This window comes from Macrotis lagotis, chromosome 6 (assembly GCF_037893015.1).
Source record: "Macrotis lagotis isolate mMagLag1 chromosome 6, bilby.v1.9.chrom.fasta, whole genome shotgun sequence".
NCBI classification, from domain to species: domain Eukaryota; kingdom Metazoa; phylum Chordata; class Mammalia; order Peramelemorphia; family Peramelidae; genus Macrotis; species Macrotis lagotis.
In genome coordinates this window covers 198284032-198356120 of record NC_133663.1, presented here as the reverse complement: position 1 = coordinate 198356120, position 72089 = coordinate 198284032, and the positions used below count along the sequence as shown (strand labels likewise).

The 72089-nt window shown below is 35.8% G+C and overlaps 2 protein-coding genes and 1 non-coding gene across 6 annotated transcripts; 1 reads left to right on the top strand and 2 right to left on the bottom strand.

The window, feature by feature from the left end:
• The first annotated feature begins 16235 nt into the window (after positions 1–16235).
• On the top strand, positions 16236–36992 carry CNOT11 (CCR4-NOT transcription complex subunit 11). Its single transcript, XM_074192252.1, has 7 exons — positions 16236–16776; positions 22025–22189; positions 26256–26408; positions 31192–31394; positions 32366–32568; positions 34243–34339; positions 34427–36992. The coding sequence occupies exons 1-7, from the start codon at positions 16251–16253 to the stop codon at positions 34622–34624; spliced, it is 1545 nt and encodes a 514-aa protein (XP_074048353.1). The 5' UTR covers positions 16236–16250; the 3' UTR covers positions 34625–36992.
• On the bottom strand, positions 24474–69870 carry RNF149 (ring finger protein 149). 4 transcript variants are annotated; one of them, XR_012469576.1, is made up of 9 exons: positions 69206–69867; positions 59667–59917; positions 59127–59195; positions 57265–57347; positions 54178–54274; positions 52269–52464; positions 48558–50641; positions 48099–48175; positions 24475–37056 (listed from the first exon to the last, which is right to left on the bottom strand). XR_012469576.1 is itself a non-coding variant. In XM_074192253.1 (7 exons), the coding sequence occupies exons 1-7, from the start codon at positions 69684–69686 to the stop codon at positions 50598–50600; spliced, it is 1221 nt and encodes a 406-aa protein (XP_074048354.1). In that variant the 5' UTR covers positions 69687–69867; the 3' UTR covers positions 45963–50597. The 4 variants fall into 4 exon arrangements, 2 of the variants coding, with proteins under 2 accessions (XP_074048354.1, XP_074048355.1); XR_012469575.1 differs by having other exon boundaries at positions 24474–37056; positions 48099–50641; XM_074192253.1 differs by lacking the exon at positions 24475–37056 and having other exon boundaries at positions 45963–50641.
• Positions 47483–47599, bottom strand: LOC141492412 (small nucleolar RNA SNORD89). The gene has a single exon (XR_012469890.1). It is a non-coding gene; the product is annotated as a small nucleolar RNA SNORD89 (small nucleolar RNA).
• Positions 69871–72089: the final 2219 nt, after the last annotated feature.

Here is a 72089-nt window from a genome sequence, read left to right as displayed (position 1 = left end):
CCCATGTCATTAGCTTTCATTTGCTCAATTCTAATTTTTAAGGAATTAATTTCTTCAGTGAGTTACCTCCTTCTCCATTTGACCATTTCTGCTTTATAAGATATTCTTCTATTTTTTGTACCCCTCTTATAATATGGCATAGTCTGTTTCTTATCAATTGAGAAATGACTCTTAGTTTTACAAATTTGACACAGAGAATTATGTTTTAGAAATGAGGCCTTCAATTTTGTATGCGTTTTTTCCTTTACTAGGCTGTTTTGTTTTTCATGATTTTCTTTCACTATTCTCATTTCTTTTCCCAATTTGTCCTCTATCTCTCTTAATTTTCAAAAACCCTGCTGAACTCTTCCATGGTCTGAGAGCTTTTTTCTTAAACTTTGGATGTAAGAATTTTGACATTATTTTCTCCAACACGTATACTTTGATTTTCCTTGTCACCAGAGTAACTTTCTATGGGCAGAATTTTTTTTCTGCTTTAATTTTCCCAGTCTATTCTTTTATTTTAATTCTTTGTCACAGTAGGGCTCTGCTCCCAGGGTGAAAGATTCATTGAGCCAAGTTCAGGGGTTTTGTGCAGTTGTTTTCAGATACTTCTAGAAAGCTATAAGTTTTCAGTTTTCAACATAGTATGATCTAAGGAGAGGTCTATTTATTTACTATTCTCCTGGCCTGTGCCCTGATGTGTGAGTGACCACAAGCATTTTTTTCTGTCTTATTACTGTGAGGAGGGTCCCTGTGGTTCCCTTGTTTTAGTACTCTTCCAAGCTCTAGGACTACCGCTCAGGCCTGAATCTGAATATGTGCAAAACAAGAGTCCTGACTCAGTATAAGTACAAAGAAACTCCTGTATTCCCCTTATGACCAAATGTTTGACCACCATCTGTGGAATGAGAACTGAAAAAGTAGACCCTGTTACTGCTGATTCAGTGACTCTGCTCCTGGGGTGGTTGGGCAAGGGTTATACTGGAGCAGTCTGGGCTAGACTATGCTCCATTATTACCCAAGTGTGACAGACCTTTACTTCTGACTTTCTGAGGTGTCCTTGGCATTCTTGGCTGAGAGATCTGCACATCACCACTGCTGACCCCAAAAACCTGCCCCTGGTTTGTTGGGGTAGGGGCTATGCTGGAGCAACCTGGGCTGGACTATGCTCCTCTCTCACCATGACAGACCTTTCTTGCACTTCTTATAAGTTGTATTGTACTGGGAAATTGTTTTGCTTCATCTTATTGTGGGCTCTCCTATTCCAGTTTGGTAAGAGTCATTATTTAAAGGTACTTGGATTTGGAATAACTGCTAGTTACTGCCTTTATTCTGCCATCTTAACTCTATCACCTATCATATAATTTCAATTAGATGAGTAGAGAAATTCCAATTCAAGCACAAGAAGCAAAGGGAAGGCAGAAAAATTGTCCAAAATCTGCCCTGTTTTCCTCAGAGGCAACATTAAAGTCCCTTAATGAAATCTGGAGAACCCACAAAATATGGAGTGGAGCAATTTTCTAGTTTAGGATATCTTTTATGAACTTCAGAAAATGTCCATCTCACTTGAATGAGGAGCAGTAAAACCCAGCACAAGCAGAGCAGGACTGTCAGCAGGATAATCATAGGTGCACACAAATAAGCAACTGAGGACCCTTGATTCTGGCCCAGCAGATCAGTAGTTCAGCAGAAGAACTGTGAGGGCTCCAGTTCCAGTGTGAAGGGTAAATTGGAGCCCTGGGTACCCTATATAGCAGACACAAGCCAAGCAACTAGATTGCTTGATTAGGCAAGCAACTCAAGCACAGTGGTAAAGCCAAAAATATCTGAGACCTCATCACAAAAAGTAAATGTTCAGGTCCCTTTGGCTTTAGGAAAAAAGTTTGGTACAGTAGGAGCAGAGCTCACTTTTATAAATCAAGAAGATAAAAATAGAATAAAAAACAGAAAAGATCCCTGACCCTAAAAAGATACCATGGTGAAAAGGAAGATCAAATCACTAATGCAGAAGAGGACAGTGGAACAAGGCCAATATGTGAAGCCTCAGAATATGAATTGGCCTCAAGCACCAAAATTCCTCACGAAAAATCTCCAAAGGGATTTTTAAAAAAATCAAAGATAGTTGTGCTCATCCCACATTAAAATTCTTTACTCTCTGCAATAACTCCAGATAGGCTTATTTCAACTAGTTTTTCTTTTTTTCTTTTTTCTTTTTTTTGCAAGGTAATGGGGTTAAGTGCCCTGCCCAAGGCCACACAGCTAGGTAATTATTAAGTGTCTGAGGTCAAATTTGAACTCAGGTACTCCTGAATCCAGGGCCAGTGCTCTATCCACTGAGCCACATAGCTACCCCTCAGCTAGTATTTCTAATAAAGGTCTGATTTATAAAATATATAGAGAATTGAATCAAATTTATAAGAATGCAAATCATTCCCCAGTTGGTCAAAGGATATCAGACAATTTTCAAAATCAAAAATGACAACTATATATAGCACATGAAAATATGCTCCAAATCATTATGGATTAGAGAAATGCAAATTAAAACAACCATGAAGTACCACCTCACATCTATCAGACAAAGATGACAAAAAATGAAAATGATCATTGTAGGAGAGAATATGGGAAAATTGGATATTAATGCACAGTTGATGGAGTTGTGAACTGCTCCAATCATCTGGAGCTCAATCTGGAACTATGCCCAAAGAGCAACAAAACTGATCATACCCTTTGACCCAGCAATACCAATACTAGGCCTATATCTAAAAAAAAAATCATAAAAAATGGGGAAAGTCCCACATGTTCAAAAATAGTTGTAGCAGCTCTTTTTTGCAGATTTGGAAATTGAAGGATTGCCCATCAACCATGAGAGGTTGAACTTTAGAGAAGCATGGAAAAAATTATGTGAACTGATGCTGAGTGAAGGGAACAGAATCAAAAGAACATTAACAGCAACATTGTGAATTGATCAACTATGGTGGATGCTGCTTTTCTCAGTAGTTCAGAGAATAAGGACAACTCTGGGAGATCTGTTATGGACAATGCCATCCATATCCAAAGGAAAAGGAAAAAAGGAAAAAAACACCTCAGAATCTGAATTTATACTGTTCCCACTTTTTAAACATGTTTTCCCTTCTTATCTCATAGATATCTTTCCTTTTCCTTAGTCCTAATTCCTCTTCTACAAAATGACTAATATTCAATCATGTTTAACAGAAATGCACATGTACAACTTTTACCAGACTGTTTCCTGCCAAGAGAAGTTGGAGAGGGAAGAGAGGGTGGTAGAAAAATGCGTAACTTATAAATTTGCAAATGGATGAATGTTGAATGACTACCAGTGTATATAATTGGAAAAATAAAATCTTTTTGCTTTCCAAAAAACTTAAGGCTGAAAATGTCATCAATAAAGAACAGAGAAAATATTCTAATAAAATACAAAAAGGAAAGACTTTCTATTAAAAGGAAGAGAATAAAAATTTGTCTTGAAATCATAGATTTTATTCACCATTAAAAGTGTTTTTTATGCAGTAATTCCAGACAGGCTTATTACAGCTGAAATAATGGAATGGGAGTGGAAATTAAACAAGTTATGCTCCCTCTCATTCTATTCTTCAAAACTGAGGGAAACAATCAGGTTTTTCAGTCTTTTGAATAGGATCTTTAATGTAATTCTTTATATTCTGCTATGTTCTTGGGGAGAATATTCCCTCAATTGGGACAGAATAATGGGAATAGCAGCAAATACTGGAAGAATATTGCAAAACAATGAAGGGATTTCTTTATTTCAGTAATCAAATAGGGCTGTCTTGAATGAACTCCAATATTGTTTGGAATAGCAGCTGATTTACTTAGACTATTAGGTCTTTATATAGTCCAACTTGCCTTAGACCAAATGCAGTTCATTATCATACATTCCTTTCAAGCTCCTCAAGCACAGGATGTTTCCTTTTCAATGAATAAATTTCTACAGAATGATGGAACATCCTGCAGTGTTCAGTACACTTCATGAGTTCCTCATTCTGCCTATTCTTTTCATTGTATCACATTAAGGAAGGTCTCAGTAGGCTTTTGGGGCTGCCAGCAACTTATATGTTTGAATATGGGTTTTCATAAGGGACATCCTTTCTTCTATATAATGAAAAAAAAGTCTAATAATACCTTTTAAAAACAAGAGACTTCAAGGTTTCTCCTATAAATGCAAAGAATAGAGTATAATAAAGACATTTTCAAGTAATAGCATTCTTTCCCTGTTAAAAGTGTTAATTCTGCAGTAACTCCAGAAACACTTGTTTCAGCTGAAAAAATTCAATCAGGATGGAAACCATACAAGCATTTTATTTTTTTGAAACTGATGAAAATATCATCTAATTTTTGTAGGCTATTGAATATGACCTTCAATGTTATTTTTCTTATTCTGCTCTGAAGAAGTTTGATCATGGGGAGAATATCTCCTCAATTTGAACAGAATCAAGGGAATAGTATAGCTATTCTAATGCATGTGCTGACAAAAAAAAATTAGAAAAAACTGAAAGAGCACATTATTCTTCATACCATTCTTCTTAATAATACTTTTAAACAACAATTTCTTGATTGATTTTAATTCTATTGTCCCTTTGAATTCAAAGTCTTTTCCTATACTCTTCTTTGAATATTCTGTTTCACTGAAAGAACCATCTAATATTGAACTTGAATATATTATGCAGATAAAGCATTTTTTCCAAATTATATTGTGAGAAGTTGAAGACATTGATTCATTCAAATAAGGTCATTTAGAGCTCTTCTTGAAAGTTTTCCAATGTTTGCAAATGCAAACTTTTTTTACATCATAATATTGTTTATTATGTGACTTTTTAACTATACAAACAAAAATAACAGAAATGCAATATATGAAGAGTTAAATGCAGAATGATGACTTTTTTCCTGCTTTTTTTTTTGCCAGGGCTTTTTATCTCAAACATAGTGATGTGATCTTGAACTTCTTCAAATGAGGGACAAGATCCAATTAAACCTATATCCCTTAAGTTCATTCTCTTCAATTATATTCTACCCTCTAATTATCCTTAGAGAAGTAAAGTTCTAATCAGTTAAAATTGTTATATCTTCCTTTTTAGAGGCCAACATTTGTTTAAAAGTTTTGGTTTTAGGGGCAGCTAGGTGGCACAGTGGATAGAATACCAGCCCAGGAGTCAGGAGTACCTGAGTTCAAATACGGCCTCAGACACTTATTACCTAGCTGTGTGGCCTTGGCCAAACCACTTAACCCCACTGCCTTGCAAAAACAAAAAACCTAAAAAAAGTTTTTTTTTTTCATTTCCCTTTTTTATGTTAACTCTTCAGTCATGTATTTGGTGATTGAATTCTCTGTTCAGTTCTGGTCTTTGTGTCAGGAAATTCTGTTAAGTCTTGTATTTCATTTCTTTTTCCCTGACAGTATATGCTGAATTTTTCAAGGTAGTGCATTCTGGGTTGTAATCTCAGGTCCTTAGCAATCCAAAATATGTTATTCCAGTTCTTCCAGTCCTTTAGTGTTGAGGTTGATGGGCCCTGTGTTAGTCTGATCATGTTCCCTTTGTATTTGAATTTTTTTTGCTGTTTGCAACATTCTCTCTTTTATTCAAAGGAACTGGAATTTGGCTATTACAGCCCTTAGAGTTTCTAATCTGGACTCTCTTTTGGGAGGGGGTTCTGTGGATTCTTTCAATTGGTATATTGTTATTTTGTTCTAGTAGTTTGGGGCAGATTTCCCTTATATTCTCCTGCATGATGCTTTCTAGGTTCTTTTGTTGGTCCAGGCTTTCTAGTAGTCCAATGATTCATAGATTATCTTTCCTGGATCTGTTTTCCAGGTTATTCATTTTCCCTAGAAGGTACTTTACATTTTCTTCAATTTTTTCAACCTTTTTGTTTCATTTGATGGAATCTTGCAGCCTTGTAGATTCATTGGTTTCTAACTGTTCAATTCTGATTTTTAGGATTTTCAATTACCTTTTGTGTTTCCTTTTTAAAGCTGCTGAATTCTCAGGTCAGTTTTTCACAGTTATCCTGCATGACTTTCATTTCTTTTTTCCATTTTTCTTTATGAGTGCTCTTTTAGCTTTTTTTGCTCATCTTTGTTGTTGAAGTTCTGCTCCTGGGGTATATGGAGTAGAGATCCAAGCTTTTATTTTGCTGGGGCTGGGGTCTGATCCCTGACTTGTTGTTGGCCAAGATGTTGCCTATCCAGGTCTTTGCTTTGCAGAGGGCTTTTGTTTCCCCCTCTTTTATGTCCAGATTCTGACTTAAAAGAGGATTGTTCCTGACCCAGTCCTGTCTTTTACCCTGGCATTTTCAGGGTTCAGACTTTGTTTGGAGTTGAGATCCTCCCTACTGACTTGCTAGTTGCTGGGACCTCTGTTATTATTAAGCTGTCGGGACCTGGATTACACTGTGGTTAAAAGCTGCCTGCTGGCTTTCCCTGTTTTCCTACCTCATGGACTTTTCTTCCCCTTTTCCCCCAAAGAGACAGACCTTCACTGAAGATATTCCACAATGTCTGCAGTGGAAAACTTCTTTGAATCTTCTCTTTTTCTTGGTAGGATCTGTTGACTTTTTTCTCTTTAAGGGGTCATGCTATCTGTTATCTAATGTTGACAAGCACTATCAACATATCAAATGAAACCAAAGAAAACTGTTAGAGTTCGTGTATAATCTTCATGTAATTAGTCAAACTTTATTTGAGCTGTTGCTATTTATTTGGCAGTAAGCAATGAGAAGAACTGAAGAAAATAGAAACATAGGGGAAAGAAAGACTAATAATATTCTATAATAATAATATATTTTTGTCTACCTCAAAAAAATTTATCTGAAATCCATGTGTTTGTTGAACAAATAATATTAAGAAGGCAACAATTTGTCCTAGTAATGTATCTTTATGAATGCCATGGAAATAAGTGAAAAAAAAATGAAGCAACATCATCATCACTGACTTATGTGTATCATTTTACATCTTGCAAATGCTTCATTTACATAATTGCATTTAGTTCTAAAACAATTCTGAAATGCAGTATCACACATATTTTATAGATTTAGAATCTGAGGAACATGAAGGGATTAAATTTCTTGCCCCAAAATGGCACAACTAAAAAATTGACCTAGTTGGTTTCCAAGTTAGGATTTCTGATTATAAATCCAATAGTTTTCACATTAAGTGACTGCAGTCTCTAAGAAGTATAGTGAACCCTGGTAGTTAAAAGACAATGCTAAGCACCCAAAAGGCATTTCATAAATGCTCATTGATTACCATTTCTCCTTTCTCAGTTCCCTTTTCCAGACTATAATCATGAATTAACTTCTGAATTGCTAAGGCCAAATGAAATACTGGAGAAGAAAAATTCAGTTTTTGATGAGTACAAAATTTGAATCATATCTTAATTTAGCTGCACGTGTTTTATCATTGGCTGAGTGCAATACCTTGGTAGTAAATATAATGAAACAAGGTTGGGAAGGTTGTCTGATTATATTTTAAAACTCAATAAATTTGTTTAATTTCTATTAGCAATTATGAATTTATTTTATTTATATTTAGATAATTTGAAGTTTATAAATCTACATGAAGCCCATTACCTCAGAATGGTCTGATAATTGGATTTCCTTGTATTCATCATTTTCATTTAAAAATGATTAATCACTGCAAAACAAATAATGCCAAAATATAAATATGTATGCCATAATCAAATTTCCTGGGTAAGCAGTGCTTCTTCCTCATTTAAATGAACATCTACCATTTGACTTTTTAAACCAAGTTCTTCTATTTGGATATTCTGTTTAACCAGGAATACCTGATTTGTGACAGAACTATACCAGTGACATCCCTAAGTACATGCAAGCAAAAAAAAAAAGTCCATTTTGCTTTGCTTTACTGCTATGATTTAAAACTCTAACTCAATCAACTCAATCATCACATGCATACAAATACATAACTAATGTGAAGGACTCTTCTCTCTACACTGGCTTTGAGTATTTTTTTAATAACAAATATAATATTCACCATTATTGAAATTTAAAAAATGAATTGCCTATAAAACATTTTTTCTTCCTGTCTGTCCTAAATAGAAATACAAATTTTTTTAAATTATTTTTTACATCAAGTGAATTATGTGACATGGAGTGGAAATACGTACTGATACTGACTAGCAAGAGTATAGAAAGTGAATTTGGTATAAATCATGTTTCCTTTTCTTCTGAATACACAATGGGACTCTTAAATGCTTGGTCAGTAAGCTGAGGTTTATGGAGAACATTTAAAAATTGAATGGCATTAGTTATTTAATCTTTGGACCCAAAAATGAATTTCTTGATTGATGCTTTAGAGAAACACCAACTAGTTTTATATGCTGATTATTTCTTCACAGTGAACAGATGTGCTTTTTTCCTCCTCCTACAATACTTAGAAATCCTAGTTATTGTGAAAGATTGCAGGAGATCTTTAATGATCATCCTTAATGATTAACTATTTATATGTAGACTTCTTTTTGGTAAATGTGCTTGATTTTTTTCCCAGCTCTAAAATTTCATATCATATAAATAATGTGTTTATCTATACCAATTGTATTTATCTGGAATAGTAGATGTACTGTGGCTAATGGTTGTATACTGAATAAATATAATTTTGGAAAGTTTTGAGCATATGTGCTTTCTTTACTCTGGATATTTCAACATATATTTTTATCTGAAATTTTAAGCAAGAGACTTAATTTGCAAGTTAGAAAGTATTAAGGGAAAATATGCCAAACATAGAAGAAAAAACAAGAATGAGAAAAAGAAATTCTTGTTCTTATTATTATCCTGTTGAAGTATTGAATACTGTGCTTTGATTGTGTTTTGTTACCCAAATAAATTGAAAATTAAATATTATTTTGCCCATGCACTAAACCCAGGAAATAAATGCTGATCCTTTAAAATATTAAATTCTAGCCTTCTTAATCATGTGATCTTGCCTTTTTTCTCCTTGCCTTCAAAAGAAGGTATGTCACTTTTATCAACCCTTCCTCTCATTTGATAAGACACTGTTTCATCCATACTCTTAGACCACTAACCCTCCCTAAAAGAGGTAAAGTTCCCTGTGTCGGTAATTGCCAGGAGATGAAGCAAGGATATGGAGTGATCATAGTCAAAAGCTTTGATTAACAATAAGGGAGAAAAATTAGCAAAGCTAGGATTCAGCTAGCCTGCCTTCTCTTTCCCATATGCTCCCCACACCCTGTGCTGACTGCTCCTCAGGAGGCAGTCATACACCTACGCAAGCTTTGAATTACAGCAATTGAGCAGTAAAAAAAACTATTGAAGAACCAAGATTGTATAGGAAAAGGCAACAGAAATTATAAATGATGACAATGAAATTTTTACAGAGTTTAATATGCATAGGCGTGAGGATGAAGTTTGCTATATGTTGTCTCTGTGTTTCTTTCTGGTATATGTGGATTTACTTTTGTCTGGACATATTATAATTGAAATGACAACTACTATTACTACTGTGACCCCAACAACAGTTATGTTGTTGTTTCTGACAGACTCTGAAAACCTAGAGGGGTGGGGACAACTGACAATGAGACACCACTCCCCAGCTCTGATAATGATAACAATTCACTGAGCTACACAGGTACGGTGTATCTTTCCAAAATATTAATACTTCCATCTCTCAATTCCCTGGGTCATCAAACACGTGTATAAAAATTCATTTAACCTGCTTAATTAATTACTTGACTAGCTCCAGTTCTAGAACTTGGTCTCTCCTAGAAAGTTCCTCAAATTAGTGCTGTGCTTATTTTTATGATGTTGGGATTTTAATTTAGCCTAAATATAAGCACATCTAAAACTATTTTAAATCTGGATTCCATACTCCCAGAAAGATTTTAAAATTTGTCTTTTGATTCATATATGTATATATTTAACTGGTCTTAAAAATCAAATTATAAAAACTGTCATAATCTATTCAAATTATAGTCTGATAAATTACTCATAAAAGTAACAACACAATATTTTCAAGTTACTTCCTGTCTTGTATGGTGATGACCAAGAAAGATATTTATAATAATTTTTTTAAATGGATGGGTTTCATATATAATTTGCAGTAAAATTAATTTCTACAAAATACCTTTCAATTCAACATTGTATTTTACATTTAACTTATATAATTTTAAAATAGCCAATCAAAAACTGAAATATTTCTCTATTATATTGAGTTCCATTTTCTTAAAACAAACTTAAGTTTTCAAAATAGGAGATAGTATTACTATATTCTTTTAAATTTATAGGAAACAGAGGTGAGGGAATGAGAACAGTTTCCAACACAAATGAGAAAAAAAGAAGAGAAAGCTGCACAGTAAAAGTTACCAAAGAAAAGTTTAAGAAACAAATGGGCGATCTCTGAGATACTGCCCAAATTAAAGTTAGGAATAGGAAAAACAGGCTTTCCTCTCTCAAAATTGCAATTTCTGGATTAAACTGATCCATGGTGCCTGAATTGCAAATTTTGAAGGAGGATTCCAATCTTTCCCTATTTTCTAGCTTAAAACAAACAAAAAAAAAAAAAACCAAGTAGAGAAATGACAGGAGGCTAGAAGCCACTTACATGGCAGGGGAGAGAAAATAAAAATCAGAACAGATTTGGGAAAATACAATAACACAACTAGCACAGAGAAAACAAAACAACCCAGGTAGAAACAGATTTTTTTAAGAGAGCAAAGAGAATTTTAAGAATCTCATCATTCATCAGTCACCAATATCTCCAAGGGAGAAAGGGCAGGAAATCCTCTGAGCCTTCCTAGGGGTAGCCCGCTCTGAAGGCTGGTGCAAATTAAAGGGTAATGTTAGCCTTACATGAAGAAATAAGGGAGTCAAGTGATTGAAGTTTATATGAAGAAATTCCATCTCTACACTCTCATTCTGGTTAATAACAAAAATATCAATATTAAGAAAAGCAAGAGGAGTGGTGCAGTGGATAGAATGCTGGTCCTGGAGCCAGGAGGATCTGAATTCAAATTCAGCCTCAGACATTTAATAATCCTAGCTGTATGACCTTAGGCAAGTCACTTAACTCCTCATTGTCTTGCAAAAAAAGAAAAGAAAAAGGAAAAGAAAAGAAAATGAAAACGATAAAAGCAATAAACACACACAGAAACCTGAACAAACATACACAAAGGGTGGGGTCACCTGAACAGTTTCATATATTGGATACCAGAGGCAGGATGCCCAAAACAATGAACAGAGTGCACCAGAAAATAGCAGAATGGTGCCAGAGGCCATAGAGGCCAAACAGAGAAAATTCCTATCAAGAGAGACAAGATTTTTCATTTAAACATATTTAGATAACCTTAGAAAATGTTTCAACTTCAACCAAACCATGAGTTTGAAATAGAATAAGGAACCGAAAAGTTACAGGCCTCTTTTCTTCAGGCAAAAATTTATTAGATTTGAGTCATGATTGGGAGGACCTGTCCCTCTTCAAATCACTGTCATAGCACAAAACCTGTAAATCTTATTCAAAAAAAAACTTAGTGTTAAAAGAAAATGACAGAAAATATAGGTTAAACACGAAGTCTTATTCTCTTACTACTGTAAACCTATAGTTGGAGGTCATCTATCCAAGATGATCACACCAAAAAGAGAGGTATTATTTATGCATTAAAAAAGAACAAGGGGATCATTAAAGTTTCTAGAAGCTAATGAATCAGGTTGATCATTTGCTCACAAATACATTATGCTTACATTACATAAGAAGATGACTATCTCTTACCTGATTCAGTATTTAACAAATACCAGAAACCTAAGTGACTCTCACAAAGAAAACAAGCCAGGTTTCCCAAATTCTAATCATCTGCATTCCTGTGATTGTTAGAACAAGTAACAAAAGGAGAGATAGAAATTCCAAACTCATAATCCTGTTACAGATGGAGAATTTAGACCTTGGTCAGTAGCATAGGCTATAAAAACTATTAATTTTGACAACTGCTAGAGGCAGCTGGATCTCATAAAACAATTAGCACTCTTTAGCCATATCTGAAGGCCAGCCCACTTTCCTTACCTTTACATTAGTCCTTTCACCTGAGGATTAGTTCTCCTATTGGGGAGATGGGAAGGGAGGGCAGGGGAGAAGGAACTGAGAATTATTAACCACCTCTTCATTAAAATATCCACCAATCACCTTTCCATTACCAGGGAAGGTCCCAATGATGTATTAGAAATGATTAGAAAGAAGACATACCTGAATGTATTAGAAATGATTAGAAAGAAGACATACCTGGACTTAAAGGCAGACAGTAAGAGCACTTTATTAATAGGTTCTGCACTCCATTAATAAATATCTTGTTCAGAGAATTGCCTCAGTTTACCCTGTTACATTTCAATCAAGACATTGCTGACTTCAGTCTTTCATCTATCTGCTGACATTCATAAATCTCCAACTGGTCATAAACATTTTAAATTCAACATGTCCCAAACTGAACTCATTTTCCCTCTAAACACTCCCTCCCCTCCTAACTTTCCTATTACTATCTAGGGCAATATCATCTTCCCAGTCACCTTAGATTACTCAAAATCTTTCACCCCCACCCATAGCCCATCTTTTGTCAAAGCCTGTTGATGTCAACTTTGCAACATCTCTTGAGTATATGTTCTGTATTCTCCTCTGACACTGACACTCCTCTGGCAAAGGTGCTCATCATCTTATGTCTGGATGTCTGGATTATTCCAATAGCCAGTGGTGGCTCTACCTGCCTCAAGTCTCTTCCCATTCCAATCCATATGAAGCAGGGGAACTTTGGGCAGAAAGAAATATTGCAATCTTTTCCCTTTTTTTTTCTATTAAGAGACAAATGTAAGCCTTTCCTTTCAGTTCCTTTCAAGCAAACCACCTATAAGCAAAGGAATGTACCTAAGCAAATAGGCACTCTGTTAAAAGTTAAATCCTCTCCATTTCTATATGAAATTCTACCTAATGTCTCCAAGTTATCTCACCAGGCTCTCATTGTTATACATGATAAATTCCTTAAGGCTACCTAAACAAAGGTTAATACAGACCTTAACTCCTAGTCAAGCTGACACCTTCAGTTAAGGTGCTTAACTTTAAGAATTTACGATTAACTAAAACTCTGCATCCCTCAAACATGCAGAAATAAAACCTTTTGACAAGCATTAAGCTAGTCCTTCTCTGGTATCTCCTAGTCCTGCCCCTAACTCAACATGATCCCTCCCCCAATAATTCTTTGAAAAAGCCCTCCTTTCCCTTTCTACAGAAGCCACCTGTTTCAGCCCAGTTGCTATAACAACTATCATACCTCCTTTGGCTACTTTTTTTTTGGGGGGGGGATTCTCTTAACCTTGGTAGGAAAGTTTAATTGGCCAACTCTCAGTTGCTTATTTACTTGTGGTAACCTTTGTAATGAAGTTTCTTTTTATTCTTACATTCTTGGTCAGAGAGCTCTGTGATTTACTCATTTAAAAGAACCACAATTATCTCTAGGTTCTCCCCTCTCCCAGCTGACCTCTGAATCCAGCTGCACATCCTCCAGTCAGCTATCAAACTTATTTCCCTATAGCTCCCATCTGAACATATTAACCAACACCCTATCCCCTAATAAATTCAAATGGCTCTTTATGACCCAGTTCAAATGCAAAATTCTCAGTATTTGGTATTCAAAACTGTTCATAACCTACCAACCCATTCCCCAAATTTCCAGGTGTCTCAAACCCTGTCCTCTACCTTTACCTTATAGTCTGTGATCTAATGATATTGTTCCAAAAACAAGATATTTCATCTCTTGGCTCCAGGCATGGAGGCTTTTGTGCCTGAAATGTTTTCCCTCCTCATCTTCATCTATTGATTTTTATGGCTTCCTTCAAGTACTAGTTAAAATCCCATCTACTGCAGGGAATCTTTCCTAATCTTTCCTCTTAATTTACAGGTCTTCTCTCAATTATTTATTCTTGTTTCAGAAATGATTTGCCCTTTCCCTCTCCTTATTTTGCAAATAAGGAAACTGAGACAAATGGTGACTTGCCCATAGGGTCATATGATCAGAGCTAGTGTCTGAGGCTGGATGTGGGCTCAAATCTTCCAGACTCCAGGCCAGGCTTTCTATACACAGCCCCAATTAGCTGCCCCTCATTTATCTCCAATTAATCCTGTGGGAGCTCTGCCCAAAGGAATATACATTTTGATCCCAAGATATCTTGGGGTTTAGGGCTAAATTTTTTTTTTCTCTTTCCTTATTCCCTTCTTTAAAAAATAACGGGACAATTAACTCTTTTGCCCCATGTAGTTTCATTTACGGTTTCTTGAAACACTGCACTGGGAAAAAACAGTCTTTGATAAAACCCAATGAGATTTAAGTGGAGCTACTGTTCCAGGCCTTAAATCCAAATCACTCTTCCATGCAGGGTCAACAACAGGTCCTAGCCCAAACCTTACTGGATCATTGTCGCAGTTTTGATAGCTCAGAATGGGTGTATACATAGCAATTGTTTCTATTCTGGGCAAAAACTCTTGAGGATCTTCCCCTCCCAGATTTTTTTTAGGAGGTAAAAGAGACCTTTTTTTAGCCTTGTTTCTTACCTAGTTTTAATCCCTGATGGGCTACTGCCTCAAACTGACACCTGGGAAAGCCCTTAGCATGGAAAGGCTCCCACTGCATCTGGGGTCATCTGCAGTCACCCCGATCTATATCTTGCCCCTGGACTCCAGAACAGAGAATGAGACTGGTGATTTTGTGCAGACCTGCCTAATTTAAATCCAATTCGCTTGTAAATGAAAACATCCCCTTCCTATGTCATTGGTGATGTGAGACCCTTTTAAATCCCTCTTGGGCCAAGAAAAATAGAAAACCCGCGTCTGGACTGGCCGCAATCCTGTTTTCTGAATGATTTCAAACTCCTTAATGCTGTCAACAGCCACAAGCTTTCACAAACACACTGAGACAGGGGAGGGGGAAGGAGACTTTTGTGCTTTTTTGTGACATAAGGTATAAAACAGAGATATATGGGGGGGCACTCCTCCTAACGTGTCAGACATCTTGAGTCAGGTGGCCTAATGAAACCCTGGGATAGCTTCAGGGTACCACGACTCACCCCCGCTACCCCCAGCTTTCCCGTCCACGTCCTCCTCACCTAACGCCCCGGGGCGGCTGCGCACGCGTACAACCGCGATGAGGCACCTGCAAGCACACAACCGAGTTCTGTCTGTCTGTCTGTCTGTCTGGGGAGTGGCCCCTGGGGCTGACAAGGGCGAGGGCAGCCGGCTTGTCTGGTCCGTCTCCTGTCCCCTTGGGTCCTGGGCCGTTCCGCTCCCCGGCGCCTAGCGCTGCGCAGGCGCTTCATGAAGGGCCACCGGCTGATGCGGACCCGAGTAACCGCTGCCCATGGGCCCGCGCACGGGCGCTCACTTGTGGCATCGTCCACACGGCTGGCACCTCAGGTCAAAGTGAACAATCAACCAACAAAAACGCCCCCCATGACCAGCCGGTGCAGAGGTGAGAGTGCGGGCCCGTGCTGTGACCTCTGAACGCGCCCAGAGTTCAAATCTGGCCTCAGTCGCTCCCACGGCGGCCCAGTCCCGCGGCTGGGCGTAGACAGCCGCGCACGACCGAACAGCGGGAGAGGGGGCCGACGGGCCCCAGCCGTTCTCAGCCAACGGAAGCCAACGGCCGCCCGCCGGCGCGCTCCACTGCGCAGCCGCGCCGCGCCGCGCCGCCCCGAGGCTCCTCTGGGAATGGAGGAAGTCTTCCTGGCGGCGGCCTCGACTCGCCCCGCCCCCAGGAACAAAACCCGCTCGCTTTTCACTGGGTCCGCCCGGGCCCTCGGCCTTTCGTCCCTGGCCCGCCCATCCTCGGCCTCCTCTCCCGGCTCGAGCCTTCCCTCCGGCCCCGCCCCTTCCGTTACGTCATTTCCCCAGCTCCTCCTCCGCCTCCGCCTCCGCTCCGCCTCTTGGGATCCTCGGCTCCCGGCTCCGTCTCCCTCCTCTGCCCAGTTCTACGTGTTTTGCTTTGCGACACTGTCGTCTAACGGCGGGTCTTTACGGCAGCGAGAAGCGGCAGGACGGCAGCGGCCGTGGCAGCGGGAGCGGGAGTCTGTTCGTCGGTGGCGGTGGCCGCGGCGGCGCCGGACGGAAGCGGCGGGGGCGACGGAGCCGGGCGTTTAGGCCCGATCAGGGCCGGGGCCGGGGCCAGGACCAAGGCCAGGACGCGAGGCAGAAGGCGGCGGCGGCGGCGGCGGCGGCGGCGGCGGCGGGAGGGTTGATGCCCGGTGGCGGGGGCAGCCCGGCGCCCTGCAGTCTCCTGGCCGCCTCGGAGCCGCGGGGGGGCGAGGAGGCCGCGGCAGCGGCGGCGGGGCCCGGGCCCGGCGGCCCCGGGGGCTCCTCCTGCGGCGGGGTTGGGGGCTCTGGGCCCGGCGGCGCCGCTAGCAGCAGTAGCGGCGGGCCCGGGGGCAGGATGAGCCTGTCCCCCAAGGAGCTCTCCAGCCTGCTGGGCATCATCTCGGAGGAGGCCGGGGGCGGCAGCACCTTCGAGGGCCTGTCCAGCGCCTTCCACCACTACTTCAGCAAGGCGGACCACTTCCGCCTGGGCTCGGTGCTGGTGATGCTGCTCCAGCAGCCGGACCTGCTGCCCAGCGCGGCGCAGCGCCTCACCGCCCTCTACCTGCTCTGGGAGATGTACCGCACCGAGCCCCTGGCGGCCAACCCCTTCGCAGCCAGCTTCGCGCACCTGCTCAACCCGGCGTCCCCCGGCCGCGGCGGCCAGGAGCCCGACCGGCCCCCGCTCTCAGGTACGCAGCTCCGCCGCGCCCCCACCCCGGGAGCCCGAAGTGCGCCCTGGGCGAGAGCCGAGCAGATTTGGAGCCCCTCGATTCCGCTTCCCGGGCGACCTCGAACCTGGCATTTCATTCCCACAGACATATTTCCTCCGCCTTACAGGCGGGGGTTGTGCCCCGTCAGGGAGGGACTCTTTAATTGTATTTGTTTGTCGTGAATCTTTTTGTCAGACCTGTGAAGTCTATGGACTCTTTCTTAGAAGGATGCTTTCAAATGCACGAAAAAACTGTAGAGGGAGGATTGCAAAAGAAACCAATTATATTGAAACAGTTATCAAACAAAAGTTCACAGATTCCAGGTTCAGAATCTCCCCTAGGAGCTTATCATCAAAAATGAGTAGTGTCCCATATAAAGCTCTGCTCCATGAAAAATCCTGTCTTCTCTTTATCTGGATGGGGTACTACCTTTCTTTTTGTAAGGGAGGCCATATATTTCAGCAAGCAAATGGAGGGTCGGTTTTCTAGCCTTATAAGATCTTGGATTAAGACTGATGAACAACTTCTTTTGGAGGAGTTTTCTTCCCCGTCCTCCCACCCTTCTCCTGAAAGGATCAACTTAGAAATTCCCTAATCTTGGAAGTGGATCTGTGGCTGGAGGATTAATTCTAGTTTAATAAAGAATATGTAATACATGACCATTATCTGACATTTTCCACATCTTCTAAACATCTAAAAAGTATCAAGGGCACACAGTAAAACTGGAGTAGGAAAAAGTTTAAAAAAATAACGATACTAATCAGAAAACATTGAGAAGCCTTTTTGTTTTTTTTCACATCTTACCCTGAAGGCAATGAAGGCAGTCTTGAGGCACACTTATTTCTGGAAAATGATTCTAATGTTCCAATCTCCTTTGAATATAAATCTTAACTGTGTTTACAAATTGCATAAAAATAAGAATTAAATTAATTGGAAGACAGTTGTCACAGGAAACTGAAAAGCAGACAAAAATTCAGTTTTCCTTTCTGGAGGCAAGAATAGATTTAAACAATTGAGGGGGTAAGAAAGGTCTTCTTACATTTCTTTAGGTGTCTGCAATCCATGTGGTATTTTTAAAGTCAGTTTCTTTGTAATGAGGCAAGGAAAAGAAATGAATAATTTTCCCCCAGTTATGTTGTTTTTAACATTTGTGGTTTTTTTAAGTTTTGAGTTCCAAATTCTACTTTTCTTTCTCTCTTCTCCTCCTTGCCTTAGATACTAATCTGATATAGGTTATATATGTGCAATCATATAAAACATGAAGTAATGAAATGTTGAAGTAAATGCACACATGGGAAATCTATCCATGTCTCCTCTTTGTCCTTAAAGTAATTATTCCTTGAGTCACCATTGCTTTAAAGCATCTTTCTCCAATATGATATTTTGGAGTAATTTCTCAGTCTTACCATTTTAATCACCATGGTAAATTTGTCATATTTTACAGCCTTCTTTGCTGAGTCACCATCCATGTTTTTCTCCTCATATTGCAGGTACATCTCAAGGCTCTGCCTTGGACCCTCTTTTCTTGTCTCTCGCATCAGATTAAGCATCATCTATTCAGATGACTTCGATTTCTATATCCACTACTAGACTCCTGACTTTATAATTCAGCTGAACACCATTCTAGTATCACCAACTGCCTACCTATACTAAGTTTTTGTATAGCCCTTTAAGGTTTTTGCATATATTACCTTATTTGCTCTTCACCAACAACCCTGTAAGATAGGGACTATTATTATCCCTATTTTAAAGATGGAAAAACAACCTGGAAGAGCTTAAGTGATTTGTATAAGGTTGGTCACAAAAATAGAAAGTATCTGAGGTAGAATTCAAGCTCAGGTCTTTTAGTGAAGCAGTATCTCTGACTTCCTGTTCGTTGGACATCTTAAACAGCAAATCCAAAGGTAAACTCCATTATCTTTCTTCTGAAATCTTTTCCTCTGTCATATTACTATTGAGGGTACCATCATCCTTCCAGTCACCTAGTTTCCAAGATTAAAGTCATTCTGTGTTTGATATTCTCTCACATTTGCCAGGCAATTGCCAAAGTTTTGTGACCATAACATAATTCACATCTTTTCCCTTTTTTCTTCTCTCAGATATTTCTGAATCAAGGCCTCATCACCACTTGCTCAGATTATTTCAACCTTCTCCAAAAAATATTGTTCTCTCTTCTCCAGTCCATCCCCCAACACTGGACCCCCAAAATACTCCTGCCAAAATAACCTTCCTAAAGTACAATTTAGCCATTTTAGACCCTGTACTCAAAATCTGTCAGTATTTTACTATTGCTTTTAGGTAAAATACAGGTGTTTAACATTTTAAAACTTTCCAAAGTCCTACCTTTCCATTATTTCATAGCACATGTGTCAGCTAAACTAGTATTTGTTGTTTCTGGGCTTGTCATTCCGTATCTCATTTCTGTGTTTTTACATGAAGCTCCCTGTGACTAAGTATACTCCTTTTCTAATTTTCTTCAGGGTTTAATTGATGGGCCACCTTCTATAGAAATACATTTTTTCCTTTTTGAAGTTATCTTGTATATATTTATCTGGTTACATTTTGCATCCCATTAGCAGAATCTAAGTTTTTTGGGCAGGGATTGTTTTTCATCTTATCTTTAGTACCCCTGGCATTAGCCCCAGGTTTTGTTTGTGGTCCTCACTTAATATCTGCTTGTTGGAGTGAATTAATTGACTTACCTAGGTGTTCTAACTGAAGAGTCAAAAATACATGCCTCAAAAAGCACTGTTTTATAGTAAAGGATGTCAGTAAGCGTTTAAGTACCTGTTATTTGTTAAGTACCTATTAGTAAGCATTTATTAACTATCTCAGACACTGTGCTTGACACTGAGAATCCAGAGATAAAAATGAAACAGTACTTTCATTCAAGGAATTTGTATTCTGTGCAAGTATAAATACAAAATTTATACAAAGTAATTTCTGGAAGAAGAAGCAGTAGCAGCCAAAAGGATCCAGAACACCTAGTATCAACAATATGCTGAAACACAATGCATGAAAGGGAGTAATATATGATAGTTGGAAATTTTAACTTGTGAATGACTTTATTGCCAAATGAGAAGTTTTTATTTTGGCCATTATTAGTGGATGCTAAGAGCTTTTTAAACCAGTGAGTGATACCATCAGGCCTTTTATTTTAGGAATTTCACTTTAGCATCTATGAGGAGGTTGGAATGGAAATCAACTTTTATTCAGAATAACATGAAACAGATTGGCTCTACCCTAACTTTTAGGTCCCATAAATGAATGGATTTGCAGAGGTTAGAGAATTTAAGAATTCTCTTTAAAGATTACTTTTCTAGTTTTATGCCATTGTGTAAATAGCCCCGGACTAGTAATTAGGAGACTGATACTCTAATCCAAGTTTTTATTGGCACCTTTGGGCAAGGTACTTCACCTTTTTGTATCTCAAATTTCCAAACTGATTTGGAAACAAATCTCAGGTTTAGGATTTAAGTTTTGTGACTTGATATAAAATTTTCACATCACCTTCCTTATATGAAAAAATCTAATCTTCATTTCAGCTATATGGTAAGAAAGTAGGGATCACTCTAGTTCATAACCATGTCTTTTCTAAAGCAGATTACTGCAAGTCATATATAAAATGAACATCCATGCAGCAAAGTTAAGAATTGATTACTTGGAGTTTAGATTCAAGTTTGCTCTTTTAGGAAAGAAGCTCAAGACCTGGGCCTCTTGTTTAAGATTTGGGGGTCTTTGGCACTTTTGAGATATCCCTCATTTTGGGACCCATATTGGACCCCTAATAGTATCAAGCAAAAATTATAATTCACAGATTACTTTTCTGAGATTTAAAGTCCCTAGATCCAATAAGTACCCTTGTAGGAGGAGAGATGATAGGAGTAGTTCCTTTTCTCTCCAAGCCTATGTGAATTATAGGAAGCAGTGTGATATAGCGCACTGAGTACTGGATTTGGAGTCACGAAGTTCTAGATTTACATTATTTCTGACACTTATGAGCTTATATCTAAGTCAGTTAATCTTACTGAACCTGAGGTTCTAAATCTGTAAAATGGGAGTGATATGTCTGTTACTTGACAGTTTTGTTGTGAGAATCAAAGGTCATAGATAGAAAGGGCTTTAGAAATCTTAAAGTGCTGCATTACATATAATAGGCACATAATACATATTTGTTTATTTCAAGGGGCAGGAAACAAGTAAGACATCTTTTATATGATATTATTCCCTTCCTCTTCTTTCACCCCTTACTTTCTTAGAAATTGTGGCACCAGTATGAACAACTCACCTTTTGCTTTTTGGACTATTTCATGGGCTGCCAGTGATCTTCTTAATGCTCTTGAACTGGTTGGTGAAATTCCAGTATTAGTTTCACCGTATGTAGCTCTTCCCCTTCCCTCCCTCTTCTTTCACTCCCTTAAACAGGGGACTTCAATCAGCTAGGGCATCTTTTTATGTAATTATTTCATAAGTCTCTGAGTCTCTGACTTTGAGAACCATTACTTTAGTGAGAAATGGAAGTATATACTCTGCAGTTAAGAACACCAAAGTAATAGCTAGGTTCTTAAATTCAAAGATAGGATTTTTAAAGGACAAACATTTTGAATAGTATTAAATTCAGGATATTCAGGGACAAATGAAAATTTTTAAAAAAATTTTAAGATTCTCCATTTAGAACAGACTTCGATGAATGCTTCTATATGATTTTCCTAGTATACCACTCTTTCTACATTGGCTCTGTTTAAAAACTTAAGTGACTTTCTATAGCTTACCAAATAAATTATATCATGTCCATTATTGAAAGCTCTCTACAATTTGTTTCTAGGCTACCTTTCTATCCTTATCTCAACCAAACTGAAATTTTCTTTCCATTCTTTTCTGCCTCTTAATTCAATCTCCATCTCTCAAATAGTCTTTCCTTAAAAGTTTATGGGCAAATGCCTTCAAGCCTTAGTCCTATTTCTCACACTCAAGCTGAATACTTCCTTCTTAAATATCTCAGAGTCTAGACTTTTCCCTTTGGCATATTATCCCTTTAAGCTATAATTTATATGTCATCTCATTGTTTGGTAAGCTGTTTGAAAGTAGAGACTGTTTTTCATTTATATTCTTGTTGATTAACCTTGTCTTACACATTTTAAGCATTCTATTAAATGTTTGTTGGGTGTGATAATTTTAAGAGATGAGACTTTTTCTTAGTAATTTCATTGAAATTTTTTTTTTACAGGATTTTTGCCTCCTATAACTCCACCAGAAAAGTTTTTTCTTTCCCAGCTAATGCTGGCCCCACCAAGAGAACTCTTCAAAAAAACACCTCGACAAATTGCCTTAATGGATGTAGGAAACATGGCTCAGTCAGTGGACATCAGTGGGCTTCAACTAGCATTGGCTGGTAAGAAAAGAACTAGCATATAATCACTTCTTTATTGAATCTTGAAAAGATAAATTTATCTATCTTGTCCATAAGACAAAGATTAAAGTAAACAGGTACTTGGAGTACAATATCTTCTTTAAAACCTTCCCCTAACAATATAGCATATAAAACCACCTTATGTTTTAACTAATTCCTATGTTTTCTTAAATGCCTCAGAGAAATACTGCATGTAATTTAAAGTCTTTCTCTTTAAAACAATATTTTACATCTTCAGTGAAGTCAATATTAGTTTAATTGTCATTGAAATAATTAATTTTTGAAATGACATAACAAGGTTTGAAAACAAAATGTCTTAAAGACTTTGGAAAAATTTTTAACATAGTTTGTATTCTGAAAATCTAGTCTAGTCACTAGTTATGTGAAGTATACTATGTCAATTACTTCAACTCATCAAATATTTATTAAGCCCCTACTGTTTCTAAGGCACTGTGCTAGGTGTTGACTTACATCAGCAAAATTAGAGAAGTCCCTGCTTGAAAGGCATATATTATACAAGACTGGCACCACTAAGCAAGCATGAGATTATTTGAGAAGGAGGGAATAAGGAAGATAAAGAATAGAAGAATAAGAAAAAACATCATCCAGAAAACAGCACCTGAGTTGAGTTTTGAAAGAAAGTAAGGAGGGGCAGATAAGTGGCAAAGTGGATAGAGCACTGCCCTGGAGACAGGAAGACCTGAGTTCAAATGCAGCCCCAGATACTTGTTAATTGTGTGACCTTGGACAAGTCACTTAACCCCATTGCCTTGTAAGAAAAAAAAAGTAAAGAATTTAAGAGGAAGTCTGTCCTAGGCATGGAGTACAGAAGAGGTTTACCAAGTTCAGGTTGGCCATTTTGCTTCCTTTCACACATTTTAGTCTTGTTTGACATGTCGGGAAAGTAAGGCAACAGGCCAACAGAAAGTAAGTAAATACCAACCTCAGAAGTTTGTTTATCCTAGAGTTAGACAGACCACCAAACATATTTGAGCAGGAGATGACATTGTCATAACTGCTTTAAGGAAGATTATCTGAGTTTGAATCCAGACTCAGACACTCAACAATTACCTAGCTGTGTGACCTTGGGAAAGTCACTTAACCCCATTGCCCTGCCAAAAAAAAAAAGAAAGTTCTTCTCTTATTACCTCTTCAGGGGATCTGATTATAAGGATTAGGCTTAAGGAGAAGAGACAGCATGTCCAAGGAAGAACTGATTATGCCCCCTCCCCTTCCCCAGTATCACAGATCTTGGGTCAATAGCAGGAAAACAAAATAGTGTTGTTTTTTTCTTACTATGTTAACTTCTCTGTAACTGAACTATTTTAGCCCTTTCCTGCTCCATCCTAAGGTGTCCTAGATTTCATGTTTTTCAGCTCCTACTTTGCCAGTATTTTGACTGTTGATTTACCTTTGTTACCAAAGGTTCTCTCCCCCCAAACCATTTTATCTTCCATCATTGGAAAACAAGATTATCATGTTAGTGAATTTCCCACCCGATAACTGAAGATTTTTGGAACCTAAAATTTTATAGTAGTTTTTTGTTGTTGTTGTTGTTGTTGTTGTTGTTGTTGTTGTTTTTTAGATTTTTCAAGGCAATGGGGTTAAGTGGCTTGGCCAAGGCCACACAGGTAATTATTAAGTATCTGAAGGCAAATTTGAATTCAGGTACTCCTGACTCCAGGGACAGTGCTGTATCCACTGCGCCACCTAGCTGCCCCTGTATGATTTTTCAGATCCCTTCTATGATCCATATTGACTTTTTCTATTTGTCCAAACATTTGTCTATTTGGAAAATTGATCTTGCTAACTTTCTATTCTTCTTGAAAAGGTGATTCTGAACTATTTGAGGCTGAGTAAATTAGTGTACTCATACAGCTGCATGTTGATAAAATTACAAACTGATCATGGAAGGGGAAACATGTATTTTTTGGTATTTAACAGAAACTAGTAAAATGGCATAGTGCATCAGAATGTGTGTCATATTATCTTAGGACACTTAAACTTAATAAATATATCCTATGATTACTATTCAGTAGATTGGAAATCCAATCCAAAACAGCTTCTAATATCTTTTTTTTTTTTTGCAAGGCAATTGGGTTAAGTGACTAATGGGGGGTCTGTGACTAAGAGAAATTCTTTTTATTTTTTTTAAGGTTGTTTTTTTTTTTGCAAGGCAAATGGGGTTAAGTGGCTTGCCCAAGGCCACATGAGGCTGGATTTGAACTCGGGTACTCCTGACTCTAGGGCCAGTGCTCTATCCACTGCACCACCTAGCCACCCCGAAATTCTTGTATTGATCCAAACTATGTATGTCAAAGTATTACTCTTTAGATACAGCAAGAGATAAGCAGTGTTAACATCACTCTCTATTGTTTTGCATAAACCTCTTTAATGGCCTTAAGTGAGAAAAAGAATCCACAGTATAAATTCCATAGTACTTGTTTACTGAGTGACTTTTTAGGTTAACTGGATGAAGTGTTTGCAAGATGATTAAACTTTTATAATGCCCGTTATGGCCTTATTATTGAGGGAATAATAGATTCTAGGACATTACCAGACAGGTAAATGGCACAGTGAATAGAGTACCATACCTGGACCTCAAATATTGCCTCAGACACTTAATAGACTTAAAAGTTGTAAGATCCTGGGCAAGTCACTTAACTCTGACTTATTTTCTTCATTTGTGAAATGAACTGAAAAAGGAAATGGCAAACAATTCCAGTATCTTCACCAAAAAAACTCTAGATGAGGTTATGAAAAGTTAGACCCGACTGAAATGAATAATAGCAATAGAATTTGTTCGTTTGCTTTACTTTAATAAGCTTTAGAAATCAAAGCATTTCAAGAAACTCTTACCTACTATAATTGTTTTGACTTTACTTTGATTTTGGATGCTAAGTTAATAAAGGCATAACTTTAATCTTTATAAGACTGATCCTGAACTGTTTGAGGTTGAGTAAATTAGTGTACTCATACAGCTACATATTGATGTAATCACAAACTGATCATGGATGGGGAAACATGTATTTTTTGGTATTTAACATAAGTTAGTAAAATGGCATAGTGCATCAAAATGTGTGAATTATCTCAGGCACTTAAACTTTAATAAATATATCCTATGATTACTATTCAGTAGATTGGAAATCAAATCCAAAACAGCTTCTAATCTTTTTTTTTTTTTTTTTGCAAGGCAGTGGGGTTAAGTGGCTTGCCCAAGGTCACACAGCTAGGTAATTATTGTCTGATGTCAGATTTGAACTCAGGTACTCCTGACTCTAGAGCCAGTGCTCCAACCATTGTGCCACCTAGCTGCGCCGCCCCCCCCCAATCTATCTTAATGATTTGTTTGCTTTAAGAAAAATTTATACTACATCTAGTCCAGCAATGAAAATGTGAATTAAATAAAGACTGAGAAATTTGGCCACTTGCTATACCTGAGCTTGTAGTCTCCTTTTACCTAGACTGAAGATTTCCCAATCGTTTCATTTTCACAAGTGCAAAAAAGTGTAGCTGTCTGCTTTGGAACTAGCCACACAAAACGTTTCTCTGTACATTTAAAATTCATGTGTTGCAGTGGGATTGCTAAGCTTCAAGCAACATTTTCCAAGCTGGTAGGCAAAAAAAAACCTGACACACCAGTTACTTTTATTTATGAATCTTGCAGTGTGTTCTTATTTTTTTTTCATTAAAAACTAAAGGAAATAAAAGTTTTTTCCTCCTTCCAGTAGGAACAACATTTTTCTTCATGACAATGACCATATTCATTTTATGGGTTAGGTTTTGTCAGAAATTATAGTCAAATACAATTATCTATTTAATTAGCCCATGATTTGCTAGCTTGTATTTTCTTTTCTCTTTAGTCTAGCAGTCAGCATTCATTTTAGGACATGTTAGCCCCTGTTAGGCAATTTCTTAGGAGGAACATCTTGAAAGACTCTAAGGGTTTCATTTCTGCCCATTCAAGCTTAGACTGTGCTCTAACTACACTGTGAATAATAAACTGTTAACTTTATATTATTTAAAAGATTTTTTTTTTCTCCATCAGAACGGCAGTCTGAATTACCAACACAAAGCAAGGCTAGCTTCCCTAGCATTCTCAGTGACCCAGATCCAGATTCTTCAAATTCTGGTTTTGATAGTTCTGTTGCCTCACAGATCACAGAAGCTTTAGTCAGTGGACCAAAGCCACCTATTGAAAGTATGTATATAAGTGTGTGTGTGTGTATTAATTTGTTGGGTTTTGTAGTGCTATTATATCTGTTCATTATATCTCAAGACATGTTTTTTTGTTTTGTTTTGTTTTGAGGTGTTGTTTTTGTGGGGGTTTTTTTGCAAGGCAAATGGGGTTAAGTGGAAGGCCACACAGGTAGGTAATTAAGTGTCTGAGGTCGGATTTGAACTCGAGTACTTCTGACTCCAGGGCTGGTGCTCTATCCACTGCGCCACCTAGCCGCCCCAAGACATGTTGTTTTAATGATTATAATATGAGAATATAATGGCCCTGATCAAATATATGTATTTTATAAACTCCATAGTGTGGTTATTATTGTAAAAATTTTAGTTTACAGAGATGACTTTCCCCTCAAAAAGGACTTAATACAGTTTATCACTTACCTCTAATCATTATGCAAGAGGATATAAGCTTTTAGTAAATAACTGCATCTTAAATAAGTGGAGACATGTTAACAAAACAATGGAGTTTAATCATGCTTTTATGAAAGAAGCAGTAAAAGTAATGTTAATATATCAGTTTTGAGTTGGTTTATCAGGGTTTATTTGTCATGATGAATTTAACATGATCTCTGGTGTTTTTGAGTGGGTAGAGGGATTTTTTTTTTTAGAAAGCTGTCTTCCTTTTAAGTAAATATAGAACACAATAAAAGCTCAAAGTGGTCACTAGTGAGTGAATTTTAGTAGTGATAAATAGTAGTAAAATACCCAATGTAATTTTAAGATAACCATTTCCATTACCATAACCATTCATTTCATTCATTTGAATGAAACTATATTGGATGAGCTCCAATTTCTTGCAAAATTCTGGAACATAACAGAGAATTTGTGACTTTAGTGTCCTAAGAATCAATCAGAATAGATTCTTCAGGAATAATTATTCCAGCCTAACCTCATTTTTATTTTGAAATGGTTTCTAGATATGCATGATCAGTAATTCAGAAATTCATTTCAGCAAGACATATGACAATATTTGCAATATTCTTGTTGGCTAGAATCATATGATTTAGATGATAATAAAGTGGATTGAGAACTGGCTGAATGACAGGCCCTAAAGAATAATGATTGTTAATAACTACCTGAAGAAAGGAGGTACAAATGACCAGAGTCATAGAGATTTTGTATCCACTGTTAACTCTAAAAACACCAAAGCTCACATCACAACTACAATTATCTCTGAAGAAAAAAAATTAATGAATGAATGAATGAATAAATGAAGGAGATAACAAAAAGACTTTCATTATTCCATTGGAGAGAAGGGAAATTAGACACATGTTCTGGGAACCCCTTCAGTAGGAGACCCACTTTAGAGAGGACAAAACTTAATACGTATTCCAATGAAAACGTTGAGCTTTCCCCCTAGCAATTAGGGCTAACAACGACAATAATGAGACAAGTTTAATTCATAGCAGAATTTTATTACCTGAATATAGATAATATCAGATGCTTTTTGAAGCTCAGGAACTACCTGGTGCTAGTAGGATACAATTCTGGGATTTTGCTATGGCTGAATTCATTCAGAGAGTGAGCACAAAAAAAATGTTATACCAAACAGGATGATTTGCTTTCTTGGCCTTAGTGTTTCTTAGTAGTAAAAAGAGAGATTAGCTTTGGCATGGGAATCCCAACAAATGGAATGCCCCAGGGATACTTGGGGCATTTTTATCATGGACTTGATGAACCGCACCGATGACCTATTTACTAGATTTGTTGTTTGTACACTAGTTCTCTGCTTCCTTTTGTGGATAAGCCCCTTAAGAAGGTTATCTAATAATTAGTTGCCTTGGCTTCTTTTCCCTTTTACTTTCTTCTTAATTTTCTGTAGTCTGGCTTCTGATCTCCAACTGAATTTGCTCTCTAAATTTACTAATGATGTCTTTATCTTTTTCCACAAACTCATGTCCCTGTTCTAAATTCCCTTTTTTACTTTTTAGAGTACCATCATCTTCTCAATTACCCAGGCTGACAACCTATCATTTTTCACTCCTTCTGCTCTTTAATCTCCAGCCCAAATCCATTCTATCCCAAGGCTTGTCAACTTTACAACTATATGCCATGTTCTTCCCACTCATCTAGCTACCATCTTGGCTCAGATCCTTGTTACCTCACTAGACTTTTTTAAGACTTATAACCTTGTTTGTGGTTGTTCTTCCTCAAGTCACTCCCCATTTACTGATTTTCAGTAAGCTCAGTCTTAACATTTCAACTGTTTAATATTAATCCCTCTGATAAGACAATTCAACTTTCATCTCCAGATATTTTCACTGACTGTCCTTCATTTCTGGACCGTCTAGCTTCCTTCAGGTCTTCAGCTAAAATCTCACCTTGGTAAGGATAGGAAGGAATAGCATCGTTGAATTGAAATAGATAGGCTTTGTGGGAGATGAATAAGGAAATTTTGAGTTTCTAGATATGTAATTTGTTTCACTCAGCAACCTCCTCCCCTTTCCTGTGGAGGCTAGAATTGTTTCTTGAAGGCCCCAGTCCAATGACAATCCTAGTTAAAAGTGTAAAAATTGCCATCTACTCTTGAGAAAACCAATGACTGGATGGAACAGTCACTTCTGGCATGCACAGATTCTTGTTCAGGATGTGGCCTGTTAGGGGTTGGCAAACTGGCTTACCAGCTTAATCTGCCTCACCCACCTATTTTAGTACAGCCTATACATTAGGAATGGTTTTTAGGCAATTTATAAACAAATTATAGATCATCTATATGACAGTAATACTACCATCCTCAAATTCTGATTGCAGAGATCTATTAAAGGAAACCATTCCAAAAAAGCCTTTTTGTGACATTTTAAGACTCTGTATGGTTTGAAAACCCATGAAAAGTCCATGTCAGATCTGCTCTACTTTCATAGCTTACCATAAATCCTTTTGTCCTTGAAGTTGTGTGGCCATCATTTGGACATCAGCTTCTTGATTCATCAGTGGGAAGGTTTGTCGTTTTTTTTCCTAGTCAGCTCATACAACTTGTCTGCTGAGAAATAGAAAGAGATTGCAATCTGCATCAGTGGAGTAAATAGCCATATCAATGAGATCTTGGATCTTTGAAAGAATTGAATTCATCAGATATTTATTAAGTATTAATTTAGAAAGCATTATGTTAGACAGTGGAAGTGCAAAGACAAAAAAACAGTCCTTACTAAAGAACTTTTTGTAACAAGCTTATAGACTAGCGGAAAGGATAAAATTTAGGCAAAGAATAACCAATCATACAAATAATAATAGAACAAATGTCTGTAATATATCCAGAGATATGAGAGGTTAAAATTGAGAGTAGAGGTGGATCTGGGGAAAGCTTCATGGAGTCATGGCACTGGGTTGGACCTTGATCAGAGGGAACCTACTTGATCAGTAGGTTGAGACATTGTCAAATAGATTTTAAAAAAAAAGACTGAGGACTGAAAAACAATCCATTAATGGTTTAAAATTTTTTTAGTGAAACAAAACTTTTTAAAATGGAGGTAAAGCCCCATTAACTTGAAAAGATAATAGAATTTTTAGGATGTTCAGACACTGTACGGCCCTAACAAATTGAAAATTACAGATTTGGATATACTGTGCAGCTACAAAATTAGCACAGCACCTTGGGGGAAGTTAAGCATTGCTTAGCCAATGTTAGCTTTTATTTTGCAGTATTTAATAGGAGATTCTTAATTCAGCTTGGTGTTCTCCAAGTATTTTGTTTTACTTAGAAATTTAGAGAATGTTTTGTGGATTTTTTAAGTTCTCCCAAAATTTGGAAAGAGGTATTAGTTCATAGATGGTGACTTTTAATAAAACTTGGTTCAACACCTGATAGGATTGGTTTATCATTATGTGTGGAAGGACCAAGAATAGACAGCTAAATGAGAGAAACATCAGTAACCAGTAGTTTGGAAGAAGTGTGCCAAAAAGTGCCTGCTACTTAGGCAGGGTCAGAGTGTTAATATATTTCAGACCTCTCTCAATCTTGCACCTAGAAACTAACATTAAGGGAGAGGAAGCAGAAAGATTTCAATAGTATTGACTTGTTCCAAGAAAGACAGTGACCAAATGGCAATTTGCAGTTAACCTTTTAACACTTATACCAACAGCTTTCTATCCAAATTTATCAAATCATTTTATTAATTTCTAATCCCACACAATCCATTTTGAAAAACTTAATAGTAAAAACACGACATACTAGTTTTTACATTTTCTCTTCAAATATAGGTAGTTACAAGACAACATTGCCGATAAAAATGTTGATCATTAAATGCACAAGGATGTATGAAAACATTGAGTTTTTCAGTAAATAAAATTGATTTTATATATACATATATATCTACAAACATCAGTTTTAGCATGAATCAAAATCAACAGCTTCTTTAAACTGTTTAGTTGAGCCTTGCTATGCTTCTTTAAAGTCTGATAACTCATTTCTTTTAGAACAGTAGTACTCCATAACATTCACGTGCCATAACTTGTTTAACCATTCCCCAACTGATGTACATCCTCTCAATTCCATTTGTTTTTTTTATGATTTCTATGGGATATAGATCAAAGGGTATGATCAGTTTTATTGCTCTTTGAGCATAATTCCAGATTGCTCTTCAGAATGATTGGATTAGGAAAATGTGAAGTTTCATCTATCAATGAAATATATTCATTTCAACAAGTATTAGTGTTAAGTAAATTGTATGTGTAAATGTAACACTAAAATAAATGCACTTTGAGTCCAACCTTATAATTTATTCAGAAGTCAAAAAAAATTCATGTTACAGGTCACTTTCGACCAGAATTTATCCGCCCACCACCTCCACTCCATACTTGTGAAGATGAACTTGCTTGGTTAAACCCAACAGAACCTGATCATGCAATTCAGTGGGACAAATCCATGTGTGTTAAAAATAGCACTGGCGTTGAGATCAAACGCATAATGGCTAAAGCTTTTAAAAGTCCTTTGTCTTCTCCACAACAAACACAGGTAGGTTCATTGCAAACATAAAATGTTGTTTACCATGTTTGCTGATATGTCTTCACCTTTAGGTTTTAAGACATAAGTTCTAGATAGTCTTGGATTAGCACTAAAGAAGCAAAGGGTGCACCATCGCATGAAAGGCATTTTAATTCCCTATAACAATTGAGCTCTCACTGTTGACTTGATCACAAATTTTTTCTTCCTAAAATGTTTTCAAACTCATGTCACCTTAGTCAATAAACTGATGAGATTTTTACAGTGTTATGTGAAATCTTCAGTCCTTCCCTTCCCAAGTATATTCTGCATGGAAGCAATTGTGTGAGCAATTTCTGAATCATTGCTTTGACCTAGGAAGTTTGTTTTAATATGGCAGCCAGACATTGGATTCAATTTTTTTCTTCTGTGAACTTCCTTCACCTGTGTGAATTCAGTGAATGGTTATTATTCAAGTATCAACCTAGGACAGCATCCATTTTAAATGGTCTTTTCTTTTCCTGTAGGAAATAATTGACTTTGTATTGTTTTAGCCCCAAAATCCAATTTACACTAGCAAAACTCAAGCAGTATTATGAATTTTTAAACATAATTTAATCACTTCAGGAGGTAATTCAGATATATTAAAATTCAAAATATATTCCAGTGGTTTAGCTGAGGCAGATGAGGTCATGGGTTTGTTTGGTTTTTTTTTTTTTTTTTACTATTCTCATACCCCTTGACAAGCAACCTCTCAGAATCCCAAGATAATTCTCAAAGACTAGATGTTGAAATCATCTACATTGTTAGTTTTCTCACTGATAAGTTCTCTACAAAATGATAAAAAAAAAATTATTTTTATGGTAAGTAAAACAGAAGTCTGATTTACTGGAAATTTATTTCATAAAGATAGGTGCTCTAGACAGATCTTGTGCATATAAAAATGAAAAATTTAAGATGATTAAAGTATAATTTATTTTCTTTTATATTTGACTATTTTGTAGCTTCTTGGAGAGTTGGAAAAAGACCCCAAACTTGTTTATCACATTGGCCTCTCTCCTGCCAAACTGCCTGACCTCGTGGAAAATAATCCTCTAGTTGCTATAGAAATGTTATTGAAATTAATGCAGTCAAGCCAGATAACAGAGTATTTTTCAGTTCTGGTCAACATGGACATGTCTTTACATTCAATGGAAGTTGTAAATCGGTAAGTGTTTCTTCCTTAATAAATTTGGGCATGAAAGTCAGACACATCTTTCATTATTAGCAAATAGCCAAAAATTTTATTTCAGACACAATTGCAGAGAAAAGACACAGTTAACATGTTGAATTTATTAGATTTAAAAAAATACTATTATGTAGTAAATTCACAAATTTTATATGAAATCATCCATCCTTCTCAGTTTTAAGTTTAATTTATTAATAAAAGACCAAAGATTCTAGCTAAAGAATATGCAAATGGGCTTTATGTGCATTTAGTAAATTCATGGTCAAAGAATGAAATATTCTAATTTATGAAAATTCAGAGTTAATCACAATTTTTCACTAGGTATTTTTCCCCCTATTTCAAAAGAAACCATTAAAACACTTTTGAACATAATTTAGTCTTTCTTAGACTGTTCATTAGAAACCCGGATAAGCCTAAATTCCTTCAATTCCTCAGGGGTACCACTTATTCATTTACTTGTCCTTTGTTCTTTAAGAGGACCAGGACATTAGGAAGGTGATGCCATGAAGTGATTTAAACGAGGAAAGGATGTGCAAGGTCACCAAAATCTCCTCCTCTGTAGAAACCCATCTGAGTCCAGATATCTGTCTGTCAGGATGACTGGAGATGCCCCTCCACAATAGTGAAAACACTATATGGTGGAATATTTCTCAAAAGATTTGGTATGCATTCCCTATTCCTCTAGAGTTGGTGCAGCAGAGATAAATATATTATGATACTAAACCAGACTGTTTTTCTGTTTTGTCTCTACATTAATGTTGGAAGGATCTTACACTATACATTTTAGGATTACTGAAAACAAAGATCACTTCTGTAAAATTTTCTGCTCTAGTATCTTCACTCTTCAGGCAGTCAAATGATGATTTCTAGTTATTCTCGAATTATTCTTTTCTTTGACTGCAACTAGCAGTCTGCTCTATGTCTGCTCATGTCTGTTCTATTCTTTACTTCTAGCTAGCTTTGAAGTGAAATACCGACCTGTATTTCAGAATTGAATCTGGGACATTACAGCAAAGAGGTTCATCAAGCCCAGGGATTCTTGATCCATTTTCAAATGCATAAAGTAAAAAAGTGAATCAACAATTTGTTTTAGGAACGAAAGAAGCAAATGAGTCCCGACTTTGGTGCAGCTTACGTTAATGCTGTTTATACACACACATACATATACATATATACACCCATATATCCTTAACAGGCATTTATTTACTGTGTTTCAGGTAAAGTTCTGAACAAAGTAGTACCTTAAGAGGCTCAAATGGGGGAAGACAAAGAGGGTCTGAAATGATGATGCCATTCTTTAGCAATGGATGTCTTCATGTGCTCCTTAAGCTGCAATTTGGATGAAACTTAAGATCTCTTATTAAATGTTCAATTATTTTATTAGATATTTTAGGATAATTAGGAATTAGATATTAGATTTTATTAGATATTTAATTTAATAAATAATAAAAAAAATTATTTGGTGATAGAAAAGGGGAGTCTTGGCTTAGATTTCCAGTTCCTTTGCTTATCTGGAATTTTCTATTCTGAGTGAGTTCATCTAACTTTTCATGCTTTCCCCCTACTTAAAATGTGGGCAAAAATCCAGTTCAATAATATTTGACATATTATTTACAGCCTTATAAGTCAAATGTCTTTTTTTTTCCCCAATAGACTTACAACAGCTGTTGATCTACCTCCTGAGTTTATTCACCTTTATATATCAAATTGTATCTCTACCTGTGAACAGATTAAGGACAAATATATGCAGGTGGGAATAAAAATTTACAAAATATACAAACTTTGTGTACTTAAAAAAATGCTCCAAACTAAGCTTTCTACCTTGTTTCTGTTTCAGAATCGTTTGGTACGGCTTGTATGTGTCTTTCTCCAGTCTTTGATCCGCAACAAAATAATTAACGTACAGGACTTATTCATAGAAGTACAAGCTTTCTGTATTGAATTCAGTCGGATACGAGAAGCAGCAGGGCTTTTCCGATTACTGAAGACACTGGATACAGGAGAAAATCCTTCTGAGACGAAGACGTCAAAATAACACCTCATCATATCAGTTCTACTATGCTTTAATTTTTAAAACTGTTAGAACCGTGAGTGGATGGATGGCTTGGTATATATACATATACAGTATAAACATTTTGCACATTTGAAGCAAAACTTTGCTTTTTTTTCTACTAATTTTCCTTTAAATGAATCTTCTGGATGAAATAGGTTTCGTCTTTGGCTGCCTTGGTGACAATATTCCATGGGGAAGAACTACTGAACTATGAACTCAAGCACTAGAGAGCAAGTTTCCTGTTTTGGTGTATAACTACTTGTAATAAATCATGACTCAAGCTTTCCAAGACTCAGGCAAACTTTTAAAGAATTATTTAATTGGTAAAAGACAACAGAATTTATAAACTATGTCACATCCCATAAGTAAAGCAGCTTTGATCTGTGATTTAATTATTCTCAGAATAGCACACTATGAACTTACTAAAGAAAAATTTTGATCTTTTTTTAAGCTGCTTGGACTTTTAAAAACCTGCTCTTCTGACTTTACACTTTTTAGACTATTTTTTTGTTATGACTATTTTTTTGTTATTACTTCCACTTGAAAGAGGTTTATTTACAGCTTGCATTAGGTAAAATTAAGTAAAATTCTTTAATAATTTTGGAGAAAAGGAAGTTACATCCTCTTTGATGGAATTATAATGCAAGCTGTAATCTAGTTTACCTTTTGGGCAACAGTGCCTTACTTCAAAAGAATTACACATATAATTTTGTGGTACTTTTATTAGGAAAAAGGGAAAGAAGAAATCAAAACCATTCCTGTAATTTAATGGGGGGGAGGGAGACACAATATGGACACAGCCTATTCCTATGAGATTTTATGAGTTCTTAACAATATCTTTTGCTTGGAGAAGGTAAAAAGGTAAAAAAATGTCTTTTTTAAAAACTTGTGGCTGATTTTTTTTTTGTTGAAAACATTTTGAAATATGGTGTGGAAGAAAAAAAATGCTACTAGATTCCTTAATAGAGTTTCTATATCCCATAGCCATTTCTATCTCCTCTCCTGGATAGAGAAGAACTCAAACTGTATTAATAAAATTATCACTAAGAGAAGAGACTTGTGAGACTTTATTTGGCTTTAAGTATTCACAATAAGCTTATCTGAATTTTGCTTGTTTGGAAGATAACCAGCCTCCCCTTCCCCAAAGTAGAAACTCATTCTATTTCCCTACCATTTTCTCAACTCCACTTTTTAGATTTTTTTTTCCCCCTATTTATCATGCTGGGGGGGGGGGGGGGGTCATGATTGCTAAATCAAAATACAATGTAATCAAAATATTTGCCTGTCTTGGTAGGACTTCCAACTTTTTTGTTGCCTTTGACAATTTAGGTGCTAATTGATTTCCTATGGAACCTATGGAGCAATCTTTCAGAAGGTGTCACTTATGAGTGAAAAAGCCAGAACTTGAACCCAATTTTTTTTAAAGTTCTTTATATGAAGGATTTTTAAAATTCTTTACTATTATTATTGTAACATATGACTTATTTGAGCTTCTAAGTCAGAACCTGGATATGAAATCCGGGTTTTTACCCAGATGTGACCTGGTCTCTAAGATCTAAGAATTACTTTGACAAGTTTTTCAATTCTAAAAACATACAGCTAATTTACCTTTTAAGATTATTCAGAACTTACAGCACTTTAAAATAATTTTTAGATCAGACTCCCAAGTTTCATAAGCTTAATTTGTGATTTTGGCAATTGTTTTTAGCAGTAATACGTGCCTTAGGGGCTACCCAATAAGCAGACATGGAATTTGAAACTATTATTCTCATTTCCTCAGATCTCTGCCCCAGGCAGAAAGTTCACTAACTGCAATAATAATTCCTTAAAATAATGTCCTTAAAAATCAGCATTTTATTTTTATTTATGGGTCAAGTTACCTAATTTCCCATTTTTTCATGTTTGAGAAAAAAGTTTTCTTAATTTCCTGGCAGCACTTTTCATTTAGACCTTAAGAGAATGGCATTTCAACAGGCAGTTATGCCTATTTCTTATTCTTTCATCTCCCTCCCAAATAAAGAAAATGAGCCAAGATGCTGAAATAACAAAGAGTTAAAAGAAAACGCTAGACTGGACAATTCCCTCCTCTCCAACCAAAAGTATATATATAAAGACATTCTCAAAGTAAACAAAATAAGTTATTTGGTGAAATTCACCAATTCGGCTTCTTAAATAGTTAAATGTAAGAAGTTGTTTCATATACATTTCTCTTTGAATGATGTATACATATAATTTAAATAAAACAATTTGCCAGACCCTCTGTACTTGTTTTCTTTAAACCTACCAACACCTCAGAAACCATCCCTTGTTATAAAGTCCTACCACAACTTAATCTCTATCACCTTTACCAAGAGCTGTAGTTAAGTTTTCACATCTTTAAAAGTCAGGAAGCAGCATTAGCATCTTCAAAGCACCTGTGAAAGACATAAATACCACAGGCTAATGAATAAATATTCAAAATTCCAAAAGGAATCTAAAATATGCTGACTTTAAATAATGTCCTTAATGTAGTTAATATTTTGCTGGCAGAGGTTTAAAAAGTTATAAAACCTAGACATGTTTTAGGCTTAGAAGACTGGACTTGAAAAAAACAACTTTAAGATGACCTGCAAGAGTCCACTAAACATTTTTAATTAGATTAATTAGTGCTTATAGAATAAAATAGAAAAAGTTTGGAAAGCCACATCAACAAAAAAAAAATCACAACCCCCCCACACACAATTTTCCCCCAATCTTGCTCCCCCACAAAAGCAATTTGCCAGTCTATACATTGCTTCCATGGTATACATTGATCCAAGTTGAATGTGAGGAGAGAGAAATATCCTTAAGGAAAAAAGTATAAGAGATTACAAAATTACATGAGATAATGGGTTTTTCCGCCCCCTAAATTGAAAGGTCTTTGTTCAAACTTAACAATTCTTTGTCTGGATACAGATGGTTTTCTCCATAACGGTCCCTGATCAAGTCCATCAAGGTTAAACACCTCCATGTTACTGTTAGAGTGTACAATGTTTTTCTGGTTCTGCTCATCTCAACATCAGTTCATGAAAATCCCTCTATGCTTCCCAGAATTCCTATCCCTCCTGGTTTCCAATATTGCATATGATTTTTATTTCATTATTGTCTGAGAAAGATGTATTCACTATTTCTGCCTTTCTGCAATTGATCATTAGGTTTTTGTGCCCTAGTACATTAAAGGGGTTTTTTTTTACCTCTTACTTAATCTTAAAATATTTCAATACTACAAACCAAAAAAATTTGAAGATGGTACATTAAGGCAGCCCCCATCCAGCTGAACTCTCCCCAATCTTGTCCTCCAAACAACTTTAATGCCTCGAACCAAATTTTGTCATAACAGTAATTTTAAAAAATCAAGTGAGAAAACTAAGAAAACAAGAGACAGGCAGAAGTCTGTATAACCACAGTAGAGGTCTGTCTGGAACCCACTTTGCAATGGCAAAGCAGAAGCTTTGGGAGAGATGCTGAGTAGTTGGGACAACTGGTCAGACAGAGATTACAATGTTGGCAATATGTACAGATGTCACTGACAGGAGAGAGAGAAGTACTAGGTTTTTAGTCACAGCACCAAAGAAAAGAGGGACGTTAGTACGTGCAGTTAGTAGTATGTGACCCTTCCTTGATGAGACCAGAATGCAACCATAACTATCCCAGGACAATACCTCAGAAGCACCAACAACAGAATTAAGTCTATAACAGCAGCACAAAAAAACCTAAAACTTGGGACAGTGCCTCCCCAAATCCTGATAAGCACTATCCAACTTTGTTAACAAAGTTCAAAAATCAAGAAATTGGCTGGAGCCTTGTGATAGAAAATACCATCTACACTCAGAGAAAAAAACATCGAGTCTGAGTGCAAACCAAAGCATACTACGTTAACTTTTTAAAACTTGTTTTGTGTTATTTTTCTTATTGTTTTTTCCCCTTTAGGTCTGATTCTTCTTTCACAATAACTACTATGGAAATATGTTAAAACATAACTGTTCATATAATAACCATTAAATTACTCGCTGTCATGGGGAAGGAGGAAAAAAGAAAAATGTCTACTTCAAAAGGTTCCAAAAAGATGAATATTAAAAATTATCTTTGCATGTGATGGGAAAAAAATAACATTCAAAAAAAGTTAATTGGCTGGAAAAATAAGCAAAGAAAAAAGAGAAAATTTGACCATAAAAAGCCTCAACAATGGCAGGGAAAACCAAGACAAACTCAGAAAATTTTCAACTATTCCTGATGAAAAGACCAGAGTTGAACAGAAAACTTAATATTCCAACAGAAGACTCAAAGAGAAACATAAAAAGATAAACATGAAAGAGTAATCATAAGGGATTCAATAAAGTTGAACTTTTTACACTCATGTGGGCAAATTTACCTAAGAACTTTACCATTATTGAGGAAATTAAAACGGTTTACATAGAAGGCACTGGTGTGCATTAATAGTGTTGGGATAATCTCCAAAAAAATTGGAAGTAAGGAGAAAGAGGGATAAACTACAAGAAGGGAAAAGGGAGAAGATAGAATGAGAAAATTTTCTCACATAAAGGAGAAATGCAAAGATGAGCAAAAATATAAAAATAAAAAATAAACCTAATTAAAAGATAATAATCAAGGCTAAAAGGTATATTTACTAAAAGATAACAATTTTTTGCAGAAATTTTTGCTGATAAAGATCTCATTTCTCAAATATAAACAGTATAGAACTGAGTCAAATTTTTAAAAATAAGTCATTCCCCAAATGAGAAATGGTCAAAGGGCAGTTTTCAGAAGAAATCAATGCTAATAACTATTCTAAATCACTTTTGACCAGAGATGCACATTAATACAAAAATATCACTTCACACATATAAAAGTGTCTTCCATAGTTTCACATATGTGATCACTTCACTGTTTGAACTTTCCAGTAGGTTGAGGGGGAGGAAAGAAGAGAATATGGAACTCAAAATTTAAAAAGGAATGCTAGGAATAAACATTTTTAAAAGTCTTAAATTTAATAGGATAGTAACAAATTATATCCTCTTCTGATCTTTTTTCTGTAATTAAAAAATATTTTATGGATACCCCTTGTCCTCTCACTAGCCACTAATTGACACACAGAAAGCAAGCACTTATACCAAAAAAATATAAAGTATAGTCATGCAAAACGAATAAACATATCAAAAGCCTAAACGGCTTTTCAACTCTCCTTTCACAGATGAAATCTTAATTGATCTCTACAGTAATCAGAGACAAATGTTTCAAAGCAATTTTCCTTTACCTTGTTCTAATAATAATGTAAATCTGTCCTGATACTGCTCGTTTCACTAATAAGTTTATTTTTTCTTCTCACTGGTGGAGTAATGTAAAATTTTGAGACCTAAAATCAAAGGAACTCAGTTTAAATTTATTGTGATCTTAGGCTTCAAATTCATCATCTAAAAATGAGACCAGGACTTCTGGCCAAGATGGCAGAGAGAAGACAGGCACTGTGCTAAGGTCTCCTGGTTTCCCCTCAAAAAAAAAACATAAACCCGATGGACAAAATCCAGAAAGAGAATCTAGGAAAAGAATACCTACCAAAAAATCTGTCTCAAGGGACCATGGGTGAACCTGAGCGAAGAGCAGAGAGCCAGCAGGGGCAGGGTGAAACCAGAGGTTCAGTCTAGATACTTTGGTGAGTGGCAGGTCCGAAGACCAACATTAGCTGCAGAATCTTTGGCTGGGGGAGGGGAGGTCTGGTGAGGCACTCCAGGCCTAAGGAGAGGGCCTCAAACACTCCAGAGAAAGCAACCAGCACCCCCTACTGGCCAGCCACTTGAAGTTACTTAGCCAAATGAACAAAGCCTCTACAGTTTTCAAAAGCAAACATCTGAGAGCCAGCCCATCACCCAACCCAATATCCTAGGAAAATGAAGAAAGACCAATAGAAAGGGAGGCCCATTGAGAATTACTTTGAAGATAACAGATTCTAACCTAGAGAGATCTAGAACTTCCAAGGAGAATATGAATTGGTTTCTAGCACAGAAAAACTTCCTTGAAGAAATCAGAAAGAAGTTTCAAAATCAATTGGAAAAAAATGGGAAAAGAAACACAAGAGAAAATTAACATCTTGTAGCAAGAAAACAAATCTTTGGAAAATACAACTGGACAAAGAGAAAATGAGAATAATTCAGATCCTCATTTGGGCAAATGCAAAAAGAAAATAATTCTCTCAAAACTACACTTGGGCAAATAGAAAACTTCAAAAATAGAACTGACCAATTGGAAAAAAAGGAGCTGCAAAAGATAAATGAAGAAAATTCTTCTCTTAAAAAAAGAATGGAATCTATGGAAACTAATGACTTCAGGAGACAAGATTCTATTAAACAAAACCAAAAGATGGGGAAAAAAAATAGAAGAAAATGTAAACTACCTCATCAGTAAAACCACTGAACTCAAGAATCAATCAAGGAGAGATAACCTAGGAAATACTGGTTTTCCTGAAAACAATGAAGAGAAAAAAAGCCTGGACTTAATATTACAGGATTTAGTGATGGAAAACTGCCCTGATATCATGGAACCAGAGGGCAAAAAGGCTACTGAAAGACTATATTGATTCCTTCTGAAAAGGGATCCTAAAATGAAAACACCAAGGAATATTGTTACCAAATTCCAGAACAATCAAATAAAAAAGAGAATCTTGCAATCAGCCAGAAAAAAAGCAATTTATATACCAACAAGCCACAGTAAGGATTACACAGGATTTGGCTACAACAACATTAAGGGATCAAAAGACTTAGAATGAGACATTCTGAAGAGCAAGGGAGCTTGGAACGCAGCCAAAAAATACACTATCCAGCAAAACTGAGCCTTTTCTTCCAGGGGAAAAGATGGACATTTAAGAAAATGGAAGACTTCCAACATTTCCTGATGAAAAGACCAGAGATAAATAGACTATCTGGACATCAAACAGGAGACTCAAGAGACACATGAAAAGGTTAAAGAAAAAAAAAACTGCCATCCAATAAGATGAAACTGACTACATCCCTACCTGGGGAGAAAGACTAATAACTCTTGAGAATTGTAACTCTATTAGAGAGAATATACTTAGCCAGAAGTGTTAGACACTCATGACTTTTCTGTGACTCAGGTAGAATGATTTAAAAACAATACCTCCTTTAAAAGGGGGACAGTAAGGAGATGGGAAGATGGAAGAGAATGAATGGGGTAAATCTCATTACATTAAAAGATACAAGGACCGAATCTTACTCTCATACAATCAGTTAAGAAACTTATTTTACCTTTGAAATATTAAAAGAGGCAAAGGGGAAGGGGGAGGTAAAGGGGAATTAACAGAAGGAAAGGAAGAAGGGGTAAAGGAAAATGGGAATAAAGGGGAGGGGGTGTTGGATATAGGAGGGTAAACACACTGAAGGTGGTGGTATTCAGAAACAAAATACTGAGGAATATGGATAAGGGGAAAAATACAAACAGAGAGAAGATACCATGGAGGGCAATAAGAGTTAGTAATTATAACTTTGAATGTGAATGGGATGAACACTTCCTTAAAATATAAGTGAATAGCAGAGTGGATTAAAAACCAGAATTCTACAATATGCTGCTTACAAGAAACTCATTTGAAGCACAGGGATACATACAGAGTAAAGGTAAGAGGTTGGAGCAAAACATATTTTGCTTCAATTGAAGTGAAAAAAGAAGGTATAGCAATCCTTATCTCAGACAAAGCAGCTGCAAAAATAGATAAAAGAGATAAGGAAGGAAACTATATCCTCCTAAAAGGTACCATAGACAATAAAGTAATTTCAATACTGATTATGTATGCATCCAATGGTATAGTTTTCAAATTCTTAGAGAACAAGTTGAAGGAGTTACAGGAAAACATAGACAACAAAACTCTACTAGTCGGAGACTTCAACTTCCTGCTCTCAGATTTAGATAAATTGAATCATAGTAAGAAGAAAGTTAAAGAGATAAACAAAAATGTTAGAAAAATCTAGATATGGTAGACTTATAGAGGAAAATGAATGGGGATAGAAAGGAATATACATTTTTTTCTGCAGTACATGGCACTTACACAAAAGTTGACCATGTACTAGGGCATAAAAATCTAATGATCAACTGCAGAAAGGTAGAAATAGTAAATACATCTTTCTCAGATCATAGTGCAATAAAAATCACATGCAATATTGGGCCGGGGAGATAAAGACCCAAAACTAATTGGGAATTAAATGACCTCATTTTAAAGAATGAGTGCAACAAACAAAAAATTATAGAAAGAATTATTTCATCCTAGATAATGACAATGATGAAACAACATACCAAAACCTATGGAAAACACTCAAGGTGGCTGTCAGGGAACATATTATATCTTTAAATGCTTACATGAATAAATTAGAGAAAGAAGAAATCAATGAATTAAATATGCAACTAAAAAAATTAAAGAAAGAATTTAAGTTGCCCAGCTTAAATGAAGAGGAAATTAAATAGCCCTATCTCACAAAAAGAAATTCAACAAGCCATTATTGAACTCCCTAAGAAAAAATCTCCAGAGTCTGATGGGTTCACAAATGAATTCCATCAAACATTTAAGGAACAATTGGCTCCAATTCTATATAAACTCTTTGGAAAAATAGGTGAAGATGGTACTCTGCCTAACTCTTTCTATGACACCAATATGGTGCTGATACCTAAACCAGGATGAGTTAAAACAGACAAAGAAAATTATATACCTGAAGAATATAGATGCAGAAATCTTAAATAAAATCTTAGCAAACTACTACAACAAAGTATCACTAGGTAACACATTATGAACAAGTAGGATTTATCCTAGGAATACAGGGTCTGTTCAATATTAGGAAAACTGTCTGTGTAATTAATTATATCAATAACAAACCTATCAGAAATCATATGATTATCTCAATAGAAGCTGAAAAAGCTTTTGACAAAATATAGCACCTACTAAAAACAATAGAATATAGGAATAAATGGATTATTCCTTAGAATAATAAGCACTGGGTGCAACTGCCTTTCTGCAGTTGATCATTAGGTTTTTATGCCCTAGTTCATGGTCAACATTTGTATGAGTGCCATGTACTGCATGAAATAAAGTATATTCCTGAAACCATCAACAAGCATTATATGCAACAGGGAGAGGCTAGAGATATTCCAATAAGATCAGGGGTGGAACAAGGATACCCATTATTACCACTACTATTCAATAATGTATTAGAAATGTTAGCTTTAGCAATAAGAAAAAAAGAAATTGAAGGAATTAGAATTGAGATGGAAGAGACAAAACTCTCACTTTTTGCAGATGACATGATGGTATACCTAGAGAATCCCAAAAAATCATCTAAAAAACTACTAGAAATAGTTAGCAACTTTAGCAGTTGCAGGATGTAAACCCTCATTCAACATTTCTATATATAATTAGTAAGGTGTAACAGAAAGAGCTAGAAAGAGAAATCCTATTCAAAGTAATTTCAGACAATATAAATACCTAGGAGTCTACCTGTCAAGACAGACTCAAAAACTTTACAAAACACTTCTCACACAAATAAAATCAGATTTAAATAATTAGGCAAACATCAACTGCTCATGGATAGGTAGAGCTAATAAAATAAAAATGACTATTCTAACAAAATTAAACTACTTGTTTAGTGTCCTACCGATCAAAATTCCAAAGTTACTTTAATGCCTTAGAAAAATTTATAAAGAAATTCATTATGGAGAAATAGGAAGTCAAGAATCTCCAGGGATTTAATGATAAAAAGTACAAAAGAAGACAGCTTAACCCTATCAGACCTAAAATTATATCATAAAGCATCAGTCATCAAAACTGTCTGGTACTGGCTAAGAAATAGAGTGGTGAATCAGTGGAATAGACTAGGTGCAATAGTAGGAAATAATTATAATAATCTGTTGTTTGATCAACCCAAAGAGTCCAGCTAATGGGATAAACTCTCTCTTCAATGAAAAACTGTTGGGAAAATAGGAAGTTAGTATGGAAGAAATTTGGATTAGACCAACAGCTCACACCCTATACCAAGATAAGATCAAAATCAATCCAGGATTTAGAAATAAAAAACAATATTATAAGGAAACTAGAAGATCAAGAAATAGTTTACCTGTCAGACCTATGGAAAGGGAAGCAGTTTATGACCAAGGAAGATATGGACAACATCACTAAAAACAAACTAGACAATTTTGATTACATTAAATTAAAAACATTTTGCACAGACAAAATCACTGTAACCAAGTTCAAAAGAAATGTAGTAAATTGGGAAACAATTTTTACAACTAGTATTTTTGACAGAGGATTGATTTCTAAAATATACAAAGAACTGAGTCAAATTTTTTCAAAAACAAGCCATTCTCCAATTGACAAATGGGCAAAGGCTATGCAAAGGCAATTTACAGATGAGGAAATCAAAGCAATCCAATCATATGAAAAACTCTAAATCACTAATTATTAGAGAAATGCAAATTAAAGTATCCCTGAGGTACCACCTCACATCTCTCTGACTGGCCAATATGACCAGAAAGCACAATCACCATTGTTGAAAGGGATATGGGAAATCTGGGACACTAATATATTGTTGGTGGAGTTGTGAACTTATCCAACCTTTCTGGAGAGCAATCTGAAATTACACCCAAAGGGCAACAAAAATGTGCATACCCTTTGATCCAGCAATACTACTACTGGGTCTATATCCTGAAGAGATTATGAAAAAAAAGGTTAAAAAAAAAGGTAAAAACATCACTTGTACAAAAATATTCATAAATCTGGGACATTATTACATTGTTGGTGAGCTGTGAACTCATCCAACCTTTCTAGAGAAAAATTTGGATCTACACGCAAAGGGCAACAAAAATGTGCATACCCTTTGATCCAGCAATACCATTACTGGGTCTATACCCTGAAGAGATGATGAAAAAAAAAGGTTAAAAAAAAGGTAAAAACATCACTTGTACAAAAATATTCATAAATCTGGGACATTATTACATTGTTGGTGAGCTGTGAACTCATCCAACCTTTCTAGAGAAAAATTTGGATCTACACGCAAAGGGCAACAAAAATGTGCATACCCTTTGATCCAGCAATACCATTACTGGGTCTATACCCTGAAGAGATGATGAAAAAGGGTAAAAACATCACTCATACAAAAATATTCATAGCAGCCTTGTTCATGGTGACAAAGAATTGGAAATCAAGTAAATGATGTTCTTCAATTGGGGAATGGCTTAGCAAACTGTGATTATATATATATATATATATATATATATATATATATATATATATATATCATGAAACACTACTGTTCTACTAAAAACCAGGAGGGAAGGGAATTCAGGGAAGCCTGGAGGGAGGGATTTGCATGAACTGATGCTAAGTGAGATGAGCAGAACCAGAAAAACACCATACACCCTAAGAGCAACATGGTGGCAATGATCAACATTGATGGAATCACTCATTCCATCAGTGCAACAATCAGGTACAATTTGGGGCTGTCTGCAATGAAGAATATCATCTGTATACAGAGAAAGAACTGTGGAGTTAGGAAAAAAAAACCTGATATCTTATTGTCTGATCTTGCTATCTCTTATATTTTATGTTTCTTCCTTAAGGATATGATTTCTCTCTCATCACATTTATTTTAGATCAATGTATACCATGGAAACAATGTAAAGACTGGCAAATTGCCTTCTGTAGGGGGTGGGGGGAGGTAAGATTAGGGGAAAAAATTGTAAAACTCAAAATAAAATCTTTAAAAGAAAAAATATTCATAGCAGTTCTGTTTGTGCTGGCAAAGAATTAGAAATTAAGTGAAGTTTTTCAATAAGTGAAATGGCCTAACAAACTGTGGTATATGGTATATGTATGTCATGGAACACTATTGTCCCATTAGAAACAAGGAGGGATGGGAATTCAGGGAAGCCTGGAAGGATTTGAACAAACGAGATGAGGAGAACCAGAAGAACATTGTACACCCTAACAGTAACATGCGGGTGATGATCAACTTAAATGGGACTTGCTTGTTCCATTGGTGCAACAATCAGGCACAATTTTGGGCTATCTGCAATGGAGAATACCACCTGTACCCACATAAAGAATTGTGGAGTTTGTACAAAGACCAAAGTCTATTATCTTTAATTTAAAAAAAAAACCTGTTATATTATTTTGTAATTTTGCTATCTCTTATACTTTATTTTTTCTTCCATAAGAATATGATTTCTTTCTCATCACATTCAACTTAGATCAATGTACAGCATGGAAACAATGTAAAGACTAACAGACTGCCTTCTGGGGGGGATGGAAGCAAGATTAGGGGAAAAATTGTAAAATTCAAAATAAATAAAATCTTTCTTTTATAAAAAATAAATAATAAAAATAAAAATGAAGTCGGGGAAGGAGGAAGGGTGTTGTACTATATAATCTGGTTATTTAGTCTCTGTAAATGCTAAATCTGGGATCCAGTTCTACTTGCTATCAATATGACTGCTTTAGGACATTAGATCTAAAAATGTATTTACAAATAAAGCAATTCTATCAACACCAGATTTATTGTAAAGTGTGAGCAAAATCAGCAGTTAAAATACAACAGGCATCACTAAGCTTTAAAACCTAGTAAATCTGGGGGCAGCTAGGTGGTGCAATGGACAGAGCACTGGCCCTTGAGTCAGGCGGACCCGAGTTCAAATCCAACCTCAGACAACTTGCTGTGTCACCTTGGACAAGTCACTTAACCCCATTGCCTTAAATAAAAATTTTTAAAAAACTAGTAGGTCTGAAAATATCATAGCTTAGTCAAATTTTGACTCACATAAATACCCTGGTAACTGGTTACTGAGATCAGACTTAGTAGTTCGCTTCTGGAGACTTTGTCATTGTGCTCCATAAAGAGAGCAAACTGCTTATGGACGGCACTGCAATTCGGCCTTTTACTGTCATCATTCCTCAGTTTCAGATTTTTTACTACTTAGAAGTTTCTACTAATTTATATTCTGTATTTTTGCTAACATTAAAGAAAACTGATTTTATATGAACAGTTTATTAAAAGTTCACTTTTTTTACAAAATTAACCAAAAAATCAATTATACATTTGCATAAATGCTAATAGGACAGACAATAAAAGATTTTAAGACATCTCAGTCTGCAAATGTTTAACATTGAAGTCACTCAAAGTCAACCAAACAACTGAGATTTCTTCTGCCAAACATTCTGAAGTGCAATATTAATGCAAGTATAGCTATGATTGCATTACTATTAATGAGGTATGTACATACATACATGTATAATACATACACACATATATATGCACATATACTATAATATGCACATATACTATATATACTTATGTGTGTGTATTTTACATTTATATTAAAAATTAGCATAAAAAATGATGAAACTTTTCAATGTTGACAATCCCCAAAATACCTGGACTTAAATGAAAATTGTTACCTTTGTTGTCAAGTGATGCTGTTTATGTATCTTCAATTATTTCTTCTGATTTTCCAGGTGTTAGAATGAGAGAAATTCTAGTCAATGGAACAGAGGAAATTTATAGTTCAGATTATTAAGCATGAAAAGCAGAGTGACTTATAAGGTAATAAGTTACAACATTAATACTGTTATATGTACAATTTCTATACTATTTTTGATTTTCACGGAGATGAAGAATTGTGTTCTAGAAGAATTGTGAGCTATCATAAGCAATACACCCAGTTGTTTTAACTTTTAATATAATGTTCATTATCTGATTTCTTGTCCTAGTAATTTTTAAATTTCAAGCTATGAGAAATATTTTCAGGTAGTATTTGATCTTTAATTATCAAATTTCTTATTTGTATGAAAGCATTAAAGAAAAACATACACTTTGTCTTCTCCTAATTATTCATAACTTTATAAAGCATCACTTACCATATATAACATGACAGATTAGTCTTTTAATGAATCTTCATGGCTGCTATCACAGAACTTTGGGTTTCTGGATTTGGGCCTGCCATCTTTCTATCATCCTTTTATTTATAAATTTCATATGTAAACTTCTGAGTTAAGTAATTGGCAACTGTTGCTAGAAATTGAAAATCTGAGAATTATAAATTCTGTATTAGCAGCTATACAGATTTTCTTAAAACAAGTGTGGAACATTTTTCAATTAGATGCTAAACCATTCAAATAAAGCTATCAAAGAAAACCAAACCATTAAAATATTCCAATATCCCACATCTCTCAACATCGTTAATTTCTATATCAATGCAAGCAAAGTACTAATGATTACTAAGATTTTCTTTATATTCACATGTTTAAAGAAGCAAAATGTATTTCACATAAGAGATTTCTATAAGGATATATATTGTTAAAAAACCCCACAATTCAGCTGTTGGGGGAAAACAGGGTTTTATTTATAGTTTTATTTAAAGTTATTTATAGTTTTAAAATTTCTTTTCTTGGACCATCTCTCTACAGATTTGGGCTATATATTTTAGGACATATAAGGTAACAAAGGAACAATTTAGTTATTTCTCTAAAGATTACCAAGAAGCATCCATCCACCCTAACATTCCACTATCAGGCAGCAGCAATGAAAGTTAGATACATAAAATCAAGTTGCATTCCTAACCTAGAATTGTCTTTTATATTGAGAAAAACAAATTAATTAAGATTAATGTATTAAATAACAAAATAACTAAAAGAACCAACATAATTATTTGGTAGTTTGTGTGTGTGTGTGTGTATCTTTGAAGGGTAAGTGAAAAAAACTACCAAATAATTATGTTGGTTCTTTTAGTTATTTTGTTATTTAATACATCACACACACACACACACACACACACACACAGACCCCACACATTTTTTTATCTCAAACTACTCCCCTCTTATATCCTATTACCACTTTAACTTATTCTTGTTTGGTTTTAAATATACACAAACTAGTATAATAATTATAAAGATCTTGCGTATAATTTGGTAAGTGGGCAAGAAATGGTGGCAAACATTAATAATACTGGTAGCTGAGAGGACATAGCCAATGAGTCTCTCAAGCTCAAAAATTCTAAATGTCTAAATCTGACATGAGTATGGTGAGGATTAGAAGAACACTAGTATGCCAAAGGGGGAGAGGAACCAGCCTGAGTCAGAAAAACATAGCAGGCTAAAGTTTCCGTGTCTTCTAAGTGAATCCAGTCTCTAAAACCAACAATAGCAACAAGTTAGAAATTTCTGCTTAATTTCCTTAATAAAGCACAGAAAAACCGAGTAGTGAGGTAGAAAAGAATCTGAAGTGTTTCTTTTTTATTTATAGAAAATGTCAACAACCTAGTTTTCCCACCACAAGATGTCACAAGGAAGAGGAAAAAATATATATATTGTAGTTAGTGTTTTTTACAATCTCAAATAGTAAAAGAAAATAACCTATTTCTAGGTGAGTTCTGAATTATTTACATATAAGATTACACATAGACAATAGTGCTATGAACTTCTCATCTTTGAACAAGTTTTCCTAAACCTCTACAATGCTTCCTCCAGGGAAAACATTTAATTATACAATGCCACCATCAAGATATATTATCAAAATAAATTGTGCTTATTCTTAAATCAACTTTCAAAAAAATATTTCTTATACTTTTAGCTACTATGGTATATATTTAGAAACAATGACATCAATATTTTACATTAGAGTTTCTTTCTTAAGTTACAGTTTCTGTAAGTCTGATATGACAAATTTTCCCAAACAGAAAATACATTTTCAGAAGGTCAACATAAAGACTAATTAAAAACCTTTCCTTTTTGAACAAAATATCTTAGCCCTTTTACAATAGGAACTAGAAAAATCTGAAAGATAAAAGAACATACATAATTTTTCCAATGTACAAAGTGTGTGCCTATAAGATAAAAAAATAAAATGTTCTCTAATGCAGTCCAAAAAGCTGCTGTGAAGCTACTGAATGGAAGCTTCCATTAGGAGTCAGGCTCTTCCTGCGAAGCATCGTTGCCATCTCTCCCTAAAAACAAAGTTTAAAAAAGTAATAAGACATCAGTCCATGTTTCTTGAAAAATAAACACCGGCACACTTACAGGTTTCAAAACATAAACCATTCATTATTTAATATTCACTTGATGGCTACTCATTCATGAAAAAAAATTATAGATTCTCTGTATCAATTCCTGAGTTTGTGAAAAGATCAAAGAAATGTTCTCTAATCAAAAATAATTTAAATCTTATCCTCATATATATTATTATCTAACCCTTTAAAGCTATTACATGAATATAGAAAGGAAAAGACATAGGTGAATTGACACTGAGAACAGAATAAGCAGAGTAAAAAAAAAAAACACAGACATGATGACTACAACAATGGAAATGGACACACGCAAACACCAAAACTCAAGTGAAGGTAAGTAAGCTATAAAATACAAAGAGGACTCAAAAGATGTGAAAAGAGAAAAATCTGAGGCAGCTAGGTAGCAAAAAACAAATACCGAGAGGATCTGAGTTCAAATCTAACCTCAGACATTTAATAATTACCTAGCAATGTTACCTTGGACAAGTCACTTAACCCCACTGTCTTGCCAAAAAGAAGAAAGAAAAAAACAAGAGAAAGATTTATTCTGGATCACTCCAAAAGTGGAAAGCACAGAAAAGCTGATTTTAGTTAAATGTGGAAGCAGAGAATTTGAGTGTGAACCTTAGTTCTATTACTTACTACCTATATGTAACTCTTGTCAAGTAACAATCTCTTTGGAATTCAATTTCCCTCTCTATATAATAAAGTCAGACTAAGTAATGAGGTCTTTTAAATCCATGTCTTAAGGAAATTAAAAAAGAAGCACATATTCTATATATCCTCAAACTTATAGCTATTACAGACAAATGGTTAAATTCACATAGTCATTAAATCTAATACTCACCCTTAGCATTTATGCAGAACTAAATTAAGAGTACAAATATCTCACTTACACACACAAACAGGTTTTTAATAAATCAACATGGTGACTAATATAGAAATATTTTGCAGGACTGCAACTATATAATCTGTATCAAATTGCTTGTTTTCTCAAGGGGGGAGAAGATGTGGAACTCGATTTTTTTTAAATGTTAATTTTTCTTTGCATGTCATTGAGAAAAAAAATAGCTATAAATCAAATATGAACCTTTTTCTGGTTCTTGTAGTCTGCTTTATTTCATTTATGTCATTCCATATAAAGGAAAAAACTTAAAATCATTAAACCTTCCAAAACTCTTAATTTCTGTAGCCCATGAGATTCCCTATCTCTTGCAACTTCAAGTGGAGACTGGAGAGGTGAATTATCCAATAGGGAGAGAGGCTGATCTCCTAAATTTTCTTCCTTTCCTCTACTCTGAAGTTTAGTAGATAATTTTTTTAAAAGTGACTTACAGTGACTTAAACATTTTGTATAATGGTATTTATATATTTTTCTCATGTTAAGTTCCTATACAACTTACTTTCTATATAACAATTCATAAAATACATACTCCTGTTTAAATTTTCTTCACATATTTTTGTATGTCCTTTCCTCACAATAAGAGCATGTTCTCTTTCCCCTCAAGAATTGACTTCTAATATTTTCCATGATTTCAGTAGCATCTTAAAAAATATTACTACTTACCTAGTAATGCCATATTTTCCCCTGTATCATTTTTAAAGTCATTACACTGTAGCCCAGATCCATCTGTAGAAGAGGATGGCAAACTGCTTACTTCATTTCTGTCTTCATCTTGTAAAGTGACACTCAAATTCACAATAGAAACACTACCAGGTATGGATTCTGGAGCAGTTATATCTTGTACATCCTCAAGATTTCCCTTAAATAAAATAAACTTTTAAGTAAACACATAAAACAAAACGTCTTTTCCCCACAATACAAGTAAATCAAGCTTGCCAGAATTTTATTTTTATTTTGTCAACTTTTTATCATATTCCACTATAACTTTTAAAAAATTTAGTAATTGCAAGGACATGAAAGAAAAATAAAAGGCAGGTATGATAAATGCAACTTTTACAAACTATTAACAAAAAAAGGAAATATGAGTTAACAGTGCCAATACAAAAGAATAAGTAATGATGTCCCAAATGACTAGATCAACGAACAAATAATAGAAACATTAAATAACTATGCAAGATGAAAACAATAAAACATACTAAAACTTAGGAATTCAGAAAAGACAGTCTTCAAAGATTTACATTTTATTGGAGACAACATACATGTATGTACATAATTATATAGAAAATGAAAAAAATCTAAGGAGGAGAGGCCATCAAAGGAATCAGAAAAGTTGTCTCTTGCACAAGATGATAAGTTGAACTCTGAAACAATATTACTTAAAATGACAGAATCAGTGACTACAGTTACCAAACAAAAAGAAACATTCATAAGGAATTATATAAGGAATAAACACAACTATAAGGGATAAAGTCTGATCATAGTATTCTCCTACTCAAAATAGATGGTTCCTTATTAATTATAAGGATTTATGTTAAAAAATTCCTTTGGTATTTAAAGTCCTCCTCAACTTATTCCTGATTTACTTTTCCAGTCTAATTATACAAAGTATCCTAAAAGTCTTAGTATAACTTTAATAGTTCACAAAAGCACTAAAACTTTGGGACACAATGTAAGTCTCCCTTTCACTATCTAGTCCAATTAGCTTTCTTCCCATTTCTCACATACACTATCTCATATCTCATCACTGGGCCTCTGTACTGACTGTCAATCATGACTAAAATTATTCCCTTTTCACACCTGACTCTTAGAAATCCAAGTTTCCTTCAAAATTGAGCTCTATTGTCACGTTTTACATGAGGTTTTTCCTCAGCCCATTCTTCTCACTATATGCTACAGCTTCCCTACTCAATTATCTAATGTTTACGTTATATATACTCATATATGGCATGTATGCCACTCCCAAATAGCAAACGAAGGCAGAGATTGTATTTTCTCTTTTATTCTCTACATAACTTATACATTACTTAATGCTTTCCTTGTTTTATTGTGGCTCTTTCGAGATTAGCAATAGCCATTAGCAAATACCATTAATTTATCTGTATAACCAGGGTTTAGGACAGTTCTGGCACATGCTAGGTACTTTAGTAAATGCTCACTAATTGATCACATGTTCCTGTAAACACTGTATCATACTTAGGTGTATATATGTCTTATCCCTTATATATTATTAGACTGCTTAAATTTCCTGAAAACAAGTGATTCATATTGAGCTCCTATTGCCTATATAGTGTATTGCACCTGGTGCTTAGTGTGAATACTTGATGAACTGCACTCACCATAAGTCAGAAAAGTTAAAATACCCTTGAGGAACTGTTCATTACAAATAATTTTGTGAGGTTTATCTCCTTACTCTTGCCCAAAGTAATTTATGTTTTGAATATAAGTAGTCATTCTTCATCTAAATTATAATGATTTAAAGAGATCTCATATATTTCTTGCTCTATTTAATAGGACAAAAATAAAAACAGTAGTTAATAAGTAGATGAAAAATTGAACTTAAATAAAAACTAACCCAGTATCCTAGGGCTTTAATGACATCAAGTTTACACATTGGACAAGTTCGGTGGTCCAGAAGCCAGGGATCAATGCATGTTCTATGAAAAATGTGCCTAAAAAATATTAATTATGTATTAACATTTCAAAATAAAAAATACTTATTTAATAGTTAAAAATGAATTCAATTCTCAAACTATTAAACCATTCTAAAGCTTCTGGGTTATATGTGAGAAAGTACAATCTAATTTTGTTCAAAATACTTATTGAGAAGCTTCCACTGGGGTAACATCAAAAAACAAAACAAAAACAAAAACTCCCTCTTACTTTTATTGGTCAGATGAATTCCTTCCTTTGTATATTTCCTTATTTGATAAAATTTTATTTTAAAAAAATCCTCAAAAGCCATTTTTCAGAGAACCTAGCAACTCAATGTATATTTATTTTTATATATTATAATTGCAGTTTAGTTACTGATATCCTTTCCCACTGCCCAACACATTAAAAGGAATACTTATTTAATTAACAGTGGAAAATAATGGGATTAAATTCTCTAAAGGAACACATTTAATATCACTTTAATTTTACTACTATTTTATATATCATGTCAAAAAGAGTCACTAATTCTATTTCAAGTATATGGTATTAAAAGGAGAGTTCCATTAAATCTAATACTACAGCACTATCAAAGAGTTTAATGCAGGGACAGTTAGGTGGCGCAGTGGATAGAGCATGGGCCCTGGAGTCAGGAGGATGGACCCAAATTCAAATCTGACCTCAGACACTTTAGAAATACCAAGCTGTTTTAACAGTGGGCAAGTCACTTAATCCCATTGCCTTGCAAAAACCAAAGAGTTTAATGCAATGAACTAAAGTTCCCTATTAAGTTATTTTCTTATGTTAAAGGAGAAAACAAATTTTATTTTTCTTCTTTCATTACTTTATGAAAGATGAAATAGATAAGTAGAAAAGTTATGTTGGAGGAAAAAAGTAATCTAGCACAATTTAAATATTGCTCCAGATACAGAGAATAAATAGGAATGTGTATTAATAAAAATGATATAAATTGGTGACTAGGTACAAGTCTCAATTTAGGAATTAATTCAAATCTCCATTCATGTATATAGTATTTAATTTATTATACGTTTTCCAGTTGGAAAAGGAGATTGAAAAGAATTTTAAGACTTATTTTGATCTTCCCCATTGCCTTTTGAAATGGTCACTTCCAATCCATTCTCTACATTACTACAAGAGAATGAAACTGGAAGATTAATTGAATTTGGGAATCCTAAGCTGCACTAGAACTAAAGCTACAGAATCCATATTGTTGGGCATTCAATAATGAACCCCTAGAAGATGACCAGTATGCCTAAAGAGTGGTGAGCTAGTCCAGATTGTTAACCACAACCAAGGATGAAGCCTGTCACTTCTATATTTCCAACCTGAACAAAAAAAAGTTAAAAACACAGTCAGTATCCAGTATCCCCTTTCCCTTCCCCACCCCTACCTCCTCCCACTGCCAAAAAAAAAAATCTCATACTCCCTTCAGTATCTCTAAAAGTTCAGCTGATGAAAACCACCATGACACTAGGGAGATGATGCCATAACAAGCAAGTGAACTGGATTTGAATGAGGGGGTGCTGTAGTAAGTCACCAGCCTTACTTTCTCTTCTAAAAATATGAGTCCAGTGGCCAGATATGATTTAGGACAACTGAAGATGGCCTTGGATGAGAGGCAATCAGGGTTAAGTGACCTGCCCAAGATCAAACAACTAGTAAGTGTCAAATGTCTGAGGTCAAATTTGAACTCAGGTCCTTGGGACTCCCAGGCCTAGTGCTCAATCCACTGCATCACCAAGCTACCCTAAAACTTCAACTAATTCAAAGAATACTTCTAAATACAAATCAAGAACTTTAGATTTAAACTTACCTGTACTTGTTTTAATAATACTTGCTGCTCCTCTCATTCAAAGATGTTTAATTCTTATTCTAATAAATGATTATAAAGTACTTTAAGAGTCAAAACAAATATATATAATTATATAATAATTTACTTCATGCCTTGAAAGTATAATTAAAAAGGAAAAAAATTTGATAAGACTGTAATTTCTTTCCATGATAATACCTTATATGCTGACTAAAAAGTTCTTTAGAGAAGGGCATTATTAACTCCTTTTTAAGATCATCACAATTTTCTAACCCTGATAGCTGTTATAAGTGCAATCACAGAAGAATTTATAGTAAGGGCAAAGTACCCCCAGCAGTAGTACTATTTAGTTCATTCATTTTCTAAACAGAATCTAGTATAATAATACAAAAGTTTCATTATCACAGTCTCTTTGGTTCTCTAGTTTGCAATGGTCTGGCATTCACCAATACATCCTTTTATCTTTTTCTTACATGCAGTCTGTCTAATATGCCTTACTTCTGTTGTTGTATCTCTTTCGTGGCATTTTTTGTTAGCTGCCTATTAAAGTAGTAGTAATAAGGAAGGAAGTAGATGGTCTTCAAGAGCTAGTATCCAATGCACATGTTTCCCAACAGCAATAATCTCCAGTTTCTACATTTCTAAGTCATTTGGGTTCTTTCATTTCAAAGAAGAGAACTGGAAATAGGGTCAGTTCAAAAAACAGGGTCAGTCATGCATGCATGCATGCATGCCTGTGTATGGACAAAGGAACCACAATTCTAAATAGGTTCCAATGATCCCTTGGCCATCAAGACAATCTATTTATAAATATTACACTGTGTACTGGACTTGTCTTTTTTTTTTTGGTGCAAAGCAAAAGTGCCCAAGATCACACAGGTAATTATTAAGTGTCTGATGCCAGATTTAAACTCAGGTCCTCCTGACTCCAGGGCCCACCGGTGCTCTATCCACTGTGCCACCTAGCTGCCCCTGGACTTAAGTCTAAATAATAATCTAAGTTTCATGCTAAACAAAAAACTTTTAAAATGAAATTGCAAGCAAAAGACATAACTAAAATAAACTATAGTAATATACAAAAGTATTAAAACCAATTAAGTTCATTCAAATTATTTTAAGTAGAAAACTTGTCAAGTAAATTCTTTGGAGAGAAAACTGACAAAGAAATAAGAAACATACTTGCATGGCAGAATTCTAACAATATCCTTTGGCTTATAATTTTCAATGCACACTGCACAATTTTCAGCATCAACATCAATTCCCTATAAGAAGAAAAGTGATTATATATAAAAATCTTAATAAAACAATGAATCACAAATTTATGTTGTTACTTAACATAAAGATGTAAGACTATTTCATGACAATTTTTAATCTCAAAATTATCACATAAACTGAAAGAAAAAATTCATGTAAATTCAAAGCTATATAATCTAATCAATTTTGATGTTCTAAATATTATATAATAAATGACAAAGCCTAGACTACATATATTTTACATCTACTTTTAACATGTAACAAAACAAAAACATTATAAAATTCCATAGTTATATTTTAATCAGTTCCCACCTACATACCCCAATGAGTTTAACATTCTTTTTAAGACAAAACTCCTTAATCTGTCTTCCTTAACTACTTAATACTGAGAAACACATACTATCAGCCTCTTAAGGACAGCAAAAAGACTCTGCATGGTTATTCTTTTTCAAAAAAAAAAAACACCTTTTTTTAGGAAAACAAATATATCAAGGAAAATGTTGATTTTTAGATTTGTCTACAGAAAGTAAAATGGAATAAAAGCACGAGCAGTATTTAGAATTTTTTAATAATAAAAATTTATATGGTAATCACTAATAGAAATAACATTGGAAATTGTTTTTAAAATATTTTTATTTTAAATAAATGTCATACTCTCAATATCTAATTCAGGACATCATCCAACCATAACCTACTGAGGCTCTATTAGATTTTAACTCCTTAAGCAGATCAGTTGAGGATCCATGAGTTATTAAGTATGCTTTTTTAAAGCAATCTTATTCTCTTCAGTCATTCCTATATAGGGGGAAGGAGGAACAGATGCAGGGGAAACAATGTTTAATAACTTACTGCAAGATACTAAAATTAGGAAGTTATTATAACAAATAAAATTAATATGGTATAATATACAACTTATGTTGTATACATAGTACAAATGTATCAAGAACAAAAAAAATGCCAGAGCCCTATGGTTTGTTTTGTTTGTTTGAGGTTTGTTTTTTTGGCAAGGCAATGGGGTTAAGTGGCTTACCCAAGGCCACATAGCTAGGTAATTATTAAGTGTCTGAGGCCGGATTTGAACTCAAGTACTCCTGACTTCAGGACCAGTGCTCTATCCACTGTGCCACCTAGCCGCCCCGCTATATGTTTTTTTTAATGTGCACAGAAATCCTTTAACTTTTTAAAAGAAATTATCTTCCAGAAATCTTTAGTACTGAAATAAGAATTCACAGATTTTCATTTCTCAAAATCATTTTTAAAGCTTATTTTATTTTGTACTTAAGACTGTTCATGAAAATGTTATGTTTTTAAATTTTTGTTGTTTTGGTTTTTTTGCAAGGCAATGAGGTTAAGTGACACAGCTAAGTATTAAGTGTCTGAGGTCAGATTTGAACTCAGATACTCCTGACTCCAGGGTTGGAGTTCTATCCACTGCAGCACCTAGTTGCTCCTGTTTGTAAGTTTTAAAATGAAAAGAAAATACCAAGAATATAATTGTCCTTTCCCAAAGGGGGAGAAAAACATATATGTGCATAGATAGATAGATAGATAGATAGATAGATAGATAGATAGATGGATGTGCATTTATCTGAAGGCTACCCAGAATCTTTAGACTTACTCATATACTTAAATTTTCTTTTACAACTTATTATTTCTATTTATCATAACTTTTCTTGCACACATTTTATGTTTAAAAGATTAACTTTGTTAAAATTAACCAAGGCCTCTTCTCAGATGTTTTTCTTTAAAAACACAAATATAAATAAACCAAAAACATTAGACATTACCTTGTCTCCACGCTTAACAGTATGAAGCTGAAGTTGCCCAATAGCTTTCTTTGTTTCTTTTCTATGGTTCTTCGGAAGAAAACATATTTATAATTACTTGAACTTAAAATTAACTTTAATGAAAACATTATTTTAAAAGTTTTAAGAATTTAAATTATGAATTTTATGTAAAACTCTTCAACCAATACCAAAAGATCAGAAAACTTTCTGCAATTTATAATGTCACTTAATCTTTTTATCTGTGCCTGGTAATGATTTGAAAAAGAAGACTAAAGATACTTTAAGTACTATCAAGGGACAAAGCCAAAAATTAGATAAAATTATGATATGTTTAAAAGTCACTTCATTTTCTACCAAACTAATTAACACTGAAATGTGTCTCTATACTGAACTTAAATATATCCAAATTAATAAGAAACTCAAAAATATTTTTCCAAAAGATCAGAGTTAACAGCATTTTATAGTGATTTTTGATTCTCAAATGACTTTCAAATATTAAATGTTTTACCAAAAGATTTTTAGATTATTACCCATAGTTACCTGATTTCCAAACTGTGAACCAGCATATAGGAAACGCTGTATGTAGTAAAATATTAGCCAGGCTAATGAAATGATCATCATGGTGATGAAAGCGATGGCTACAAACACAACAGACTGACCACTGATGAACTCTTGCACATGACGGGTACCAACTTCTATGGTCATTTTAACTGGAATTCCTCTTTGAACTGCCCCCAAAATTTCTATTCCTTTTGGATAACTAACCATAATTACTACTGTATTTCCTGTCCCTGTTGGGGGAAAAACAAAAACAACAACAAGTTATGGATTAATATTGAGCACGTATGGCATAGTTATCCAACAAGTTGACTGTCAACAATGTTATAAGGAGTTACAATCAACTGGGTAAATTCTGACTCTGTCACTTATACTGTCCAGGTAACCTTAGGAAGTCACTTCTCCACCTATAGAAGATGAGGATAATACTATTTGCATGACATACTGCTGTCAAGGTAAAGAAACATTTATGTAAAGTACTTTGACATAAATATTTTATCTATAGGCTTGTTCCATACTGTAGCATCCAAACCAGATTCCTGACACTCAAACTCTCTCACACACACACAACTCTCTCTCTCTCTCTCTCTCACAAAAACACACACACACACACACACACACACACACACACGTTAAATTCTATTTCTTTAAATTCTATTTCATTAAAGGCCTACTATGGGAAATAAAAAGATGAATAAGACAATTCCTGTCATCAAGTAGTTTACAATCAGTATATGAGCATAAGAATAACATGAAAAATGTGATAAGGACCCTAAGAAAAGGACCAAAATCCTATCACATTTGGGGATGGGGGGGGGAGAAAGAATCATATACAGTATAATAGAAATTAGCATTTGAGCTATGCCCTGACAAGTAAAAAATGAATTAGCCAAGGTGGACACAGGAGATGGAAAAGCAATACAAAAAAAATGGAAACAGCAAGAAGGTAGAAAGGAAGGAAAGGCTGAGGGTACTGGGTTAATTAATTAGTCCAATTTGGTTGGACTATTATTAGGAGTCAATGAAAACCATAATATGGATATGAATGTTACATTGAAAGTGCCATTGACAAGTTACAAAGTGCCACAAGACTGGAGAATTGAATTGTAGTTCTATCTCTGCCCTTAGCCAGGTGCAAGACCTTGAAGTAGCAAATCATTTCATTTCTCTGTCTATCCTGTGGTCTTCTTTTTTAATAAATCAGACTACAATAATATATAGTTTCAAACAAAAAATTTTGGAAGCAGCCAGATGACTTGGCTTTTCAAAAAAAAGTAAATTCTTGAAACATTAAAAAGTTGCTATGGGCGTCTAGGTGGCACAGTGGATAGAGCACCGGCCCTAGAGTCGGGAGTACCTGAGTTCAAATCTGGCCTCAGACACTTAATAATTAGCTAGCTGTGCGGCCTTGGGCAAGCCACTTAATCCCACTGCCTTACAAAAACCTAAAAAAAAAAGTACATGCTAGTCAATTCTTATGATCTCTACCTTACCTTTAATCTCTCTTTTGTGTCATTATGTTCTTTTTACAGTGTAGACTAATACAGGAGTCAGACTTGTCTAACTCTCATTATACTACTCTGTTCCTTCCCTAATTAGCAAGTAAAAGGTAAAATACAGTTTATTCCTAAGGTATATAACTCTTCCACATATCTGACGTAGGAGAAAAGAGGAAAAAAAGAAACCCTGAATTTTGCTCCAAAATCCTTTCCACATTTCTCCAGCTATTAAAACTTTAAATATACAATACATAAAAAATTCTAGAAATTTTACATCTCTGATCTAATATAAACATTTTTATTCACAGTGACACAAATACTTCTATTCCCTTTTTAGGTCCCTTTAAAGTGAGGTTCCCACAGGCAAGTAACAAGCAAACACTATAAAGTAATTTACATAAAATCCCATTTGACCCTCAGAATATCCTTGTGAAATAAGGAAACCAAGACTGTCTCAAGCTATACTTGAAATCATATCTTCTGTCTCCAAATCCAACACTTAATCAACTAAGCTACCAAGTTGCCTCAGACTCCAGTGAACAAAATGGTCTCAAAAGTCCCTAAAACCTCTAAAATTTTATGATTCAGTTTACCATTTAGGCTAAATCTTGGCAAATTAAATTTGAATTTAGAAGACAGCTCAAAAATTTAGGAGCCAATCTAAACTGCAAATTTCAAGGGTTTTATATCTGAGATTAGTTAAAACTTAAGGTCAATTCTTTTTTTTTGTTTGGTTTTTTTTTTGGCAAGGCAAATGGGGTTAAGTGGCTTGCCCAAGGCCGCACAGCTAGGTAATAAGTGTCTGAGGTCACATTTGAACTCAGGTACTCCCGACTCCAGGGCCGGTGCTCTATCCACTGCGGCCACCTAGCCACCCCAAGGTCAATTCTTAAAAGGGATTACATAGAATCTGGTAAGACTCAATGAAGAACTGGATCTACCTGACTTGGCTCACACCACTAAGTTAGGTAGAGAAGCAAAGTATATTAGTAAAAAAAAAAGTCTATTATTGCCAATTTCGGATGTTTTCTTGATTCTGGGTATATTTCTATTGTGGGAGGTGAAGGGGGAACTACTTAAATTAAGTAACTTACCCAAGATCACATAGCTAGCAAGTATTACATTTGAACTCAGGTCTTCCTAACTCCAGGGCTGGTGCTCTAACTGTGCTTTCTAACTGCCCCTATATTCCTATAGTTATAGTTCTCAAAAACATCCAAAACACAACCAATTTATTAAGAAATTATTCAATTTCTTGAACATTGGAGAAGGAGAAAAGAAATTTGCAAGATGGTAAATGTAAAATTCTCTCTTTTTTTTTCACCTCACTTTCTCCTTCAACTAAGGGAGCTAAGGAAGTTTTTATTGCTGTTGCTGCTGTAGTTTTTTAATAAAAGAGACCAAATTTAGAAAGAGAGGAGAATCTGAAACATATGAGCAGGATGAGATATATATAGCCAATTAACTCTTTCCTACAAATATTTGAGGAATTGGGAATAAGTTTGTAAAGTCAGGTCCTAAATAGTAAGAATAACAATTTTTCTGAAGAGTTCTTGTTATTCAAAAATCACACTATGGCTGGAAAAATTACCATATTTTACATAATTATAATCTGAGTAACTCAAATTTTGTGAACATAGGGGATTCAATTTGCTTCAGTCCAGTTAGAAAGAACTCCTGAAGTTTTTTGTTTTATTTTCTCAAACTGAGTAAAATCCTACCTGGTTTTAAATGTGTTGATAACATTTTTCACCAACTAGGTGTTACAATGGATAGAGCACCAACCCTGTAATCAGGAAGAATCGAGTTCAAATTAGGCCTCACACATTTTATTAAGCTGTAATGACTTTGAATCAGTCATTTAACCTGAGTTTTCTCATCTGTAAAAAAATGGAAATATAATATTTTCCCATGATTGTATGAGAATCAAAAAAGATAAAATTTATAAACCGCTTAGCACAATGTCCAACACATAGTAAGCACTATATAAATGCTAGAGCTATTACAATTACCACTGTGGCTAAGGAACATGTCAAATCTGAAAATGACATTTGTAAATTTATCTGTCTTAATTAAAGACCTATTTCAGTGCTTCAAATATTTAACTATGACAGAGAATAATATCTAGTAAGGGGGCCCTACAAAGCCACAAAAGTTGCCAGTTTTAAAGTGGATTAAGAATCAGATTAAGTGCACAAAGTCAAAATACTGTATCTTGTTTTCAGAATCTAACAAACTCTCAACAGTAAGGGAGAGAATATTAAGACTTCCTTCTAACCACATTTTTTTTTAACTGTTCTTACTTGTTACAAAGGAAGGTTCTTTTGGAGTGGAGTGGGAATTATTGAGAAATAAGGTGGTTTTTTTTTAAGAACAATCAATAAAATGTTTAAAAAAAAGGAAATCTCTAAAATAATAGTTAGACCCAGACATCTATTGTCTGGTACTAAAAGTATGATACTTTAACTGCTCCCTAGATGCAAAGGGCCTTTTTTCCCCATTGTAAAGCATTTTTCATATGTAAAACAAGAAGGCAGAAAAGAATTTTAACTTGGAAAACTATGAATTTTAAAAGAACTATAATATCAGAATAGTCATAAAATAAGAACCTCTACCTATTCAGGGGAAGGAAATATGAAAAGCTCTGTGTGTGTGTGGTGTGTGTGTGTGTGTGTGTGTGTGTGTGTGTGTGTGGGTGTGTGTGTGTGAGAGAGAGAGAGAGAGAGAGAGAGAGAGAGAGAGAGAGAGATCGAGATCAGAGGGGAAATGGTACCTGAGGAAGTTGTTTTAATCCAAGCATTTACTTTTTTTTTGGCAGTCTGGTCAAACTCTTGGAATGTTTGTAAATACATTAAATACACAGGACTACAAAGGAAAACAATTATACTTAAGTTATCAAAATACTTTTTAAAAGATTAATGGTTAAGAACTTCTGTTCTAGGTCAACCTAATTTTACAAACATGAGACTCAAAGTATGGTATACATTTCCTGACAAAGAAGGAAATGGATTTAAGATGAAGAATGAGGCATTTTTTAGATTTAGAAAATGTAGGGTTTTGTTTAGCTTATATACGTTATAAGAATATTGTTTTTCTTTGGGGAGGGGTAGGTGGAAGAAAAAATAAATGCTTCCTGAAGAAAAAAAAATTCTTGTATATAGATTAGAAAATTATTTTCACCTTCTCAAAATAGAAGGTAGGCAGACTTTCCAGTCCGTAAAAATCTATTAATTAATAAGCATTAAGAATGACTTCAGGCACTGGGGATACAAATACAAAAAAGAGGAAAAAAAAAAGGTTCTGCCTTCAAGGTGCTTTTAATCTAATAGGGAAGACAATGCACAAAAAAAGAAGCTGCAAGTGAGGGGAAAGGGGAATACCAAAGGAGAAGGTATGTTGGATAAGCCCTAAAATAGTGCAGTCAGGTGGGAAATGAGATGTCTATGCTGAGCCCTCTCCTTAAATGGAGGTTTGAAATTTAATTCCTTCTTTCTTTCTCTTTTCTTTTTTTTTTTTTTGCCAGGCAATGGGGTTAAGTGGCTTGCCCAAGGCCACACAGTTAAGTAATTATTAACGTCTGAGGCCAGATTTGAACTTAGGTACTCCTGACTCCAGGGCTGGGCTCTATCCACTGTGCCACCTAGCCACCCCATGAAATTTAATTCTTGAAAGCAGGTTCCAAACTTCAGAAACGTTCCCTTAATATGTAAATTTTAAAAGCTAGAAAGGACTTAGATCAGCCAATTCCAACTCAATTTTATAACCCAAGCCATTTTTACAGATGAGGAAACCAATACTTAGAGAAGTCATATGAGTAGCCCAAGATCAAATAGCTATGAAGTGACTGTTAAGAGTTAGAATTATGACTCATTAATATACTGTATCATCAATATCACTTTAAAGAACAAATTTGAATTCTTCTATAAAGTAACAAATTCTGAACAAAATTTGGTAACAGCTGTGAGATCATTGGGCTTAGGGCCAAATATAGTAAAGAGAATTCTGAATACTGAACTTGTATATATGTCAGATAATTATGATGAATCAGATGTGGCCATCTGAGTCAGTTTCTTTATCTGTAATATAGAGATAGATTAAAAATAAGTCTTATTTATAGGGTTGTTTGTTACAAAGAGGAATTAAGTGAGAAAATGCATGTAAGAGCTATTTATAAAAGTAAGCTATTTGTAATGAAAGACTAAAATTAAGAAAAAGGAATGGAAGATGAGATGAAGACTTTATGATAATTCAGGAAATCATCTACACACTGTCACAGGGAAATCCTTTTTATTCACAAAATTCTATAATCTTAAAATGTCCTTTCCAAAAAATGTCCTTTAAAAAGTCATTTAGTCCAACCTCCTAATTATGGGGCAGGGTAGGGGATTGAGGGACTAGGAGACCCTGAGAAATTAAGAAACTTCTCAAGACTATAAAACTGGTTCAATTCCATATGTGGCAGGCAAAAAATAGTCCCTGTCCAAAAGAACTTACATTCTTCTTGGAGGTAACACTATATTAATAGTTAAAAGCAAATTAAAAAATTTACAAAGAAAATATGAAGTGCAGATATTGTGGCATGGTGTTGTGATAAAAATGTTATCACAGTTTGAATATTTCCTCAGTTACAGCTGTTTATGATCTTAAGCAAATCATCTAACTTCTCAGCTTCAGTTTTCTCATGTGTAAAAATGAGAGGATGTAGGTACTATAATTTCCAAGGTTATGTGAATATAACAGAATATTACTACGCTGTAAGAAATGGTATGAAACAAGCCTGAGAAGTATTAGTTTGTATTAAACTGATGCAGTAAGCAGGAATATTTTGAAGACAAAGAATTTAGAATTAAGAATTCTGAACAATTTAATAACCAAGATTCTAGGAGATTTACTATGAAGTATGCTAAAGTATGCTAAAAGAAGCAACAGACTCAAGATGCAGATGTAGATTCTTTGACAGTTGTGGTACAATTTTATTCCCCTTCTCTTAAAGGAGGGAGATGAAAAGGAGGAGAGTTAGGGAAGGGAAGGAAAGAAACTCATTGAAACACAATTTTGAAAAACATTTAGAAAGAAAAAATTACAAAGAAGCAGGAAAGTTTGAAAACAACAAATTCAGAATGTAATGGAATGTTATTATTCTATAAGAAATCATGAGGGATGTGACTTTAGGAATAGCCTAGAAAGACTTGCATAAACTGATACTGGGTAAAGTGAGCAGAACCACTAATAGCAACATTAGGTGATGATCAACCATGATGGACCTATTTTTTTCAGCAGCACAGTAATCAAAGAAAATTCTAAGACTTGTGACAGAAAATACCATCCACATTCACAGAAGATACTGTGGAGTTTAGATGCAGACCAAAGTTTACTATCTTCAATTTTTTAAGATTGTCTGAGGTCTTATTTTCTTCCTCTATAATTATTTTTTCTGTTTTGATTTGATTCTTCTTTCACAATATGAATAAGAGACCTATGTTTAGCATGACTAAACATGTATAACCTATACTGGATTACTTTTGGGGAGGAGGGGGGAGGGGAGAAAAGGAAAAGAGGGGAGAAAAACGTAAAACCTAAAACCTAGCAAAAAATATGGTTGAAAAGTAAAGACTGACGGAGTGCTATCTGTGGGGTGGGGGTGGGGGTGGGGGAGGGAAGCAAGATTGGGGGAAAATTGTAAAACTCAAATAATATCTTTAATAAAAAAAAATATTGTTGAAAACTACCCTTGCATGTAGTTGGAAAAAGAAATAAATAAAATATTTCCTGCAAAAAAAGAAAAATGAAAATAGCATTCAACTATTTGCAAAAAAGACAAACGAATTATACGTGAAATTTGCAATTTCAAGTACAATTTCATCTATATTCAATTGTTTATGCAAGTGCTCATTTTAGCTGATGGGTGCTAGATTCAAAAGTAAGATCTTTCTAAAATAAATAGCCTAATACTGGGAGACAAGAGCTTGTGTCTTTATCCTATCATGTTCCAAATTATAATTTCTTAACTTTAATAAAGCTTGACTAGAAAATGATTATTACTAACAATGGCTCTTCTTAAGCCTCCTTCTCAAAAATGTTTCATCTTCTGTTTACCTATGCTCTTTTCTACCCCCTTCTCATTTTCCTCATCTTTCTCAACCAAGATCAGGTCTGCAAACTCAATTCTTTCATAAAACCACTAATGGAAAACATTATAGCATTTATATGTGTGTGTGTGTGTGTGTGTGTGTGTGTGTGTGTGTGTGTGTGTGTATCTCAAAGCTCTTCCTTTTAGAAATGTTACATATAAAATATATATATATACACATATTTTATATATTATATTTTATATATAATACACATATTTTATATATTTTATATGTAACATTTCTAAAAGGAAGAGCTTTGATCCAATGTTGCCTTGCCTTTTCTAAACTCTCTTCTTTAGAAATCTTGTGAAAAAAGAATTTTGCAGCAGCATTCTGAGCAGGAATGAGAGTACCTTATATTTAGTTTGGTGCTATGCATCCTTCTACCATCTTTTTGAATTTTAACAACCTTTACTGCTAAGGCAATTACTAACTAGCATAAAGCAGCAGCTTTTACCTTTTATGTGTTACACCCCTTTGGCACTCCTATGGTTCTATATGAACACTATAGTCCCTTTCTCAAAATCTTAAATGTATAAAATACAATGCTTTAGAAAGGGAACCAATTATGAGATTGTTATCAAAAAAAATTTTTTTTATAAGTTCATGGATTCTGGGGCAGCTAGGTGGTGTAGTGGATAAAGCACCCGCCCTGGAGTCAGGAGTACCTGAGTTCAAATCTGACCTCAGACACTAAATAATTACCGGGCTGTGTGGTTTTGGGTGAGCCACTTAACCCCAATGCCTTGCAAAAAAAAAAACCTAAAATAAAAGAAGACACCAGCTTAACAATACATATAAGTAGCAGTTAGGTGGCCCAGTAAATAGAGAACTGGATTTGAAGTCAAGAAGCCCAGAATTCAAATATATTAGATTCTTACTAGCTGTGTAGGCAAAGTTACAACTTTATATAATACTAACATCTACCTTCCAGGGTGGTCAAAAGGAGAGTTGTAAAATATTACATAAATGGTAGCTATATTATTTCACATTTTCTCATACTGTTCTTACAACTATTCTTATTAGTTCTTTACAGAATTATTACCATCTGACAGATAAGGAAACTGCTTAACAGAGCTTAACCCTGTACTTGGTGCATATTAGGCACCTATTTGGGCAGAATGCAGAGCCTGAAGATTCCTGTTTGCCTCAGATCCCTTATCTGTGAAATGAACTGGAGAAGAGAATGGCAAACGGCTCCAGAATCTTTGCCAAGAAAACCCCAAATAGGATTACCAAAAAATGATGGTGACTGAACAAATATTGACTGATTAGGACTGAGATTAACGTGACTTGCCCCAGTCAACCAATCAATATTAAGTGCCTATGTGGTAAGCTCTAGGATAGGGGGGTACGAAAAAAGGGGCGGCTTCCTCATCTGCAAAATGGTGATAGTACCTACCCCACAGAGAATGTGAACTGGGGTCTTCCTGGCTTTCCCAACATGCCCTACCTATGCCACTGCCAACCGTGGCTTCAAGTGTAAAGAGAGTTGGGGGGGAGGCACAGATGTTGAAAAGCCGACCCCAGTTTGTCGCCCAAGGTCAGCACTCCGATGCGCCTAAACTAGAGAAACCAACAGGCATTTATTAACCTCTTACTAAGTACTAGGCCTCAGGAACTGAAAAGATAAAAAGACAAAAGGCTCCCAAGGTGGCAGACTATGAGGAGGGGGGGGAAACAGCGCGAGGAGGAGGGGGATGGCAAGCAGGGGAAGCGGGGCGACCGGGAGGGGTGGGGAGGGGGCACCCCAGTCACTCCGGGGATCCCCGCAACCCGCACGCAAGGCGCTCAGTGTTTGTTTACGGGCGGGGGCAGGTTCGTTCTACGCGGGCGGCGCCTGCGCGGCCTAGGGCTTCCCCTCCCCCCAGGCCCCCGAGGCGCCCCTCACCCAGGTGGGACATGGAGTTGGTGCCGTTGCCGTAGTGCTCCTCGTTGTAGATGACCACGGCCGAGGCGTTCCTGCGGGCGGCGTTGAGCACCTTGTCCTTGAAGGTGCAGTCCCCGCGCGCCACCAGGGCGATCCAGGGCTCGCGCCGCGCCGGCCCGCGGCCCCCCAGCGGGGGCACGTAGTAGCGCGTGTCGGGGGCGCAGCCCTTGCGGTCGCGGCCGGGGGCGCGCGGGATGCCCACCAGGCCCTGCAGGCTCTCCTTGGGCGAGTTGTCGCCGTAGCGGCCGCTCTCGGTGGCGCCGTGCACCGTCGCGTTCGTCAGGGGGTCCACGTACACGGTGCTCACCAGGGCCGAGTACCACTCGAGCGCCCGGGCTCGGGCCCCCGGCAGCTCGCACGAGGCGAGGGCCAGGAGCAGCAGGGCGCCCCCGAGGCCGCCGCCGCCGCCGTCGCTACGCCGCCGCCGCCGCCGCCGCACCATGGCCGCCGCAGCCGGACTGAGGAGGAGGAGGAGGAGGAGGAGGAGGAGCGGGAGCGGGAGGGAGCCGGCGGCGGCGGCGGCGGCCCGAGCTCGGCCGGGAGGGGGCTCCCCCCCAGGGCGCCCCGAGCGCGATCCCAGGAGGAGGAGCGCGCGCCGGAGGCGGAAGGGGGCGGGAGCGAGGCGCCGCTGCCCGCGACGGCGACCGCGACAGCATCCGGGGGCTGGGGGGCGGGGCCGGGCCTCCGGCGCGGCCGGGATTCGTCGGCACCGGGTGGGCGGGGCCGGCGAGCGGCCCCTCTGCGCCTTACGTCACCGCCCTCTTGTTTTGAGGAACTGACAGGGGGCGGGCGTCCTGGCGCCGGTCCCATCCAGGATTCTTAGTGTGCTCGGGTGTCACCGACTCCTTTGAGGTGACGCTTTGTTTTGTTCTTGTCCTTCGTTCTCAGAGAACACCCACGACATCCCCACGAGGGAGGGAGGCTGTGCCCAAATCACCAGCCTCCCTGTCTCCTCCGGAGCCATCGGGGTCCAGCGACCAGATACGAATCAAGATGGCCCTGGATGCGAGGCAATCAGGGTGAAAGGACCTGCCCAAGAGTCACGTCTCTGAGGCCCAATTCGAACCCCGGCCTCCTGACACTTCCTAGCCGCCCCATGCACTCTTTTAGCAGTCTGGCAACACCTATAGATTTCTCGGTATAATATTTTTAAATCTCTCTAACTTGCAGTTGGAACCTTGCATCGCGTCTCCCAAGAAATTATGAGCACTTGAGAGCGACGCCTGTTTGTATCTGTATTAAATACAAATAATCTGTGTCCCAGTGTCCTTAGTTTGGGGATTAAAATTGCCCCACCTCATTAAAGGGTTCTGGGTCCCCTCTGATGAAGTGGACCTTAGATCGTCCTCACATTCTCACATACCTCTCTTTCCAAAGCACTATATTTTTAGGTTTTGATACTGCAAAAAAAAAAATGGCATTGTAAAATATATAGAATCTTACAATTCATAGACCTTATTGACTGAAAATGACTTTTCAACAGAGGGATCACAGATTGGTTGAAACATGGGGCATTTCCACTAACCAAGTAGTCTTAAGATGGTGACCTGCTTGTGTTGAACAAGAGAAAATGGTTTAGAGATACAAAATAAATTGGAGGACTTTCTATATAATTGAGTCACCCCTATCATACTAGACTTGATCAACATGACCAGGAAATACAAGAGTACAGTGCCTCTAGGTAGCTTCCTATGATTAAGATAAGTGATCTTACAATCTGAAGTATAGTTCTGGGGTCTAATATAGAGATATAATGTGTTTGTGTGTGTGTGTTATCCTTGGATCCCCACTTGTACCACACAGAATTCTCTGGATGATAGTCAATTATTAAATATTTATTGAATGCATAAAAGATCAAATTTTACCCAAGGACAGATAGTCTTTTAGTGATGCTGTAAAAACTACCCAGAGGCAACAAAGTCGATCATTTTTATGAAAAAATTATCCAAGTTTTTTGATTAACTTTTTATTTAAGGAAAGAGATATCAGATTGAATCTATAAGCATTTTTAAGTTCTTATTATGTGCTAGGCACTGTACCATTAAAAACAAAAAAGCACCAATAAATTTTTTATTTAAAATTATTTTTAGCAGTAATCTTAGCAGAATCCACCGTGATAAATTTTCAGCTGGCATATATAATTGGCACAGTATCCAAGGACTTGCCTCTGAGTTGGGAATAGGTTGAAGTCCCACTTCTGATAAAATTTGAGTGACCCTAAACAGGCCATTTAACTTCTCAAGGCTTCTATTTAAGATTATAAATTTTGGAACAATTTTGATTTGCTTTGATGGAAGAGATTTCCTCCCAGTATTCCCTGCACCAATGAGACAGAACATTCACTAAAATATCTATACAGTCCTGTAAAATCAGAAAAAGGTTAACAACATCTGGCAAGCAGTCTTATTCTTCAGAATTTTTAAAGAAGTGATATTGCTCAACCAAAGGTGGCTGTGTAAAATGGGGGATATGTTTGCTGCAATTTAGCAAGTCCTCTCTTGCACGATCCAAAAGCTCATCATTTCTTAGAAATAATGTTGTCCAATCCTAAAGAACTCATAATGAACAATGCTATCCACCTACAGAGAAAGAACTTATGGAGTCTGAATATAGACCAAAGCATACTATTTTTCACTTTATTATTTTTTGTTTGCTTTTTCTTCTAAATAGCTATTATAGAAATGTTTTACATGATTGAAAATATATAATCTATATCAGATTTTTACCATCTTAGGGAGGGGATAGAGGAGGGAAAGAGAGAAAGAATTTGAACTCAAAAATTTTAAAAACCAATGCTGAAAATTGTTTTTACAAGTGATTAAGGTAAAAAATAAAATTCCATTAA

What these genes read in the sequence shown, in the direction of transcription:
- CNOT11 (XM_074192252.1), top strand. Translation starts at nt 16,251, where the DNA reads ATGCCCGGTGGCGGGGGCAGCCCGGCGCCCTGCAGTCTCCTGGCCGCC. An exon ending in CGACCGGCCCCCGCTCTCAG is followed by an intron (nt 16,777 to 22,024) that starts GTACGCAGCTCC and finishes TTTTTTTTACAG; the next exon opens with GATTTTTGCCTCCTATAACT. An exon ending in GCTTCAACTAGCATTGGCTG is followed by an intron (nt 22,190 to 26,255) that starts GTAAGAAAAGAA and finishes TTTCTCCATCAG; the next exon opens with AACGGCAGTCTGAATTACCA.
- RNF149 (XM_074192254.1), bottom strand. Translation starts at nt 69,686, where the DNA reads ATGGTGCGGCGGCGGCGGCGGCGGCGTAGCGACGGCGGCGGCGGCGGC. An exon ending in GTTCACAGTTTGGAAATCAG is followed by an intron (nt 59,196 to 59,666) that starts GTAACTATGGGT and finishes TTTCTTCCGAAG; the next exon opens with AACCATAGAAAAGAAACAAA. An exon ending in GTTAGAATTCTGCCATGCAA is followed by an intron (nt 54,275 to 57,264) that starts GTATGTTTCTTA and finishes AATATTTTTTAG; the next exon opens with GCACATTTTTCATAGAACAT.